We start from the raw sequence: 67,492 nt of genomic DNA, 5'->3' as shown, positions 1-67,492 counted from the left end.
CGTTGGACAAGATTCGGAAGTCTTCCGTCCGATTGAAATCTTCGACCAAATCTGGAAGCATGAGCAATATAGCAAGGGGGCGCTGGCTCCGATTCAGGAGATTGGACACTACACGGAGTATGCTGATGTCTACGGCAAGCCCGTTGGCAATCTTCATTTCGTGGGTACTGAATACTCTACAGAATGGAAGGGGTACATGGAGGGGGCATTGTGTTCTGGGGAGCAGGGTGCGAAGGAGGTGGTTGACGCTGTTCAGCGTACTACGCGAGCGAATCTGTAAGAAGCACAATTTGGATGCCTATGGAGATTAGGGAGATTGTGAGTTTCTTTCAAAGAAAATAGAAATTTACGATTTACAATTTGAAAGATCCTAATGCTGCCAGTTACTCGATCCAATTCCAGCTCCTTAGATATCTACATGATGAAAACTCGCATGCTCGGAATCAGTGCTGGCCAATTCGTCTCGTTCCCTCTTCCAGTCTGGTCCCAGATATGTCTCAATAGCTCCAATGCCTTCAGGATGTTCAAAAATTGGTTACGATGATATTGCCGTAGCAAGAAATGCTCAAAGAATGCCTGTTGCTCGCGATTGCGGCATTCCAGAGCGGCGATGAAGGTCGGCCAGACAAGACAATGCTCGCCAACGGATCCCTCAGGTAAGGATTCTAGGCTTTTCTGGTACGAGTTAATTAGTTCTGCTGACGATGATTTCAGGATACTCTCTCCCAAAACCCGGCTCAGGTAGATATTGAACGCCTGCTGGCGAAGGTCCGCCAGGCGGTCGAACGTAGAACAATAATCAGGGTATAAGCTGTGGTAGTAGTACAGACAATCGAAGCTTTCCTTCCCATGATACACGATGGCGTCGACTCCAGCCTCCTGGCTGAGTAGCGGTGCAGCATATACTCTCATCCTGTGCAAATGTGTCAGTAACATGCTCAGTGGAGTAGATTATCGGGGAGGCTTACTTGTGAATCTGCCGCAAAAGAAATCCACCCATTTCCGCACCGTCCTTCATCACATCCTCTCCACCGACTGCATGGATTGCCGATTCTAACATCTGAAAAACGATTGGAAAATCCGATAACCCGTTGACCATCACAGAAACAAGCAGAACCATGATTGCGAGAATAATAAATTGTCTCGTTTCCTTGTCCCAGTCCACCAGATCCTTTCGACTCAAAAGCTGATTGATTGCCCGCGTGTAAAGGCGGTACGGGTCGAATTCAGACTGAATAGCAGTCTTTGCGGCAATGTGGAAGGCTGACACAGCCAGAACAGAGTCCATTATCATCTCGTTGGTCCATGCAAGAGGAAGGACCATATGCCGCCAACCGTTGAAGGAGTCATCAATGACAACCATCTCTGGCGCGATGGATTTGGAGACTTTTCGATCGTGTTAGTATCAATACGGCTCCATGGTATCCATAGAGTCTTACAGTGCGCTATCAGGAACTCTTTCCACGGCTCGAGTATGCTTAAGCCTGGCAAGATAGTCGGTGTGCGGGGCCTGACGACCAGTTCAGTCTCGGTTACTGTTGAAGAGGATGCACTTTTGTCAACATCCCCCTTTCCTTTGATAGCTCTATCGTTCGAGACCTCAGAGTCGGAGCCGTCATCGTCAATTCGTGGGCTCGTCTGTAAGCAAGCATCTATCAATGCGTCTTGCTGGGCAGTGTCATAGAAATCCATTGTAGAACTCTCCCAATAGATGGCTTCCCAAGAATCATGAGATGTTTGTTGTTCCGGGTTAGTAGCATGATGGTTGTGATATCGGAATCTCGACGATAGACTCGTTGACGATTGGGCGAGTGCGTCTTTCAGCAGCGCACTCCGGTTCCCAAGAGATTGGGACTTCGATCTACGAGAGAAGCCATCAAGGAACTTGTATTGCAGGCCGAAACCACTGCACTGGATTCCCCGTGTTGTACATTTGATACAATTAGGTTTTGTCCCATCACAGTCGATGCGGCGTTGGGAGCATTCGTAACATCCTGTCGTATGTCAGCCAAGTAATCCAGTGACAGTAATCACCACCTGAAGGATCTTCTCGAAACTCACCCTTGACTTTGGGCACGTATTTCCTCTTTCTTCGGGCCATGAGATCTGTCAGAACATCCAGAACGACTTCATCTCAAGATACCATCCAATGCTGAGGAGCTTACGACCTTGCAAAGGTGATGTCTGATGACAAACGAGGAAGCGGGGTTGCTTAGACCCGTCGAGCCCCAACAACACATCCACCCACCTGACAGGGAGGGGACCTTATCTCGCTTCCCCGCACTGTTGGCAGCTGGCCTGCGTCTTAGCACCAGGGTTTGCGGCACTGTTAGTGCATCTACGCGGCCCTTTCTCCGGAGATCGGCATGCTCTGCGTTATCTTGTACTATGCCCGAAAAGGCAATCCAAATGAGAGCCCAAAACCCAAACACAGTTTAAAGATGTGGCCAACTAGATGAACTGTTTGGATGTGCGGCTTACATCAATACCTGCGGGGTCAATTTTTCCTATCACACAGTCATGGTATGTCATGAATATCTCATTGACGCAGGGCACAAGACTCCGAGGTTCGGCTATCTCCTTTCGCAGCAACAGAACGTTCTAGCAAACGACATTAAGTGCGTCACACTATATCTTCCGTCCAAAGCAATTCCCCCTCAACTAACCATGCCAGGGCATCTCAGGCATTAAATTCTTGCTGTGAATGCAAAGTACCGACGATTGGTTGACTGTGATTGGATTGCGTACAATTTACCTAATCCTACATATGATACTAAGCTACTAGACCCGTAGCTCATTTGATTCGGACATGTTGCCAGTCATCTAAGCCACACGCGACCTAGGGTTTGAGAAGTCTCCCGTAGTCTCCCATTACTCCAACTCCGCAATAGTAGCCTCCAAAAATTGCTTCTGGAGAGTCAAAAACTCCTTGGCTGCATCAACGTCGAATTCACGGCCAGCACGCTCCCGCTCTCGGAGCTTCTTCGCCCCACCACGGAAGCGTTCTTCAAGCACATCCAAACGGTAGTGGCTCCACTGATAGTAAAGATCAGATCGAGTGCTGATGGGGCGAGAGCCTGTCAAGACAGTCTCGTCTCTGACCAGGGGACTCTTGGGCCGAAAGGCAGTGACCATGCTGATACGCTCGCGGCCACCCTTGGCCTTGAGGGCCTGGTGCTCAATGTAGCGGCCCTGCATGACAACCCCAGTGCCCTAAAGATAACGTCTTGTCAAAAGTCTGTATGTATACTTTGTTTTGAGGGACAACAACTTACCATCGCTGGTCCGCGGACTTTCATCACCTCCCCTGTGCCTGTCCGTATAGCCGTCTCGCCTCCGATCATACCAGTGCAATCGGAAAGCATTGTCACGCAGACGAAAGCATAGCTATCCAGGTGCCAGGCAAAAGCGGAAGAGTCGTCGCTATTTTCGATCGCAGTGAGTTCAGTCGTGACATCGTTGATGGAGATGTTGACGTGGCCGACCTCATATTCTATGGCTGGGACAAGGTCCACGCCGGCGACCCTCGAGACCGCGTTGAGAACTTCGGGGCTGTTCCAAGCATCGAATATGAAGGGACAAAGTCTGAAAAGACGAGTTAGTACTCGAGCATACTGACCGGACACCATTTCCCCCTAGTTACTTAGGTCCATATCCTCGGATCATGTTCTTAGCAAAGTCAGAGGTGAACTGGCAGCTTTGAAGAACGGGCTCGCTGAAGATCTCTGCTCTCATTTGCGCCACGGCTTCCGGAGTAAAAATGGAGAATGGGGAAGAAGCTGCAACCGGGGATATACCCTTCCCGCCGAGCCCGATTTCCTGCATGGTGAAGATGCGCTCTGGTTCGACGATGTTCAGGTGTTTCTTTGGATCGAAAGCGACTTTCTCAACATCTCTCACTCCGTCGATTAGAAAATCGGGTAACCGATTCGTGGGGCGCGTTGGCTCCTTGAGTTTCGGTCCCAGCACGGCTGGTGGAGCTGCAGGCATCAAGACTTCAGCGGCCATTATGATTGGATCCTGTCCTTTGAATGCAATATCGCAGAAGATAACTTGGGGTTATTCAAGAAGCTTGTTTTATAGAAGACCACCGAGTGTCTCGCAGAGTGGGAAGTGCTGATTCGAGTTTGGTTGAGAAAGAAGTTTGATAAATGAATGTGTTCGTCTGTTGATTTTATATCTGATTAAATGTCTCCTAACCGTACCAGAAGTACTAGCGCAACTCTACGTGAACAGCATTGGGCTTCCGGCAGAGTCTCACGTGGGGATAGTGTGTTGACGTTATGAGCGGGGTTGGGTTCACGCGGGGCAAACCCCGGCTGCTGAGATAGATGTCCCGGAAAGTCTAGAAGATACCCGCACTAGCTGTTTCGAGGCATTACAATGAGACATCTTGAACATGAGTGGCTGCCACTTATCGTCACGAAACTAAAAAGACGCTGTGGGTGTCATCCCACCTCGGGCCGTCATGACAGGCTTAGCTACCAGACACCCTCAAACTCCTTTATCAATGATATGTGTTGCTGTTACCGCTGACTCCTTCCCACTGCTTGTTGGTTTTGTTGGTAGTATCATCTGTGAAACCCCACTATGCACATTTTGATCTCCCCATGATTCTGAGATTCGGGAAAAGTTCACAAAGCCCCGCGATAGGCGGTTCAAGGCAGTGCTTCTCGCCCCATTTATGTAACCACTTGATGTAAGACACTGAAGATATAGATTCCCAACTAAGTAATGAAAGACGATACCAAGAATCCGAGGTGTACGATCTAGACTCTGTTCTCCCAAATTCTATCGTGTTCGGTGCCATAGTCTTGGCCATTGTAATTGACGACAGCAGGTAAAGAGCAAGAAGTGACCGCCGCCTGACTTTGCGCTCACTCAACCAACCAATTATCTGCTTTAACGTCCAGGGTTGACTCTCACAGCCCATACTAGCAGCCAGTTGAGAATAACCAAGGCGCCGAGGCCCCAGAACGGAATACCAATGGCGTTGGTCTGTAGGCCCCAACTGAGGACCAAGCCGCCGATCACCGGACCAAGCATACGAGCGCCTGCTGATGTGCTTGCAGCGATTCCATGCACTGTTCCCAAAGCAGCCGGTGGAGCAGCCTCATTCACCAACAAGATAGTGGCCGGTCCAACAAATGTTCGGGACAGCACCTGCGAGCTTAGCACAGCTGCCAAACACACCCAAAAGATATCTCCCTTGCCGGGCAAAAGTGACAGAAATGGGATAGCGGTGTAGGCCAGCAGACTGAACGGAAGGAATAGTCGGTAAGACGATGTGGCTCCAAGCTTTCCACTCACTGGCGGGAAAAGCAGGATCTGAAGAGGAAGGCCAACGATTCCAATAATGGTGTTCGCGAAACCAACTTGTTGTGACGTGAGACCAAGACCACCAGTGAATCGAAATGGTAGGTGCTTGTCGACGTTTCTCGATCTCGCGAGTGGCAAGATGATGAAAAGCATGGCGTTGTATGCCGACGTGTGGAGTGTGCAGAGGAAGTTTTGCGCAAGTGTAAGGAGAACTTGATGAGTGAAGATCGAGCGAGGGGCTTCGCTAGAAGCTTCGGTGTGTGTACGACCAGCAACCCGCCCAACGGGGCGATCTGACAATAGATCTTGGTCAAGACGGGTGTATTCCACCCCATCTTTGGTCTTCAGACAACTGGAAATATAGCGACCGATCTCCCGACCACGATCTCTGCTGTCTCGAAGGGCGATATGTGTTTCGTCCAACCCGAGGATCACTCCCATCGCAGCGAGAAACAGGAAAGACGCCGACATGAGATAGGGAAGAGCGTAAGGGTACTCCATCATCCATTGGACACCGTCGGGGCCGCCGATCCGGGAGCCGGGGCCGAAAAGATCCGGACGTGAAGTAACAGGATCTGCGAGAAAGCCGCCGAGAAGAGGGCCTACGATGACTCCCACATTGAAACACATTGGCAATAGAAGGAATGCTCTTGACCGTAACCTAAGTCAAAATCGTTAGTTGGTTCAAATCTCAACGAATTCAACCGGTTTCATACCTTTTGTCGTCTACAACTTCTGATATCATCGTCCGTAGAACGCCAACATTGCCATTCAAGGCACCAGCGAGGACTCGGAAGAAGAGCGCCGCCAGAAAAGATCTAGAAAAAGCCAAACCCAAAGACGACATGCATGTACCAAGTAAGCCCATGATGAGGACGTTCTTCCGGCCGCATCGGGGGCTATCGGCGATGTAGCCCCACCACATCCCGGTCGCGCACTGGGCAGCGGCGAAAGCGGAGGTGAGAACGCCGGCCTGAGTTGCTATGGTTGCTTCCGAGAGGGTGTGGTCAAACCATTGCAGCTGAAAAAATAAGAAAGAAGCCAAGGATCTTTCGGCCAAAGGTTCCGCCAATCGTGCGAAGACGATCATGGCAAGCTGCCCTTTGTGAGGTAAGGCGGCCCATGACACTGGCTTTTCCGGAGAAGGGGACCGGGCCCTAGGATGGGGGGAGCAGGAGCCATATCCTCGGGTCCTGGAGCGCGATCTTTCCAGCGATTTGGACATTCTTTTGAGATTGTCAAGTTGAGATCCAAACGCGACTTGTTTTGAAAGGGTCTCGTGCGCCAGAGATGATCGCGGGAGACGGGACCATCATAATAAACAACACCTCAGTCCACTTCCGATATCGACATGGCCAGCCAGCCCCGCCGGCGTTTCTCAGGGTAAATGTGAAGAACCATGCAAAATAACATTTACTAGTCAAGGACCCTGAAAGTTCAACCTCCCGCCAAGACGCGCAATTCGATCGTCTGTCGAGAACTCTGCACGCGCGCATCTAGCGCCTACAGATGTCCGACGTTTCGGCGAACCACTAACGACCGAGACAGTAGGCCTCGTATCGCCGGACTCCCACTAACGGATTACCCACTTAATGACTGGGTACCGTCGATCATGAATCCTCTCACAGTGAGAGACTCGGCGGTTCTTCAATGCTTTGCCTTGAATGCTACTTCATGACAGACCGAATTCGTACCCCTTGATCGAATTTTCTCGCCACCGAATTGTTAATCGTGAAGACTTTAGGAAGAGACGAATGTTTGACGGCTGGTGGAATACATGTGATCTGTCGGGCACGTGAAAGCCTCGAAGTTGTAAGAGCCTAGACGTCTTCTCATCTTTTCCTCGGGAATTTTCAAGGGTTCTGAGACAATTAGTTCCTTAAAGATGATGTCGGCAACCTTTGAAGTTGCACTCTCCCACGTCTGCCGTCTTTGCGAATCATGTCACTTGAGTCATTACCCGATGAGGCAGCATTCTTCCGCCCACCCACTTCGTCCGGGATGGCGCGGTGTAAAGTGCTTCTAGACCGACGGCCTAGCCTGGTGACACTATCCGGGATACAGTTTCCATCTGCCTTGGTCAGTCCACTGAGTAAATTTTGGTCAACCACGTGTAGCCAGGGATGTTCGGACCTTCGGTTTAATTATCTTATCAGATGAAAGGATCTGATATGAATGATCTGGAGGGGCACAACCACGAAGCTGAGCCAAGCTGAAAGCTGATGGTTGCATGTTAAATAGCGTCCTGTCGCATCAGCTCTCCCGCCTCAAATCCCGTTCTTCACAGACTTCAATCTTGCGTCACGGGTGCTACTCCCAACGTCCTTCATTCACGTCGCTGTGTGCGGTCGGAGCCCAAACCTCTCGTTCAGCCAACATGGCCACCACCGCTCCCCTGGACCGCGATGCTGAGACAGCACGCCCAGCCTCCCTCCCGTCCGACGACGCAAACGAAAAATCGGGTATCGCGATCAACACATTAACCGCTGACCAAAGCGATGACGAAGACACCAGAAAAACTCAGGTCCCCTGGACCTGGAAGTTTGCGTCCATAGCCTTGGTTACGGCGATTGGTTTCGGGTCCCAATGGAGTTCCGGCATCTCAGGGGCCATGAAGAGCACCATCAAAAAGGAGCTGGGTATTAGCAACACCCAGTTTTCCCTGCTTGAGGCTAGCGAAGACTTCATGGTTACGGCCCTGATGCTTCTCAGTGGAATCGTGACGGATAGGATCGGTGGTGCTGGTAGGCGTTTCCCTTGGCGCGATTGTAGACGGACATGCTAACTCTGAACAGGCGCCATGTTGTACGGCAACTTCATCTACTCAGCCGGTTCGATTCTCGTCGCAGCGGCCGCCCAAACACGATCCTACAAGTTCATGGTCGCCGGTCGAGTCGTTCGCGCCCTGGGAGACATCGCCACACAGGTCGCACAGTACAAGGTCTTCTCGTCCTGGTTTGCTCCGAGTAACGGTTTCGCTTCCACGCTTGGTTTTGAGCTGGGCATCGGCAAGATCGGTGCATTTGCCGGAAAGTCATCTGCGAACATTATCGCCAAGCGAACAGGGAACTTTGCATGGGTTTTCTGGGTGGCGGTGTTCATGAATCTCTTTACAAATGTCGTTACTGTGTTCTTCTACTGGTTCACGAAAGTGGCCCATAAGAAGTTCCAGGGCGTCCGCGATCCAGCCACTGGAGAGCAGCTCACTGAGAAGTCCAAGAAGTTTCAGTTACGCAAGGTTTTGGAACTGCCTTGGTCGTTTTGGGCTGTTATGGCCTTTTCCCTCTTTGAAACCAGTACTGCTATAGTGTTCTTGCAGAATGCCACAGAGCTGGCTGAGCAGCGATTCGGCACCAGCTCTATCACTGCTGGATGGTACAGTGCGACGCTTCAATATGCCGGTAAGCATTAACTTTCTTGGAAGTTATAGAATTGCACAAGGCTAATTAAACCAGGTTTCTTTGTCGTTCCCCTCCTCGGCGTGTTCTTGGACGTCTTCGACCAGCGCATCTCTATCCGTATGTCACCCTTCGCTGCCCGAAATGATATATTTTTGAAGGCTGACATCGGTTTATAGTGGCATTCTGTGGCGTTGGCATATTCACCTCCATGTTACTGGTATGCTTTGCCAACAACACGACAGGTACTGCGGCGAGTTTTGGTGTCTTTGCATTTGCCTACTGCTTCGGCCCGGCCACTATCATCGATAGCACACGTACTGCGGTATGGGACTCATCAGTCTTTGGCTCAGCCTATTCTTTGAAAATCACCATGAACAATGCGTACGTACCATCAGTCTCCAAATTCAACTTCCCCTCGGCGTAATATAGGTACTCACCAAGCTTTAGTATGAACATCATCGTCCGCATCGTGACCGGAGCAATCCAAGACGCGGACAACAACTCCTATGACAAGGTTACTATTGTCTATGTCATCTTGGCCGGAATTTCAGTCGTCGTATCCATCGGCTTGTTCTTGCTGGCTCTCAAGTTCACTGATCTTGGACATCTTCAGTGGTCGCGCAAGGTTCGCATTGCTCGGGGAGAAATCTTGAACGAGCAGAAGCGGAAGTTCCATGAAGAAGATGGCCACAAGAACAGAGTAATCTCCATGGCTTGTTTCGTTGCGCTGATCGCGCTGATCCTGGGCAGCTGGTGCGGGTACTTCTGGGGTGTTGCAACTGGAAACAACGACTAAAGAGGGGGGGGGGGAGACCACGTGCTCTATGTTGGCTGCCGACGGGGCGTCTTGGAAGGACAAAGAACTAGAAGAGCACCCCGCGATTACGCAACATCTATATCAAATCACATGATACTTGATGAACACTGTTGAACTCAATTTCATACGTGAAAGTGCCGAGGCCAAGGATTAGGCAAATGTGTTGCGCCTGGCTTGAGTTCCCAGGCCCCATTTGACTTCAGGATACCATATCAAGTCAAACGCACTGTTTAATTCAAGCGGCTTCCTCTTTGGATCCTTCGCCAAGAGCGTCTTTGATGTTCACAAGTAGATAACTCACAGCAACCCGCGCGTCGTCTCATAGATTTTCATTGGCAATAGTCATGATGTCTATACTGTCTGTTGCCAAGACTACCTACAGTGCCTACTTATGTTTATTGATACTGGTCACCATTTGCGATGCGTGCCCTCATCAACGTTATGTGACTTGAAGCCTTTCTTTAGTCGCTCTCACGATGGTCTCACTGGTACCCGGCTTGTTTCATTGCTAGTGTCAAATAAGCACTAAACTGCGACGAAGTAATTGTATATGAAATGGTCCACTGGCTCTTGAGTACGTGACCAAAGGCTTAATCTCTCTCAAAGAGCGTTATTAGCCATCACACCGACTCTAGAGATAACAGGGCAGAAGTTAAAAAAAGAAAAAGAAAAAAAAAAAAANAAAAAAAAAAAAAAGGGAAAAAAAATAAAAGGCCTAATTGAATTTACTGAGCCTGGTCAGTCGTATTGGTTGACGAATGCAGCTGTCCCGAAAGTAGAGAAAACTTGCGAATACCCTCGCGGCTCACGACAGTCCCAAGAGGCTGAGCATGAATGACGCGGCCTTCACAACCTAATCATTTCCAAATCATCGGAACCATGTGATGACATTGAACTCTGATAAGACAACATCGTGAGAAGTTTCTCGACCATGTGGTAAATACCAAAACCTGCGAGCCCGACAAAGCTTAACCGGGCAAAGCCACGCAATACGCCGTGCCATTATATGGCTGGTGCGCTCAAATCACCTGCCCGCTACATGGAGGCCGCGCGATCCAGCGGGCGGGGTGAAGGTGGAAAGCACGAAACTTGCGCAAGATTCGAGACAGCAAAGGGGGATACTGCCCGTTTTATTCTCTCGTATCGCTAGGGTGAATGGATAAGCGACTCGGTAGTGCGACAGCTCACCACCAACTCCACCGGCAACCATCGTTCGTCGCATGTCCAAAAAAGGGTCAGTCGAAACTGTTCCCGTCTCAGACGATTCCTTGATGGAACACCACTTCACACGATCAGACGGGCCTGCCGATCATGCTCTGGCAGCCCTGCATCCACACAAAGTACCCGGCTCAACATTCCGATTTCAGATTTATTAGTTTGCGTGCTCCCGTAGTCTTGGCCTGAAGGTGCCAATCCATCTTGTTTGTTCATTCTACTCTTGGCAGGCCCAAAGCTGCAACTCCACTTTCTTCTGTCAAAATAACTCTATTTTCAACCGTATTCAATCATTAAATCAAAACAACCCAATATGCTAGTGTCTACTTTCGCCGCAAGCCTGTTGGCCCTCTCTGGCCTCGCCATGGCTGTCCCCGCCCCTACTCTCAACGACGCCGCTCTGGAGATTCGCGCCAACAAGGACGTCAACCCTGCCGCTGTCAAGGACACCACTTGCACCGACAAGGCTGCGTAAGTACTCCTTCTCCAACAACCTGAGCAGGGACTTGTCAGACTAACGCGAGATTGCAGCAAAATCGATACCCACGACATGAACGTTGCTACTCTCGCCATCTGCGGTGGCATCCAGGGTTCGATCCAAAAATGCGGCGGTGCGCCGAAGAGCACAACCGGCGTGTCCGGCACGGCCAAGTTCACCTTGAACCCGACCAGCTCTGGCGCTACCCTCAATGTTTCTAAGGGCCGTTGGGAAGGTTGCATTCGCGCGGCCCGCGCCACTTGCCCGACTGGCAGCTTCAAGTCAACCTGTGTTGGTGGCGCAAGCACAGGCGATATTGCATTCACTCTCACCAACCCTTAAATGACAAATGGACAATTTTCGTTGTAAATACTTTTAGCAATCAAAGAAATTTGACTCTTTGGCTTGTACGACTTTGGGCGACTCGCGATTTCGTCTGGTCTCGGCGTCAACGGTTCGTCTCATGTGCAGTGTCAATGTTACCGAGGAGAAACTGCTGTGCTTGCTTTATCTGAGGATGTTGAACCATTTGTATGGATCATACTAAGTCGCCTCAATTGTGGAAGATGATCATCATTCGTCACGCCGTTGAAGCCAACATTTCAACACAGTTAAGAACTTGCGTCGTCTCTTTTGAGACAGGCCGTATGTGCAGACTCTGCATTGCATTATATATTTAAGCGCATGAAAGCCGGGCAACTGGGCGGTGCAGGTCTCGGTGTGCGGTCGTACTTGGCGGTGGCTGAGTGGGGGGAAGGAGCACAAGCTAGTCGCCCGAGTGGCCGTCGGGGCCCCATGATGACTTTTGCACTTTGAAGTAGCCTATCCTAATTGAAGCCCTCGTGACACAATTTCCATGAATCCTTCGAGTTCCAAAAAGTCTTAAAGCGCCGCTAACCCAACCCTTGCCCATGTCTTGGAATTTTCTGTGAGCCTGAACGGGGCAGTGATCGTAGGGCTTAGACGACTTCTGGAATCCTTCGGGAACCAACTGCCAGCGAGTCAGCCCTGCCTCCTCCAACTACTTCCTGGGCATATATGTCTTCATTGATTGCCACCAAAACACTGCAAAAACTTGTATGCGCATTACTCTGTTCGGATTCGGGCCTATTACGTCCGATTTTGCGTATCTAAGTCACTGTTTGCTCCCAGCTTTGTTTCCAAGTCTACGACAAATTTGCGGCACCGACGCCTGCAACTCCACGCCAAGATGCCCGCCATTTGGTCGGCGAAGATCAACTCTGCAGCTGATCTTCTAAAATTGCGACAGTCATCCTTTTCTATTAAGCGCGGCTTCAACGATACGGGAAGTCCAAGCTCCGGCCCACCCGCTGCGTTCCCTGCGATCATCTTCGGCTGCGTTGCGGTTTCCATGGCAGTCGTCTTTGCGACTTGCATATTTTGCGCGAGGAAACGAATGAAGAAGAGGCAGACCGAGTACATGAAGATGTATATGAGGATAGCCACCTCCAACGAAGGTCCAGCGCAGAACAACAAGCTTAGGAAGACTGGTATGGGCCAAGGAACATTTCCGGGTCCTCAATACGGCACGTCAGGGGGAGGATACAACTATACCGCTGGCTACAACGGCAGCAACTCTTCCGCTTACGACGGACCGCCTCCGGCCTACTCGAGCCATCAGTCAGGGGATTCAAGCATGGGTTCCAGTGGTGGCAGTGGGGGCGGTGGCATTTCCTTAAACACAGGTTCAACTTGAATTTAAGGGCATCGGATTTACGGCATCAAAAGCGTTCTTCTTTTTGGACTCTTAGCATGGAGCGGGTCGTTAATTGTGGCGATTTATGTAACCATCTTGATACCCAAGGAATAGTCATTTTCACCTTTTCTTTGTACAACACGCATACATCAAGCAACTCAAAACAGAGACATGTCTAGACTAGACTTGCACATTGCATAATATTGCTTGGTTATTAGTATCTATGAATGTGCGTGTAGTCGTTTTTGACCAAGTGCTATCACAGCTTGGCACGAACCTCGCTTGCTTTTCCTTGCTCCAAAGTCTCCCAGGCCTCGGCATTCAGCCTCCTCCACATGTCTTTGCGTCGCTCATGGCCAGCCATAAATCGTTCATACCAGAACTTATTGAATGGCGGAAGCTCTCTTCCCCGGCCGTTCGAAGGACCAGCCAATTTTCTGACTGTCTCAAAGTACTCTTCAAAATCAGGGAATACCAGAGCAAACTTGGCTCCGTCCCCACGCTTTGCCAGGCGATCGTCTTCCCATCGTTTCTGCTCTTCGACTGGTGGCAATTTTGCTCGTCCAGCGAGTATTCTAGCCGCCAACACGGCTTGCCACTCGAAGATTTTGAACGTCAGACCAGCATTGACAGCCCCAACAAAGAGCAAAGTCGGGTCTGGCCGATAGACGACATGCAGGTACAAGTCCGGCACTCGGTTATTCTTTGCCTTTGGCGCTGGTCTATTGCTGCTGAACGAATCGAAGAAAGGCAAGGTCCAGGTGTAGCCAGTTCCAAAAATGATGTTGTCAACATTATCGACGGAAGTTCCGTCGACAAAATGTACGGTGCGCGTTCTGGGATCGATATGAGACACGGAGGGGACCTTTGTGATCTTCGGATGATTGAAGGCTTCCCCACCGAAGTACCCGTTGAAGTTGTGGCCAACAGTCACAGCGTACACCGGAGCTTGAGCAGTCGAGGTCAGGTCGAAGGCGATATCTGCTGCAGAAACAGAAGCGCCTACAACGACAACTCTCTGCGGACAATAGTTAGTTCCCACTTCTCATAGTCATCAAATGGTCTGACGCATCTCACCTTGTTCTTATAAGCATCACGGCCACGGAAGTGCTTGCTGTGAATGATACTTCCAGGGGTGCTTTTTGCAAAGTCCCCGAGGCCCGGGATCAATGGGATGTAGGGCACACTGTAATGCCCTGATGCCACAATGACAGCATCAAACCTCTCTTCCCACCAGTAATCTGTCTTCTCGCCGCTTTTGCGTAGAATCAGCCTCCACTCTCCGCTCTTTTCATCCTTCTCAGCTTTCTCGACAGTGGTGTTGTACTCCACGAAGTCTTGATAGCCTCTTCTCTCGACAAGAGATCGGACATAATCTTGCACAAGCGACCAGTGCCTGAAGGGCGTGTCGGCGCCGTGCACAGAAACAGACCACTCTGACTGCTGTTGTGGGAACGGCTCTTGGGTGAACTGCATCGGCAAGAAGTCGACGTTGGTTTCGAGATACGGATAAACTGTAGACTCAGCATACCGAGGATTCGGAAGCTTTGGGGTCTGAGCTGGTAGTCTGGAAGGAATCGAAGGGTAGGCAGGGTCTGCTTTGCGTCTGCCGAGAATATCGAGTTCATCGGGCTGTAGAATTGGCGGTGACTTCGTTTCCCCGAGCCTATAAATCAATTAATCCGCTGCTTCGTTGGCGAATATGTTCGTTGGGCTCACCAGCATCCGCCCGGCCCTTCTCGCCGCTCGAAGACTCTGATCACATCAAATGCTTTCTCCTGCGCAAGAGCATCAATTGTGATGGCACCTGCAGGGCCAGCTCCGATGACAGCGACGCGCTTTGCAGCTCCCATTTTGAGTCCCCTAGGCTGGCGAAATCCGAACACTTCGAGAATCTCAAGTTAGGGTTGGCGACAGGATCGGCTGGGTCAAGGTGTATATCGCGTATAAAAGTACTAGCTTTCCCGGTGTTTGAGCCTTCAACAAGCCACTTCATCAAGGATGCACTGGTCCCCGATTGATCTCATTTGAAATCCCGGTGACACGGACCTGGGTTCGGACGAGGAGGTTTTCAATGTTCAAGTAAATTAACTCTTGAGTTTCAAATCCCGATATCACCAGATAAGAGACCGGCGTTCGTCTTGGCGCGATGATGAAAGATGGCGTGCTCGGTAGGATTGTCACTCACATCCGGAGAAATGTGGGGAATCTTCAACGAAGTGGTAGTATCTAGCCCGATACCCCATGTTCGACCGGCATGGCACACTGCTGAATGGACGTTGGGGGCTATTGCGTGATGATCCCAAGAGCGCGGCACCGCGACTAAGAGGGTCGACGACGCAAGGTTCTGGAATGTTTTCCAGGCGGAGTTGATCGATGTGTCTCCCAATTGGTCGCGAGTGGATATGACACCTGCCGAGAGATGATGCAAGAGACTGAGCTTCTGGAGGGCAAATGCCGAACAGAGACGAGACCAGCCTCCCGTCGTTCGGTCCAATAGTTAATCTCGCCCCATCCTATCGAACCTGACGTCGACATTGTAAGTTGGAAGCCCAACTCGCAAGTCTCGAAAGCTCACCTTGCACCATGGCAGAAGCAAAGCAGGAGCTGCGACTGGCCGATTCGCCCGGCTTTGCAACACCGATATCCGAACAGGATTGGACGAACCATGAGGAAACTCAAGCTAGAAGAAAGTGCGCTTCGCCGTGTAAGGAGGCCAAGAACTCAATCTAAGATCGCTAACTCGCTCGCAGGATTGACGGCTCAGTGCTGCCGTTGCTATATCTGGGGCTGCTTGTTTTTCAGCTGGATCGCATGAACCTGGCGAGTGCTCTTACTGGTGGTTTCGCGAAGGATATCGGAGTGGATCAGGATACAATCAATCTCGGAAACCAGTTGATGTTCCTGGGCATCGTGATTTTGGAAATCCCGTCCAATATGCTACTTCAGAAAGTGAGTAACGGGTGCTTATTCGATGGACAACACGACTGACATTGATACCATTCAGGTTGGCCCTCGCAAGTACATATCAGCTCAAGTCATGCTATTTGGCTTGGTTGCGACCCTTCAAATATTTCTCCGCGATAGAAAGGGCTTTCTGGCATCGCGAATGTTTCTTGGTTTGGCAGAGGCAGGCTATATACCGGGTGCCTGCTACACACTGTCGACATGGTATAAGAAGAAAGAGCTCGCGAAGCGGGTCGCTGTTTTCTTCTTTGGTATGTTCAGTGGCAACGCTTTGAGTCCTCTGTTGGCGTCTGGCATTCTCAAGCTTGAGGGCGCACGGGGTTTGAGAGGCTGGCAGTGGCTCTTTCTCAGTAAGTTCAACCAGATTCAGACGTTTAGCTTGAAGAGGTTTATCTTTCCCGGGTTGCTACTGCGACTGAACTAACATGACTTCAGTTGAGGGAGTGTTCACTATCTTCGTGGGACTCTCCCTATTGTTCCTTCTCCCTGGGTCTCCCGATACGCCCGATCCCCTTTTGAGCCGAGGCCTCGTCCGCTTCAAAGGCTCGGAAAGGGCCATCATTCAACGCCGACTCGAATTCGATGACAAGGAGAAGCGACATGGCGCGCAAGGAATGCACATCCCGCCAAAACTTGTGCTCAAGACGATCTTGCATTGGCAACGATGGCCCCATTTTCTGAGCAGCTTCGCCGTCTTCTCCACCTGGAGTCCTTTGACAACTTACACGCCAACTATCATCATGCAAGTAGCACGGCATGTGAGGCGAAGGCGCTGTGCTAATCAGGAGTCTTGCAGGAACCTCGGTTTCAACCGCATCCAAGCCAATGCTCTTGCCGCCGTTGGGGCCTCCCTTGCCCTTGTGGTCGTTTTCATAGTCGCCTGGATCAGTGACAAGACAAACAAGCGCGGTCTATCGGTCATCGGTGCACACAGTTGTTATCTCATCGTCCTGATAGTGGCAAGGACTGCACATCCTCATGTCGGCAAGTGGTCCCGTTGGGGTCTTTGGACGGCCGTGAATAGCTTTGCTGTGGGATACCACCCAGCCAACAACTCATGGGTACAACTCAATTGTCGCGAGCCGGGAGAGAGGAGCATCAGTATTGCGTAAGTGGAGTTTTTCTATGATACAAGTTCATCATGCTGATTTATGGCTTAGAATGTGGGTGATGCTTTCCATCAGTGGCCTGATGGTCGGAACGCAGTATTACCGAGGCAACGATACCCCATTGTGAGTTTAGAGAACATTTTCGGAAGCATATGACTAACGTTTTCGTAGTTACCAGACCGGTCTGAGGACTCAGATAATTATGGTCTCGATTGGGATGGGGTTCGCCATACTGCAGGTCATTATCTACACCTGGCATAATAAGCGTGTTGCCGAAGGAAAGTACAAGCCGGCCAAGGGAGAGGTGCCTCGAATTTATGTCCCCTGATGTATAGAAGCAAGGGTTATGGGTCGGGATTTCCTGCTGGACGCAGTCCTTTCAGGGTCAATACCTGGTATCATTGGTAACCTAACTTCTACTGATAAGTGTCCATAGCAAACGAGTACATTACATATAGTCTTGCCCTCGGCATACTCTGGCAACACATCGTGTATTGCTTTCCCGCAACCACTGCCCTCGCTTGATCGCGTACCGGTCAATTAGCTCTCATATCGTACACGTTTGCCCAAATCCATATCCTACGCGTCTGATGGCGTCCACTACTGCATGTTCAAGTCCTCACATCTCTCATCAACACCACGTCGAGCGCCCACTTTTAGAAGCTTCTGCCATGGCTAGCCGCTATATGAATAATTTATGGCAGTCAGTCAGAAGTGGTCCCATCAACAATATCTGATGTGGTTGACATACCTAGTAGTGTTTGGGTTATCCTATTGGTCCGGAGACGCAGCACTCAGGCCACTCTGGGAGGGTGTAGCAAGGCATCAGATACTGCCTAACAACAGAGACCATATACCGCTGCTCATTTCTGAAGCATAATGCGTTCTGTGTACATTAGCCACGACGACGGGAAACTAGGCCAGGACAAGTTCATCAAATGAGAGTTTCGCTCGAAGCGTTTCTCTTTGTCCACACCCAGGATAGTGAAGCTGTTCACAACCTGAACCTACAACTGGCACACGCAACTTACAAACGCATCCAGCCTAGCGGTTCGTTCATTTTACAGCTAGCACGTTACGGCGGCTCAAACATATCATTTTATACATTCATCCGTTGTCAAAGCCTTAGCACTCCATCTCTAATCTTGAATTGAACGGTGGAGTTAAATCTATCTCTCTCGGAGCAGTAAATGTATCCGAGCCTCAAGACTTTTGCCCTGAAAGGCACCAAGTAATCCAAATCAAGCCCAGCCAGCATCAGCTGGGTTTGACAGCCTTAGTATCCGGTGAGCAACGCCAGTCATAACTCACCAAGCCGCTCCTCAGCTGTTGACCCGAATACGTTTCTAAAGATTATGGGTGACAACTACAATGATTTTGATACCTGGTGGCCGAGGTGAGGATGGATTCTTTGCAGTGTCATGATATTAGGAAGCTTGGGTTGTGAACTCTCATGCCTTGATATTGCAGCTGCATTTGCAGGATTTCTTCTTCGCCGCAGGTTGTATAATGCATCTCAAATGGCCGTATCTGGCCCATTGTATATCCATCTTTATCATCTTAATTCTGTTCCTTTCTGGTGTTTACCTTGCTACCCAGCTCATTCCTTGGATTCTCACCTTCAACGACATAAAGGCAACTACACTATCCTTTCAGTTACGCTAGATTAACGCAAAGGAACAACCAGCAAGGGAGCAATGCAAAGAGCTTAGTGAAGACTACACCTTGAGATAGGTACAGCGATTAATACTTCTGGGCAAGCTATGCCAGTTCGAACCAATTTAAAGGCTGAACATAACCTCCGCCCTTGTCCATGTTATCATTTCCAATACGTGAATAGCAACAGAGATTCTGAATAGGTACGACAATGCCAAAAGGCTGAGTTGACCCTCTGCGTAATCATGTTTCCTTGGTATGAATTCAGGTCTTGTTGGTAGCTTCACCTTCCTGCAACACTGTAAAGATATTGTCTTAGAAGAGAATTTTCTGCTGAAACCATTTATCTTTCATACGACATTAATCATCATCCTCTTTTATATCAAATTCTTTATAGAAGGAGAGGTTCACCTCCTAGCAGACATTCAGCCGGCACGCTCCTTTAAAAGCCTTAGTGCGCGGCGTGATTTGGAAGCGCAGCCGCAAAAGAAGAGCAGACGAATTCGTCCCTGTTTGTTTTGTCTTTCTGGACAGTTCGCTATTCGCCTCTTGTTCCTATTCTAAAAGCGCTTTAGACATAACCCATATCAAAGCAATTTGCCATCTTTGTAGTAGTTACGGAATCATGTGATCGAATACACCCCCCACAGAGCCCACTGATACCAGAGACTGCACGCATGTTGCAGAACATGGAGAGGACTTAGCGACTCCTCTGACCTGTTGACTCTGTGATCCGCACGCATACCAACACCAGTTTCCAATGCGATCAACATTGCAACGAGACTTTCGAACACCCATTGCGCGGCCAAAAGGACTTGAACTACTTCCCTTGACTCCCTTAAATAGATATGGTGAGGACATCATACTGAATGGCCCTGCCTCTAAGAGTCCTATTTAAGAAACTAACTAACCTGAACAGCTTCTCCAAAACTACTAATCAAGAGTGTTTAGACTCACTGAGGCTGTTCCATGCTCTCATCCATCTTCTCAATGCAGTCTATCGCCTCATGCTCAACAATTCAAGCGATATCATCAGGCAATTTGCGTCGTCCAGCATACTCTTATTCGCCCAACAACAACCACCCGACAGAAGACAACGATGGCCAGCGATTGCAACGCACATTCTTAGAGCTGATCATACGCTCAACACTACTATACTTTAGTATACAGAGCAAGAGAAGCCAACGGCATTTCCCAGCATCGCACTTCCTCATTTCATACGCACACGTCATGCATTGCCTTGCCGGCTGTCCCATCCTTCAAACCCGTATACACGGGCTAATATATACTCCGGAGCAATGTCTGCCATGAAAACCACAACCGCCGTGACCACAAGTGGGAGACAGACGGACGGTCACCACCAACCAACCTCCAACATAGCCTTCATTCGGGATGGCACTTCCTCAGGCAGCATATAAACCTGGCAACCCTCACTACACAAGCCATTCTCCTTACCAAATTCACACCCATCAAAACCCATCCACAAACTACCCATATAACCCCCCCTTCCCAAACCCCCCTATCCACCATTCCTCATTTATCCCATTTATCCCGTCTACCCCATTTATCCCACAGCAATACTATCCCAACACCACCACCCAGGGCCATTTCCAACCATCACATCTCACCTCCCGCCTCACGAACACTAGCAGGGCACCCACCACCTCCCCACAGCCCAGGTCCAAAAACACCGGTCCTTGGAAGAGAGAAGAAATCCCACACCCCAATGACTTGTTGTCCCACTGTGCTGGTAAACTCGCAGGCCTTTCTTTATATGAAGAGCGGGCCCCCGGACCCCTACGACTTCATCCCTCGTCCGTCACCTTATCCTCCGAGGAAACAGATCAGGTGGGGCTGGTAATATTAAAAACAAACGGCATCGTGATCCTTCTAGAAGAATCGCTCAAACTTTAGTTTAATAACCACGCCGCTGGCGAAATTTGGGTCTGCATGCCGAGATTGTCATGTCTCACAGTCACTAAGTGGCAAGTAGGAAGATGCATAATTATTGATCATCAGGATTCTGAGTCCTATTCATGGTATCTACCTCCGCCCGCCACTCCAAAATCTGTATACAGAATTATCCTACATATACAGTGTACACTTTTGGTCTTTTTGGACGCCTCCAATGCTCAAAGAGCCTACCACGACGCCGGTGTCCAACATAAGGGCTCAAAGGCCTCCATTGGTATGCCTCCAACTCCCCATCCATTCCAATCCATGCCAGTAGCCCATCGGCCGTAATCCAAAATCTTCAAAGTAGGGTACATAGGGAACAGGAATGCCAGCCGACAGACGCGCGAGCGAATGTGAGCATTCCAACAGTGTGATGGAGAGACCATCTCAACCACCTCCAATAATACAGGATGACCACGCTCATCCTAACTGACATCCAAGCAATGCAATAAGCCAGCGCGCATGTATTCATCCATGGCGAATGAAGCCCCGAGCCGAGCCAAGAAACGGGGCACGAAGCAAATTAACGCCGAGTGTAGCGCGATGATGAGGATAGAAGTCGTTCATGACATAAAGCCTCTGACGTGAGGTGAGAAAAATGGGGTATCAAAAGTGAAGCAGAATAAGGGGATATGTATGTCGTGGGAAATGTGGAAATGATGTTGTCCGTGGGAGATTGCCAGAAGACATGGGCGTCTTGGACCGAGACCTCACATCGGCGTGGGTGTCGGCGCACCTCGGTCTCCTCGGCTCATCCAGCCAAAGAGGTCGCCGCTACGCTGGCTGGTGGCTGTGTTGGTTTGTGGTTCGGCGGGAGCGCGCATCGCCATCTCCCGAGGCTCCAATAGCAGACTCTTGCGGTAGTAGCTGACCTGGACATTCTGGCCCTGGTCGCTCTCCCGTACGCGGACGATCTGCGCCGTCATCCAATCTTGCATCTCAGGAAGCTCGTTGAGTCGGTAGGGGATCTGGAATCGCTGGAGCTCGCCGATGATCTTGGCCGTACGGGTGTGCTTGTCGAAGTTGACAACGGTAAGGCCGCCGCCGTGTTCCTCGCAGCCGTCACCTCCAAGTGTGGGAAGCTGCTTGGTTGCGGGGTTGCCGATATCGACGAAGGTGAGATCGGTCAGGTACATGCCGAGGAATGGCAGGCAGGGCGGGACATGGTCGTGGAGACGCGTTCGCAGGACCTTGTTGTTCTGCGATGGCTCGACAATTGCCTGCAGGTGGCGAAGCATATCGCGCCGCTTGGGAGAGACGGCGTCCCATGTCTTGCGGAGACGGCTGATGGTGCTGCTGTTGAGACTGCAGATGATGGCCATGAGTCCGTCGTAGTTGTGAAGCTCCAGGCACTGGTGAGCAACCTTGATCCATTGCTTGATAACAGCGGCGCGCTTCTTGACTTCGGGGTACTGGAGGATGGTCTCAGCGACGAGGTTGGAAAGATCAGTTGAAAGAGCCGACATGGCCTTGACGTTGGGAGCATGAACGCCGCCCTTCTTCATCCACTGCGATGCGAGAAGCTCCTCAGGCATGATCGAGCAGAAAATGTTCATCTGCTTGATGGTGAGTTGACGGGCAATCTCGAGGGGATCGAAGTCGAGGATAGTAGGGTTGCTGCCACCATTCTTCCACGACATGAGGTGGGAGAACTGGCTCTTGGTGATGGCCAAGGGCGGGTGGGGAGTGTCCGCCGGGACGTATTGCGCAATTGAAGTGTTGGTCTTTCCCATGGAAGACACCAGGCGAGGGACCAGGACATCGTTGGAGACACGCTGGGCCAATTCCAGGAGGCGGCGACCAGCTGAGGGTAGCACGCCGCCGAGTTCGTACTCGGCAAATGGCTCAATCAAGCTGAGGGCTTCACGGTCGGTCTCGTCGCGCCAGTGCGACTCAAGCCAACCCTTGAAGGCGTTGTAGACGCGCAGTCTGACCGGGCCAGCCATGTGGGGAGCCTCAGCAACGTAGTGGAATCGCTCGATGAGAGTCTCAGCCAACTTGAGAGGACTGCAGAAGAGCCTGAAAGTAAGGTAGAATGTCGAGACAAAGGTCGCGTCTGGGGTGGACTCGTGGGTTGTGAGACGCTCAACAAGTGCAGGGAGAGATCCGCCAGTTACTTGGCCCTCCTTGTTGAACATGAGCTCGTGAGCATACGTCTTCTCCAACATCCTAGACTCGACTTCGTCCACCTCGTCATGGTTGTGAGCGCTTCCGTTGTTGCTCAGCTCTGACATAGACGGCTTGCTTCTAGGCGCCAACATGTGGTCCGGAGTTGTTGCGCGGGTAGAAGTTTGGGAAACGAGGCTGGCCTCCGAGTCCCGGCTAAGGTAGGTACTGCTGCTGCCCGCGCTGGATGCGGTCATACTGTCAACACGGGAGGAGTTGTGGTAGTCGCCGTCCTGTCCAATGTTTTCGATGGGGCCATACTCATCTCCCGGGAGCAGGGATGTAGAGAGTTTGGGAAGAGGAGGCAAAGTCGGACGAATCGACGAGATGGAAGATGCCACGCTGGAAGTAGTCTCATCGCCCAGTGAAGATGGTCGCGAATTACGTCCGTTGGAATTTTGCGACGAAGGTCGAACTCGGCGGGACTCTTCATCAGGTGAATCGGTCTGAGGTAGTTGAGGTAGTGGCTTGTCGTTGGCGACAATACTCGGTCGGTGGGGCGTTGGCGGCACAACAGAATGGACAGAGTCAGTACTCCTTGACGATTCTGCTACGCTAGTTGCCTCGGTCGTTGCAGTCTCTGCAATTGACGGAGCGATGGAGGGTCGTCGATAGTGAGGTTCTGGTGCGAGTTCCAATACGCTGAGGTCAATACCAAGCTCGCCAGCCCGAAATTCGCATTCAAAGTCGCCGACACGCTCGATAACCCATTTAGTTTTGGCCACGCATTCGCCAGCAGCTTTCACACAGCCAGTTGCGGCCATCAATAGCATGCTGTTGTCTTGTGGCATGATGACATCCGCATCCTGCATTACCGCATGGCGAATGATCTGGCCAGCCGCCGAGACCAACTCGCGAATGCGCTCAAACATCATCTCCCTGGCTCGGACCAACATGTCCGAGCTGGTGCTGTGCCCGCAGACGATATCGACGACAGCCAGCAACTCTCCACCAGATGTCGCTGACAGCTTGATGGCAAAGGCCAACTCCGGCCGAGACTGGGATTGTAAGTGCAAACGACCAATGAAGGATCCCAGGTGTGACAGGAAAGTGTCGTGGCTCTTATTGAGGCGTTCCGAGACAAGATGGCCAGGTCTTGACAGCGGCGAAGGTCCAGCCAATGAAACGCGATGGGAGATGTTGGATGAAAGCCGTTTGACATTCTGAGACAATCGGTGCGAGTTGGGGCTGGCAGGCGAGTAGAGCGTTGAAAGTCGCCTGCTAGCGGGCGATGACTGTGCCGCGTCGGTCGGTTGCGATGGTGCACCCCTGCCAGATGCACCATTCGTCATTCGGGAACCTGCATGAGTCTCGTCGAACTTGGTCTGATCTGCAGGTGGTGTCGGGGGAATATAGGATTCCTCGATGACGGTCGCCATGACGGTCACCGCAGGGGCTCGTTGCCGTCGATCGTCTTCCAGGATGTCGAAAAACCTAACACCTTTGGTCACGATCTTGAAGGCCTTGAGGATCATCTCATCGATGATGTCGTTAACGTCTTCGCGTGGTTGCAGGATACCCTTTTGCGCCTCCTGCAACTTCTTTGCCGTCTTCACTAGCGCTGACAGCTCAGAGAGCAGCGTCTTTCTTGCGCGCCTCAGGTTCTCGTTACGGGTGATGATGGCCGATTCTCGTGTCAAGCAGTGGGTGCGTTCCTGACGACCAATTAGTCCACTCAAGTCAATAGTCTGGGTCACGACCACAACTTACCAGGAGGTATCGCACTCCAGCAATGATACCCTTCATGAACTCCTGGTTTCCAAAGATCTCGCTATCATTGACGGAAGTGCTGCGGAGCAAGTCCCAGAAGTTGAGCAGAGCCTTCAACAGATTCCTCATCTCCTCTGGGTCATAAGCCTCGCAGTAATTGGTGGGAAGCCATCCTCTTGCGCCCGATACCAGCAAAGTTCCATCGGCCCATCCGTTGGTGTGAATGGAATGCACAAGAATAATGTCGCCTTCGTTCAAAGGTAATGTCACGCTCGAGTCGGTCATGGCGTAGCTCGGGTGGAAGGGGTAAAAGGCTCGCAGGAAGTTGTGGAATACTGGCGGCGGCATCTGCGCAGCCAGATCTTCCTGCGAGCCATTGGGTGTTGCGGGTGGTGTCATGTGTGTTGTTGAATATGACTTGGAGCTGTACTGGTCCTGCTTCGACGACAGCGCATCGCAGGATTGTGATTTGTGAAGCTTGAGAGGTGCCACTTGGAGACTGGCACGCATGGAATGGTCGCTCAGCATTACCATGGCTGCTGCTGGGTGCTCTCGTGGAGAAGCATGGGCGACAACGATGTAAGTGGGCTGGGTGTGATGTCTAGTCGTTGATGTCGAGGTTGTCTCGCCCTCGATTAGGTGCAGTGAAAGAAAGTCCAGTCGAGTCCAGACTCCTCTTCAGATACGAATTGATCCTCCTGCTGCGCCTCTCCTGCGGCCCTGAACGGATATCGGATAGGTCAATGGGTTGCAACTGCGTCGTTCGCAAAACTCGGGTCGATCGATGCGCCTCTAGCGTGTTATCCTTCACTTTGAACAGAAATCGTAAGTCGTAAGCCCCAACGTCGAGTAGGTGGCAATGCGGTCGGGTCTCCTCTTCGGACTGTCAAGGTGTTGTGATGACAGTCAGTTGACGGCGGAAAAGGTGAACAGAGGAACAGGACGCTTGGCCTGTGTGTAGGTGGTTTTGATGGGAAGAGGCAGAGGATATGGAATGTAGGGAGGAGATGCGGGCATTGATGTGGGAGGGGAATAGGAATAACAGGAATGTCATAGCCCTGGGACGGACGTGTTGGAGGGATCCTTGCCCGTACTAATGGTGGATAGGTGCATACCAGGGACCAGGGCTTGACTCAAGGTTTCGGGAGCCCAAGAAGAGGCCCCCATGTGAGTGCCCAAAGCGAGGGACGATCACGTAGTAGGGAAGTGGAGGGGAGGAGACAAGCCAGGCCAGGCCAAGCGTCCGGGAACTTTGGGAGGGTGGTGTGTGTGTGCCAGTGTGTGTTATGGGCGTTGGGAGTGGGCGACGAGGGGGGTGTGGGAGTATGTTCCGCAAAATGATGCCCCGGTGGTCTGTAGCGTGCGTACCTTGCTGCTGCTCGTAGGTAGACGGTGTTGGATTTTTTTTTCTTCCTTATTTCTTGTTCGTTTTGGGGCGAGGATTTGTCGACGTTGAAGATCAACTAGGGCCGCCCAGTCGGCTTGGTTGGTTTAGCGTGGAGCTCTTGGGCCAGTTTGGTTTTGAGACGGAGGCGAGCTTGTTGTATCGTGCGTCAGTCTGGCGTCTCTTGTCTCCCGAGGGACGGGCACACGCGACCCCAGAGAACAAAGGAAGAGTGCGAGGAGCTACGCGTTGAGTTGGTGATGATGGATGGGACGGAGACGCGCGAGGGAAGCATTTGTCCATCCATCCATCCTATGCAGCAAGAGTGGGATTCAATCCACAGGCGAGTGTGATTGCGCTCGTCTTTCCCTTTGCAGGGGGGGAAAGAGAGAATGCGAAGAAGAATTACAGAAGGCGCGAGGAATGCGCTCTTGTGGTGTGCTGCTCGTGTCTTGTGCATATGCACATGCAGTGAAGGCCGAGCGAGTGCGACTCTGTGTGTGTGACAAGCAGCGACAGGTACGGCACAGCGGGCAGGAAGACAAGACAGACAGATGCCGGCCGTGGCCGCGGCGGCGCGGACGCAGGTGCAGGACCCGTCCCGTATCGTACCTTGCTCGCAGCTCGACTGTCCGCGCCGTATCTGTATCTTGTATCCGCCCTTCATCTGCATCCATCAGCACCTGAGGTAGCTACCTGTAGGCAGGCCTTGCAAATCGGCAATGCAGAGGCGAGGCGAGGTGAGGTGCATACAATAGCTTGGTTTCTAACAATAATTGCGATGTGACTGACGGCTCGCATTGCTTGCGCTCTGCGCAAAGTACTGGGTGCCCGACAAAGAGCTGGAGCGTGGTGGGAAAGAAGGGCGAGGTCTCAATTTTGATCATTAGTCATTTTTTCTGATGGAGTTAGGCGGCCGACGCATCTGTGTGTGCGCTTGCCTGTTCATCTGCATCTTGGACGGCCTCGGACGGTGCTGTGACCGAACAAGTTTGGAGGCGCAACGCGAGCGCACTGATGCCACGATGTAATGATGATGGGAGACGGCCGACAGGAGCGCCGTGCGCCGTTTCCTTTTCCCGAACAACGGGGAATGGCCAGGCCCATTGTGTGTATGAGAAGAGGAAAGCGCAAGTCGAGGCGAGGTCATCGAGGCCGTAGCTGTGTGCAACAACGCAGCAGCGGCGGCCAGGGCGAAGGAGGCATCTGTGTGTCCATGTAAGGAGAACGTGGAGGAGGGGGCACGTTAGGGAAGCTATCGTATCCGTAAATCGGACGACAGACGCCCACCCCGAATCCTGCAAGGCGAAGCTGAAGTTGGTGCTGTGGTGATGCCGATGCTGGTTTCCATCGGCTTCCGGTGCTTGCTTGCCTGCTTGCCTCCCATTGTTCGGCTTGCTCCGAACGATGGTTGCGAGCTTCGTCGTGTTGGTCTTGGCTTGGGACTGGACTGGGCTGAGCTGGAGAAAGAGCCGTGATCCCATATGGCAATCTCTCCTGCCGGCTTCCGATCATCAGATTGCAAGGCGCCGTCCGACGTTTGGCTGGCAAGATCGGTGCAAGAGCTCCCCTCTCCTTCTCTCTGGACTCTAGACTCCAGAGTCCGCAGTCTAGCGTTGTTGGCCACCTCCCTGCCTGCCCAAACATCAGCAGCAACCACTTCAACAAGCCTCCAGGAGCTCTTGGAGCAACAGCCACTCCAATCGAATCGCAAATCCCAGATGTCCAATTGCTGCGTCTCAGGCCAGGACCGATGCCGCTCCTCCCACCGACCGTGAGGCAGCTTTCCCTCCCCTTCCAGTCGGAGCAAGCTCCCCACCTCTGCCTCAAGCCACGTACCGCGCCTCGCTGTAAGGTACCTTATCCTTCCTGCAAGTCGTCAGCCATCGTAAGCCATCAGCCGTGGTACGTACACCGGCTGCGTCAGTGGTTTGGGTTGCGACGGGACCTGCGAGTGCCCGAAAAACCTCCTCTCCCCTGCGACTGCGACGGTCGAGGTCAATTGGGACCTTTCCCCGACCAGCAACCCGCCCGTCCCAAGCGGCCAGTCCCTGCCGATGCCTCCCACCTTAACGGTGCCATGGGTGCTCTCGCTCTGGCCCGTTCGTCACCCGCTTCCAGGCCAGCTTCGTTTCTTTTTTGTCTTCTTCTTCTTTTGCCCTCTCCCTCTAGGCCTGTCAGTTGGTCGTCCCCTCCCCCGGTAATGAACTCTGTCTCTTTCTCTTCCACTTCCCCTTAGCACCGCACGCCCCCGCTAAGGCGTGCAGCAAAGGGCGGCCACAACCAAACTGCGCCAGTGGACCTTTAGCGGATGCCCTGTAAGCCAGTGTGATTTAACAAGGGGTCTCTTAGTGAGCAACGGGGTCCCTCCCGGACTCTAGTCCAGGGCCAGGGGCCAATTGGTTGCCCCCTGGTTTGCGCCCACTTCATTACTTCAAAGTCCTCTCTTCCCTCTTTCAGGGCCTCTCAGACTTCATCATCGCGAATACTGTGTGCATGTGCCTGTGCGTTCTGTCGCTGCTGGTCAGTGGCCTGAGGGATTTGACGGACTGCGCGCCGCGACAAGATAGCTGAAGGCTGCCATCAATCCATCGTCGGTCCCAATGCCCTCGACAGACTCACAGACGCTTGGCTGTGATACTGATACTTGGGTCCCGGACAGAGTTTGTGGCTTTCCCCTCTCCTTTCCCTTTCCCTTGCTGCCTGCAGGACAGGTTCCACGCTTGCGGTTTGCCAGGGAGAGCAAACACGACGGGCAACCAACAACCAGCTCGAGTAAGCTGAGATGTATTTTGCAGACCATGAGGCAAGTGGGCAACCGATATCCCAGAACCAGGGAAGCCAAACCCTGCGGCTTGCGACGACGCCCTGATCCCCCCTCTCCCCTCTTTCGACATCGAGGTCTGGCCTCGATCTCTCAGCCCTTGAGCCCTGTGCTCAGCGTCTATCGCCGTGCCCCAAACTGCTGGGTCCAACGAATCGAGTTCCAGTCTGTGTGGGCTGGTTCATATGGCGGTGGATGCTCCAGGCTCTCGGGAGCGACGCCGGGCGCAACGGCCGCATCAAGGTAAAATGCCGTCAATCAGCGCCCAGCTAATTGATTGCTGCTCCAGCGACATGATATGATGGCAGCACCTCAAACGGTCTTTTGTCATCCGTGGAAGCCGCGACCCCGTATCACAAGCAACCGTGCCGTTTTCTGTTGGTAAAAAAGCCGGGAAGGCCGTCGATTGCTAGTCGAGTAAGAGCTCAAAGCCGGCCGCTCCAAGTCACTGACGGTGTGAGGCAAGGAACTTCGCTTTCGTACCGCAGCAATGCGTAACAGTCTTCGGCGCTCTGCCTTCTGGAGCCCGCTGGACCATGAACTCTGTGTCCATGGATGTTCACCGCATTCAAGTCTTCGGGTTTAGTAACCGGGCTATTTTTTCGCGCGCACTGCCAGTGCCGGCGGGCAAACACTATGTAGGGCCCCAAACTGGGGCACTGTAGCATGTATGCTTCTTCTGAGTCGCGGCATCAGGTCTTTGCGCCTTGCTTTCCGTAAGGCCTGGGACCTGTGTCATGATGCTGGTACCGGGCTTCGAAGCCGGGTGGGTATGCCATAACCTTCTATCCAGGCAATATTCAGAATTCCATGTCTTTCCTGGCCATGGCCGGCCGGCGCCCGGGGCGAAGTGGGAAGCAGTGCGCCGATGCACTTACACCGTCGCGCCTCGCCGTCTTACTCACCTGCCTGCGTGCCGCTTAATGTAGCGCTTGATGGGACAGTTCCAACAACACGATCCGGCTGCCAGACAAACCTTGGTGCCTCGACGAGTCGCGCTGGAATGCTGACTTTTCATTGAACACCCAGGTTTGGAAACTTCTTAGTCGTGCCGCCCAATTTGCCATGGCAACAATCTGGCCAAAATTCATACCTGCTATAGCCAAATAGCATGAGCAGTAAAACGAAGCATGCAGACCGAGACTAGAACTCCCCAATACGTCCGGACACGACCGCGCTCAAATGATCATTGTTCTTCCTCGTGTATGCTTCCTTTTAGTGTCTTGACGGTCGACAAAATTTGTAGACATGGTCTTGGACAGGTGCTCTGCCTGGTTGTGTCACAAGGAGTGCTCGCTTCTCAGTCGGAGCGCAGGGCGGCCCTGACGGCTGCCCCATGTCTAAGAGGCAGTGACGACAGCATTTGTGCGGCGAGCGGGCGGCTGTGGCACAGCGGGAGGTCAATGTGGCTGTCGTTTGGTGCCGCAGCACATGCCATCTTCTGGGACTGATTCCGACGGAGCATAGGTCCGAGAGACGGCGCCGACAATTTCGCTGGATAATGAGGTACATTCCGTTGTAATTGGACAAGATGCCAAAAGGTCCCGCCTCAAGGTCGTGGTGCTGTTGTTTGAAGCGCGGCTCGGCAGCAGTCGGCCGTCCATCGGGGAGGCAGGCAAACACAGATGAATCCTTGTTTCTCTTGATCTGCTCGGTGGCCATCGTGCGGGGGAGGGGGCGGTTGGGATTCTCTGCTTGTCGATTTTCTGGACTAGAAGACGGTCCACCGGGCATGGCCTGATCTGACATGGTGATCAGAGGCAGAGACATGAGCTGACCGTGCTCGCCAGGGCGAAGGCTGACAGAGACAGTCTTGGTGATGGTGTCTGGGACATTATGCCACCTGGATCAGAGCTGTCAGGCTAGCGGCAGGGACAAGGCGAAGCTTGGTTGGCGGGCAAAGCTCCGGCGGCAGCGATGGGCCTTGCAACGAGGACTGGTCTGCGTGCGCATCCTTTTCCCCCATCTTCGTGCTGGAGCTTTCGAGACCTGGAGTCTTGCGAGAATCGGAGCAGTCTGCCCGAGCCTTCCTGCAGCGTGCACGGTGTGATTTGGCGCATGATATGCGTGATGACAGAGTGATTCGCGGTGTGAAGAAGACGGATATGCATGTATCTGTCAGGGACACCATCGATAGTGCCAATGTGTTATGCAGTGCCGTCACGGCGGTTGGAGTTGGTCGGTACCTTACCGTACCGTTCCCCGGTTTGTATGCGATGCGACGCCGGCAGGGTGTAAGTGTGGTTGAGGGCAACGCTCCACGGCGTAATCTTCCATCGGATGGCAGCGAATGGTTCGAGGAATTGCGATTGTCGGTGCCTGACGTTTCTCTGGATTGGCAGCCTGCTGTTTCCTTGCTTTTTGCTCGACATGTCAGTTCATGCTGGGCGGTTGAGCGCTTCAATTTCCGAGATGCTGCCGTAGCTGCCAAAGATGATCACCGCCGACAAAGAAGCAATGGAAGGCGGTGGAGGCGGCGGAGGCGGCGGATGCGCATTGCGGTGGCAATTGTCTGGTGGACGGTGGTGATGTTGATGGACATTTGGGAAGTCCCTGATGGTCGTCAGGCTGCGAGGTCTCATGCAAAGGCGACGAAGGAGCGCAGGTGACAAAATCATCATGGTCTTGTCTAATCAACAGCAGGTAGGTGCCTAACTAGGGCTACGGCAAGTTTTCATTAGGAAGGTGCGACCTTCGTTGCGCCTGCTGTGCGTTCGTTGGTGTTTTTTTCTGAGGTGTGGACGTCTTGCACAAACAGTACAGCGGCCTTCAGCAGCCAATGGCCCCCAAAGTGCGCTGAATTGCTGAACACCTCCCACCATCGGCTGTGTGTTATGTAATCAGGCCCGATACACAACCCTCCCGATGTAATGCTTCACTTCCATTTCGACCTCTGCATACGACCACCAACGACATGCACTGTTCCAAGCCAGGTTCAGCTGCACCTTCACCGACATCCCCTGCGTCTACAAACCCACCGCTCGTATCGATGCAGCCCTGGAAAATGGAAATAACGTTGCCGTCGCCTCTCCGGTCTGCCAAGCAAGCAGCTTCTCCAACCTGGTCAACGGTGCCTGCGGCTCAGCCAGCCCTGTTCCAACGACCGACAATGCAGCAGTCTCGTCACATACGAATACACCATCCACTTCTCGTCGCACTGCTCCAACACCGTCCCGTCGACCCGTCATCCCGTTGATCTCTCTCCGGTTCTTCGCCCCTCATGTCATGCCTCTTCTCAAAAAGGGAACCCCATCAAGGACCCTGGTCGTCTGAAGTTTGAGGTGGTCGCACACTACTAACACCATCCATCCCGTCCTCCAGGCTTCGAGACGGGGCGAGGCAAGGCAGCGGCACGGCTGGAGCACAAGGCAAGAAGAGGAAAGATGGTCATGCAGGGGCGTTGCCGCTTCGTCAATCTCGCCGGCCGACCCGTCCTCCGTCGACCAACTTGCTCTTGTCGACCATGACGATCCGGTTCCCCGTGCTTGGTCTCGCCTTGCCACTTCCCCTGGGTCCTCGGGACGGCATCAATCCGTACGGACATGGCACTAGGAAATGGCATCGATGCTTCCAGCAACATCCAAAGCAAGCAGCGAATTCGCTAGTCTCGATAACCTCCGGTTGCCGGTTTGCTAGCTCGTCGCGATCAGCGCTTGACAGACGCTACTGCAACTCCTCCCGTTCTCACGAATACGCCGAGCTTCTTTGCCACAGCACTTCACACATGTCGTTGTTCTCAACTTACGCCTGCGTAATGCAAGCAGCGGCTCCCAAAACTCGTGTCGTGTTGCCATTCCTTCAGGGGACTGCACCTTTTGGGAATACACCAGACCGGAACTGAATATGCCCCTGTCCACAAGTTGCATCCAACAGGCACGTGCATATTACCAGCCAGCCCACCAACTTCAATCTTCGTGCCAAGGAACAGGCCTCACAATGGGTCTTCGTCCGGCTGGCCTCCGGATGGTCAGCCATGATCATGTCCCGACACGTTCACGAGGTGGGCTGGTGGATATGCCACGCTAAGGGATCTATTGTCAATGTTCGCACGCACCACGCAGCAGTCTTCGGGTGATAACAAGCCACATACACATACGTGCGCACGCGGGCATAACGTGGCGACTTGAACTTTAGTCAGTGCACAGCACCTTCCATGGCTTCATTGCACTTCGACTTGCAACGGCTGCAGCGCAAGTACGATACGAAAACAACATTCTACAGCACGTCGACGATATGTCTGGACTGAGTCGAGTCCATGCACGCCCCGGAAATCACCGTGGCCGCCAGGGGTTTCGTCCCCAGTTTGACAGCGGTGGTCGGGGGTGTTCAATCCGTTCTCACCGGCGCCTCGGATCGCCTAACGGCAGCCAGGGTCCAGTGGCCTGGCCTGCCTCTTCCTCACGACTCCCTGGACCTCACGCAGATTCTGCCCTTGGCCGACCTGAGCGACCCGCCTTGTGACCCGTATTTTCCAATGTTCAACGCTCCCTTCCCATGCTACCTACTGGGTTCGCGACAACATCTTCGGCGTCAGGTATGCGGTCTTCGGATTCGACATTCAGTCCGGAGGGCGGCTTGGCGATGAAGAGCAGGGACAGGAGAGAGCAAATGGTGATTCGACTCCGAACCGCCCGTCGCTACTTGGCTGCCGAAAATGCTCGTCCATTCTCTCGCCGTTTGAGCCACTCTGCATTTCAAGCATGATCCTGATGACGTCCTTCGGTGCAGCTGGGAACGCTTCTGTTGCGAATAGTGTGTGCGGCAAACGCATGGGTCTAGTTGCAGCTATGGTGAAAGACGGCGTTACATCCCCCTCATGTCAAAGTCAGCTAAGACCTAGGAACGTTTGCCAACAGCACAGAAGCATTCAAACTCAAAGTTTAGTTCACCTACGAAGTGCTATTGAACTTGATAATCCACGTCGCAGCGGAATTTTCCCCTGTCGTCCAATGTCGCCTTGGGAACGCAGGTGGAGAGGAACTTTTTGAACGCTCAATATCGGCAGCGTCACAACTTTTACAAGGTATTGGACAAGGGTCCCGGCATCAGATCTGACCTCGTTCTAGCCTCCCTCCGTCGTGGACATGGCAGGCGGAAGCAAAGTTCTCATTCACTCCTCTATCACTATCCATCGAGCTCGGGCACATCAATCCACTCAATACTTTTGTCTGGGCTCATTACTCATTCCTCCAGCACAACATCATACATGGGGAATGGAGGTCCCCGTTTGATGGTAACCTCCGTTATCCGCGTATCCTCTCACTACCAACAGAGCACGGGTTAGATGACTAGATTTGTCGAGAAGTCAATTTCCACCCGCCATCGCTGGGCGAGCATATCCAGGTACTGTTTACTAACGCCCCGTCTTCACCTGCAATGGAACCACATTGTCACCAATAAGTGCCTGCACGGGGAGGCAGTCCGGACCATGGGAGCTTCAGGAACTTCAACCCCGCTAGCGCGTAGCAGGGGCCAGATGAAGGCTTAGCGTCAAGAATGGACACCGCGTCTGAGAATTGATACCAACCGGATCACCGGTCCTCTCGTCTGGAAAACTTGCAAGTCGTAACTCAACTTATCGAGAACATCTGTCTCGAATCACGGCATCCTGCGATTTTCACTCGGCCTAGGGGTAGAGGAGTCGGCCGAAGGCACAGAGTTCGCCCGAGTACAAACGTCTGAACCCCGGATCTGTTCCAGAGCACATGGCAGTTCCGACGAAATCGAAACACCTTTCTCAAACAGTTGCACTCTGTCTCGCCTGGGGAATACCAAATCGGCATCGCAGAGCATGAGTTTATCCACTCTAATCTGCCCTGCTGACCCCTCACACTTCAGATACCTAGCCGAAGAAACGGACCCGGAGGTCGAGCCCGTCTCCGCGATATCTCGGGAAGCTGACCCACATGCCCAGATAGAGTTCCGTGATTGTGCGATCAGCGCCTCGACAATGCCTGGCCGGCTCTTTCCATTACTCTAGTCTCAGTGTGATGGAAAACCGCTGATTGAGGGCGGGCCCAAAGGCCCGCCAGCTCTGCGCGAGATTATGAGCTTCTGTTATGTACGCCCCATCATTCTGGAGGACGAGTGCACCCTGCATGTGCCCTGCAATCTACTAAGTGATGCACCTCAAGCTTGAAGGACTTGGTCGCCTGTAGGTTCTCTCAACTGAGGCGAGCGTGCCAGGTTGCATACACCCAGAAACCCGGGAAAGCGCATGTTCATTGGGTGATGGTCCTATCATCGACCCCAGCAAATGTGACAAACAGCTCGAGAGGAAGCAAACATGAACTCTTGGGAGGCTTTCGCCCCACCACAATATCACTGATCAGTGCAATTGTGGCGCCGGGGATCAGGAACAGGATCCGATCATCACCGGCGGCAGCCTTGGCTTTATCCTCCTGGCTGGCTTCGGCGCCTGGTTCTTGGGCGTGTTGCCGTCTTGACGCAGGATTTGGTTGCAGGCCGGAGCCCGTCCGGCGTTCTGGCCGATCCGCGGCCTTCATCCTGGCTTCCGCTCATGGTTGCATACGCGGCTGCATGAGAGAGATCAACCTAAGCCCACGCACCGCGGGATGTCGATGGTTCGTTGGTTACGAGACCTCAAACATGCAATCATCTGAGAGAAGGCCCAAGAGGCAATGAACGCCCGGGCTCTCTCCTTGGAAGGCGCAGCAGCTATAACGTCCTGATTATACCAATCCCAAATCAAAAGAGTTGTCCTTTTCACTCGTCGACAGCTGGGACAAGATCTCCACTCTATGCAACTGACGAGACTTTGGGAAACCCAGACCCCAGGCAAGCAAACTACATGTTCGAGGTCCGTCGCGCATCTAGCGCACGACCACTGCTCAACGTGCTTCCCCGGGAGCGGTTGGACCCTGAGGCGGGCAAACAATTCCGACTTCCTCCACTCCACCATCCAATCTCGGCCATTCACTCACTCATTTTCACGCCGTCTCATGTTAGTGGCTCTTCGCGTCAACCTCGACGAGATGGCTGAACTCTTTTCTACTACTCGACAAACTTGGCCCTATGCCACCAGAATAGCTGAGGAAGACTTGTGCCAGGGCTTGTTTCCAATTCAGGGAACCGGCCAGAATGCCCCTGTTTCCTGCGCGCGCGCGCGTCATGGAGCGTATCTTCAATCGATGAGGTAATCGGCATGCAAAACAGGCTGTTGTTCAATCTCCAAACAAAGCAGCCGCATTCTTCGCTGTGTGTCAATGTGGCTGTTAAGGCATAGCTGAGGGCTGGTGTCTCATCAACAACTTCCTGGGAATGCGCAATGACGTTTGTTTGACGGGAGAGGAGGCATTATCAATCATGATCTTCAGTCTCGTGCACGCTCGGTGAGCACAGACTTGACACTGAGGTCTCCACGAACCACACCTATCATCTAATACGGCATATGTGCTGTGCCACGAGGATGAATGCAATTGACTTGGAGGTGTGTCAAGCAGGCCGCGTGAGGAGGTCGTCGAACTATCGGTTGACCAACCTGCCAACCTGCAACAATCATCAGACTGCTGCTTATCCTGACGCCCGCGAATGCCGCCGCTCCGAGGAGGCCAGGCTGCTTACGACAGTGTCGTGAGACCGGGGTGTGCCGCGATGCTGAAAAGAGACGGATGATTTCCCAGTCGGCGACCACTAGAGACGCCCAGATCTTCAAGGCATGGTGTCCAGCTTAATTCAGGATCAGACCTAGCAGTCTCGTCCGTGCAGCCATTCTTTTCGAATGCTGGGGGAGGAGAGTAATTACAGCTTATCCGCTAGGACATTCTTCAGGCTCGCCTGCGAGCTGAAGAAAACAATTGGCTCGGAGGCGACGCCGATTTGTGGCAGCTTACTGCCCTATCGACGCCGGCGAGGGTTGGCTAAGGGTCCTGTAGCCATTCTCTGCGTTTGTGGCTTGTTCTCATCAAGAGAGAAAGAGTTCGTGCTGTTTTTAGCCTGGCACGAACGGCTGTAACAGCGTCTCGGGGGGCGAAAATGCGGCCGTCGCATGGAATTGAGACATTCCCTCCAAGCTAGGAACTGGGGGGGGATGAACATGCAATTGTTGGCCAACAGGTGGGCGGCCAGAGCGCTTCTTAGCTCCGAAGCACCGAAGCAGGTCCCTGACGATCTTGCTCTCGTCCTGGGGCGGTCAACCAAAGAGAAAGCTTCGGGATTCCTCATTGGGCGAGGAGATGGCCCGATGAACGAGTGATCTGCCTCGGGAGGTCGGCGAGCAAATGAGGTTTTGTTCATGATACGGTGATTTCAATTGGTATCTTAATTTCGCTGCTAAGTACATGTCTCAGAGTTCGTCATTTCGCATCATTAACAGACTAGCTCAGAACTCCCATCCCCCTCAACGGTTTGCGCAAAACCGCTAAAGAATATATACGAGAAAGGTAAGATCGACGAGAAGAGAACAAAGGCTCAAGCTCCTTCGAGACTAACTGGAGCCTCCTTTGAGAAGAGAAAAGGTCGTTTTCTGTCTTGGCGTTGCTTTGGTTCAGACACCAGACGAAGAAAAGAGGATCCTGATTCATGAATCATGCTGCTGCTGGGGTTACGGGTCCATTTCGGACTCGCACCCGACCTCGCTCTCCGGCACACGGCGACCTTGGAGATATAATGCCGATCGTTAAAGGGAACTGCCATCGCCCCGGATTGGCAGGATACCGAAAATAAAACCAGCATGGATCTGCAAGCAAAGGATCACGGGCTGGCTGCATGAACGACACTGCTCGGCACATGACAGCACCGCCCTGACACTGTGGCCGCCACCACTTACTTGCCACACATCATCTACTGCGGCGCATAGACGAACGCCAGTCTGTCCATCTCGTCGCCCTCCCGTCCCAGGAAGCCGACAATCTGCCATCCCGAGGGGGCCGTGTGCGTCGCGCAGTCTGACGTGGACGCGCCGGCCTCGAGCGTCTTGCCGGCGCTGGTGGTGGCCTGGATGTAGAAGTTGCGCGTCTGGCCGTCCCTCTGGCCCCAGCACAGCTTCGCGGCGGTCCAGAACTCGGAGTCACCCAGGGTCAGCGTGGCGGCAGTGCCGCCGGTGCCGCCGTGCGTGAAGACGGTGCCGTCGGCGAGGGTGAGGCCGACGGAGTCGAGGCGGTTGGCGCCGTTAAAGGTGAGCACGGAGGCCTTGGGCTTGGTCTTGGAGGCGAGGGCGGGCAGGTCGGAGAACCAGTTGCCGTGGGGCCCGCCGGAGAAGTCGGACTGGCGGAGGGTGGAGGACAGGGACCAGGTGAAATTGCCGGTGACGGGGTTGTGGTCGGTCAGGATGCTGCCGTTGGACTGGAGGAACTTTGAGCTCTCGTAGGCGAAGTGGGTGGCCTTGACGTCGAGGACGGGGTTGCCGCGGTAGAAGATCTTGTCGACGGTCTCGCAGTAGTTTGTGGTGCTGGGGTTGGCGCAGAGGGTCTCCTCGGTGGGGACGACGCCGTTGCGCTCGAGCTGCAGCCAGACGTCCGTCATGCCGTTCTGCGAGGCGAAGACGCCGATGTTGTCCGAGGTGCGGGTGTAGCGCGAGTTGGTGTCGCCGAAGATGAGGACGGCGTTGCCGGAGGAGTTTGCGTCGATGTAGTCGGCGACCTGGTGCAGGTTGCTGTTGCGGGCCGTGAGGTCGTCGGCCTCGGTGCCGGCGTCGGTGTGCAGGTTGTAGATGTCGACGTAGACGCCCTCGGCGATGCGGGCGCGGATGAAGGTGAAGCCCTTGGGGGTCAGGCAGTCGGAGCCCGAGGCGTTGGAGCACGTGTTCCACTTGATGCGCTCGAAGTCGATCCAGTCAAAGTTGGCGAGGGTGTTGAGGCCGGAGCCGAAGGGGACGCCGCCCGAGGTCGCGGTGCGGTAAGCATGGTTGTCCGTCTCGTAGATGTAGGCGTGGTAGTTGAAGTCCTAAATTTGGGTGCATGATGTGTTAGGTTCATGATGCTTATTTTTGTCTTTTTGGGCAGGTCTGCAAGGCGCAATCGTTTATTCTGAAACAGTGACATCGTGGGGTGGTGGGTTTGGTGTTGAGAGGCCTCTTAGGGAGAGTCATGTTTGGGGGGATGGTCCCTGGTGCATTGGTAGGATCGGAGCAACTGTTGGCTCATGCGCAAAAGCTTTTTCTTATTCCTCACGTGTCGCTTCTCAGGGATAAGGGGTTGATGAAGCGTGCGAACAGCATCCTCGCTTGGAAGACCGGGAAAGAGGGATTTGCAGTTAATTCTTTTTGCGTTGCTTACCTCTTGGACGTTGATGAAGTCATAGCCGTACTTTGCAAAGTAGGATCCGATGGTCCTGGAGTTTGTCGTCTTGTCGCCGGGGACCTCGTTGTTCTGGAGGATCTCGGGGAGACCAGCGACGTTCATCGCGAGGACGGTGAAGTCGCCGGATGTCGCCTGAGCGGAGGCGACGCCTGACATGGAGGAGATGGCGCCTCCGGCGAGGAGCATCTTGATGCTGGAGGACTTCATGGCTGCTAGTTTCTTTGAACGAATGTGGTGATGATGCTTCTGCGTGATGGAATACTCCGAAAAATTAGACGACGGGCGGAAAGAGCAGATATAGCTTTCGGCCGATTTCGAGCAGAGGAAGCAAAAGAGAAAACGAGAATGGCACAGCAATAGCGACGATAATAGACCAGTGGCGGAGCTGGGACCAAGTGTTGAATTTATTAAAGCTGAAGATCATTCGCATGGAGATGAACCGGTTTCTAGGCGAGGTGAACCCCGCAATATGGGATGGTTTTAGCTTCACTCGTTTACACGAAAGATGGGATCAATAATAGGCATGTTTTTTTTACTGCTCTTGACAGGCCAAATGAATCGAGAAGGTGACAGTGACAGCACCACCACCACCGCTGCAGTGGGTTGGCATGGGCTCTACACGGCTCGTGATGGTCATTTTGGGATATTCTGCCCAGTATCTCGCGAGCCCCCTCACCGACACATTGTAGGACTCAAATTGCACCGCGGCAGTTGTGACCGCTTTTGGGGTTAGCATGGAGAGCGCCCCTGGTCTTATCGGGTTGGCGATGTGACGCTGTCAGCAGCGTGTTCAGGCACATGGCGGAGTTCGTTGGTCGATGGGTGATGGGACGAAGGACGGGCAGGGGGGCTTGAGGCCTTGAGAGCCTGAGAGGTGGGATTTATTTGGGCGCTATGTGACTGTTGTCGGGGTGGGAGGCCGATGATGGAGCTTGATGGAGGGCTCGCGATGGATGGGATGACGAATTTTGGGTGGTAGTTCGTCCTGGGCGATGGTAGTCTTTGGGAGATTGGAGATCTCGGCGGGTGCTGCCGTTTGCCGAGGCCTTTAGGAAGCTGGTCACGAAGGCATGTTGAGGATGTGATTGGGCAGTAGTGAGAGTCTTTGGAGCTTTTCACTACACGTGGATGGGACACTCGTTCTAGAGTTCCATTACTCTAATCTTGTTTGCCTTTCTCGCCTTTACTCATTTGAACACCGAAGGGGTCTTTTATCGGTTCACGTGGATCCACGTGGAGACGTTGGATTATGAGATTCGTTCAAGCGGGCATATCCCATGTTATGTGGACTTGCCCAATATTTCTTTCTTTTTGGTCGGTTGTTCTTCAGCGGTAACGGTGAGGAAAAGGACCCGCGCTGGGCAGAAATATATTGGATGTGACCCCCAAAATCGGTCGGTACGCGGAAATCTGGCGAAAGGGAGCCGGCGACCGGACCACGATGCGGTCATGGATCCTATCTGCAGACCCGAGCCCCTCGTGTCCCTCGGCCGAGTTTGCCGGATCAACGAAATGAGGATCCCCACTGCCCATAAACGAATGGGGAGGGTGGCATTTTCAGGAACGGTCGCAAGTCACGTCTCGAGATATGTCCGAACGAACCTGAACTGTTGTACGAACTTGCGGAAAGGAGATGGGATGAATTGTCTCCGCTGCCGGATGACGGCGCGGCCTCGGATGAGCTTTGGATGGAGGTTGACGTGAACTACATACAACACCACGAACGCTCCAGCAAACAGCAATCTCTCGTTCGGAACCGCTGGCCGATGGCGCGATTCAGCTTCGATTGTGCGGGCATCCGTTGACTTTATCTGCGACAGGGCGCGAAGAATGTTGGCTTGGCTGTAATGCAGCCATCTGGGAGACGTTATCCAAGGCAGCACTAGGGACTTGGCAGGGCTTCGCCGGCGAGGAATTTGTCGTTTCGGCGGTGGTCTAGGGTGGCCGGCCCTCCGAGCAGTGCCTCTCTTTCGCCCCCGACCCCCGACCCGGCGACGTTTGCGAACGGAGCCTCCCGGTTTTTGGGGACAGGCCGCGGTTGGCGGTCGTCGCCCGGAGGTTTATCTCCTGTGCGGCTTGATGATTACGTGCTTTTTTGGGGTGCCGAAGCCAAACTTGTGTCCGCCGAACTACTAAACATTACGGGGTTGTATGCTTTCTTCTGCTGCACGTACTGCTTTCCCGATGATCTGGAACAGCCCCCGCCGCTGCTGCACTTAGCCGAAGCTCCCATTTTTAGAGTCGGTCCCTCGGGTTAGCCAGAGTCTTTCTGCATGGCGGCCTTCATCTGGCAAGGTTTCCAGGGAAGATGGAGGGGGCCCGGCGGAACGATCAAGCCACTGTGGAGATGAACGCCATCTTTGTCGAACGACTGCGGATAAGAAAACTCAAATCATGAGATATTGATCGAGGGAGGGAGTTAGTGAGATATTGTGATACCAGCGGTTCCAGGCCTTTGTTCCTGGCGGTGTTTCGGGCTAAGGAAGTCTGCCGCCACGCAGCGTGGCGGCTGGGTCGACGTGTGTTTTCTTGGCTTAGGGCCATTTTAAGAAATTCCGATTTGGAGATCGCGCGCGCGCGCTTATTCGGTATTGAATAGGCTTTGATATGCTGCTATCTATGGCGGTTGATGGCGGCAGATAGATGAAGGCAAGGAAGACGTCATGACTCGAAATAGTTGTCGCGTGGCTGCAATCGCCATCTATGTGCGACTTAATAGACGTCACGACTCACTGTGGGCGACTGACTGGCTTGCCATTGCCTCAGTGGACATAGGGAGGCGAAGTACGCGGTTAGAGGAATAATAGCAGTGTAGTAGGTGACAGGCAGACAGCATCATGGCCTTGGTTGAATGACAAGACTCGGTCACTTTCGCATCCCATCTGACTCGATTGCTGTTTGGGGATGTCTGCGCACGGCCCCGGCGGTGATCAGGGACCGCCGTCGAGGTCTGGCCGGGAGGGTTGAGCTCCGGGTCTCAGAGTGTGTCGAGGGGACTCCATGCGGAGGAGGGGTGGAGGGTGGGTAGACGGCCATGGGTCCCGCATGGCCATGTGATGGTTATGAGGGCGATGAGCGGGAATTATTCAGATTTCCGTGGCTTCTGCATGCAAGCACTGTGGGAACATGCGTCTTTGCCATGCGGGAGGCTGCCGTATGGGCAGAGGCGGACGTGGTGGCATTCGATATCATGGCTGTGCTATTGAGACTCGATCAGGGTCATGGACGATACTTTTGGAGCTGGCCCTACTGCCCTACCGGCGATACCGCCGGCAAGATAGAGTTAGGAAGTTAACAGTACGTGATTCAGATCCTTTACATCGTCTGCCTTGTCATCCAAGGCCCCTGGATTTCACATCTGGGCCCTTCAGTGACGGGTTACCGGCGCCACTAACAGATGAAATGTCCCCGACACGGCAGTTTACGGCGTTTGACGGGTTTCCAAGAGCGTTCTTCGTTCGCGACAAAGACATACCTTGGCAAACTCACGCGGCAATGACAGATACTCGTTGAATCCATGCTTCCGGTTCATCCGGCACACATAACTCTGTCGCAGTTTACCTCGCGAATTAGCACACAAGAAGTTCGTCCGCCCTGCCAAGACTTCGTGAAATCTGGTCCGTGGCCCAACAACCTCTTGGTCTTTTAGTCAGCCGGCGAGCCGGCGAGAGGGCCTAGACCCGAGTTACCATTCGGCGAATTTCAGGTGGGGGGTCCGTCGTTGACAGCGGGATGCCGGCATGGGATTCTTGTCCTCTCGTCCTGCTGAAGCGGCCGTCCCAGGGCCTCCAGGGGACCTGACCTTGGACGAAAGACACAGTGCCTCGCCGTACCGTCCTGGCAGAGACAGAGGGTCGGTTCCATTTGGGAGGATGATGAAACTGGGCCACCGTAGTACTCTAACGTCTGAGTGATATTAAGCATGATAACGTTACGGGCGTCTGGATTGTTTTAGGCGGTATTCATGACTACGACTCCCCCCCCCTCTAGGTTTGGACCCTGATAGGCGATGATGTTGAGGAGAGATGATGCCTGTCCCATGCTTGACGTGATTACGTGCTTCAAGATGGACTCCTCTCCCGATCCGCGCCCGTTCATTCGGTGTCTGTTCCGTGAAAGCATGGGCCCGTCCTCTGAAATTCAATCCGGATAGAGAGAAAGCAAGTCCAGGAAACTGGGCTCTCGGTGGAGATGCACGGAAGGGATTCGTAGTCCAGGAAGGCTTGGATTTGCATCCCCACACGCAACTCGTCATCGAGACTTTGCTGGGGGAATGTGGGAAGACGACTATCGGGTCGCAGGGAATGGAGGACCGGAAAGGTCGCTGGGGAATCGGCACGGTGTTGAGGGAGGCTCTTGCGTCCGGAGCTGCATACGTGTATTGTGGAATCCGTAAGTGGAGAGGAGGGCATTTGCAACTATCGAGGTGCCAGCCTGCTGGGAACTGGCCTTTTCTCAGAGGACCTTCAAGGATGCGCCCTTGTGAGAGTCATGAAAAGGATATCTTGCCAAGACAGCTTGGGAGTGATCAAAGCTCCCTCCCACCACCCGAGGCACGAAAACTTGCGATAAAGAGGATGATCCCATCTGTAACCACGTTTTTCTTCTTATTGCCCTTGGGTGCGTGGCCCTCCGGGAAGTCGTTCATGCGATCGAAATCAGGGAAATCCGCAATAACTTGATGTTTCTAATGTTTGGATTCTTCCTCGCAACCAGAGACAAACGCAGCTGTTGAGGGTCACAGGCCGGAACAGGCCGTGAGAAAGACGGTTCTTCGGATGGGCGCTTGTGTCTTGGGTTCTGTCGTTGAGGTTGTATCAACGGTGCATACTGTCTCGCGAGCGTCGAGAGAACGTGGAGCTGCAACGGAAGATGATGGGATGGATTAAGACACACTTTCCCTTTCGCTATCGGTCGCGTCGGATTGGAACGCGGCCAATGCTGTGTGCGTCTGAACTCTGTGGTGTTTGACGAGAGGGAAAGGGGGAAAGGGGAGCAGGAAAAGTTGGGTTGACTTTTCTTTCCCCTTTTCGAGAACATTTCTCTTCCGGGCAATGTCGTACTCGCACGGGATGAGAACGGAGTTGCTGGAAATCAGTGGCCTAATGATGTTGGTGATTGCTGCACACGGAGTCGGCGCCGGTGCGCTACGGCGTGGCGCTCGCTTCTCCTCCGTGAGAGTCACCGCTTCGCCGCCCGGTTTCCCGAGCCAAGGGAGTAACCCCAGTCGATAGTATTGAGCTCATCAACAAGCAAACACGCGAGCGCATGACAAGTGGCGGTCATTTCATCATCTTGATTGAACGTCATTTCTTTTCCCTCTCTCTGAGATGACTGAGTTCCCCTCTCTTCCTCTCCTCCATGTCCTGCACGCCCGGGCCCCCAGTGTCCACCACAACGTCTGATATCACACTCATCCCACGAGAAGCGTTTCACGGACCACGCCAGGCCCTGTGGGATTTTCCGCGAGGGCTTCGCTGTCCCCTCCCTCGCTTGTCTCTTTCGGCGTCCGTGCGTGCCAGGATTACAGGATTTACCCAACTGACAGTCCCGCCGAGAACGACATGCGGGACGTCCTCGGCCTGTGGCTGTCTTCCCCTCTCTCACAAGTTACGGCTCTTTGGGGATATCGTTCCGGTGTCATTCATCACATCATCACAGCTCCGTGCCGCCATCAGGCATGCCATCCGCGGGCGAACAGACGCGCCCTTGAGTGATGTTCGGCAGTCTCAAGTCGGTGCTATCGACCAGGTGTCGTTCTTGCCCGCGAGTTAGAAGGGAACCTCTCTACCGCCTCGGTAAACGGCCCTGCATGCCTCCCTTGCATCGCTTGACAGACTGCGGGGCTCCCAAGAAGCAAGCAAGGCCACCGACAGGCCTTTAGACAGCTGAATGTGGACGCGCGGGGGTTAGGCACTAGGTATTTCGCACATAAACCACCCAAGCTCCAGCTGTCAATGCGGGCAGAGAGCGCTGTTTCGCGGCCCATGTTGCGCAGTGAACAGCAACGCTGCGGTGGCTGTCTTTTCTTTCCTTCTTCCTTCCCGCACTGACCCTCCACCCTCCAGAATAGGCCAATACGGCTCTCCCTACCCTGGTTCCCTGGCGGGCCTGGTCTGGTCCTTGTCGATATCCCTTTTCGTGTTAATAACTGGCATCGTGGCCTTCAGGGTTCTGAAGCTGTCTGGGCTGAGAAGAGAGGGGTGGGCGTGGTCATAGAATCAACACCAGCAAGTGATGGGGAGGACAACCTGCAGGTCGAGACAAGCAAAAAGATTCAATTAAAAGAAGGTGAGCAACGTGCTTCGTGCCATTGACGGGGGTTCGATTGACGCTGGTGAAAGAGTCCTCCTGCAGGGCAATGACACGACACCCCACTGTGATGTCCACCGTTTGACATTGAGATCGGCCCTGCACATTCCCTCCAACGGTGCGAACGCATGGGGGACTCTACCTGTGGCATGCTCAAGGCGGCATATCAGCTAGGCATGGTGGCATGCTATCACAGGGCACGTGGAGGCCGAGTCTACAACTTCATGTGTGTAATATGCCGTGATAAGACGAGATTGCACGTTTTGGCATCTTCAAGCAGCGTGTGTTTGCCGAAGCATATCGCGGCGCATCGATCTAATCTTGCAGCTATTGCTGGAGAATATGCGCTGCATGCTGCGCCTTTCGGCGAGAGATCGGGACGTGTGTAGGTGTTCCCAGTCGCTGCGCAGCGGCTCGCAGGTATTCTTCTAAAAGAGCTTCACCTGCAAGTCCATCATGTGATACTCTCCGTCCGTATCCAGCCCGCTCCAAGGGCCAAGCTGGCCTGGAAACCTAAATGCAAAAGGCTTCGCCGCTTGCCGAACATCAGACGGAGACCAAGAGCCAGACCAGGCCCCCCAAAAAGTGCGCCCGCCTCTTCGCTTGCCTGCCGATGACACAATTCGTCAGGGATGGCCACATGGAAAACTCATCAGCCGAAAGAGAAGGACTTCGGGGTTGAGGGGGGAGAGAGAACTCCACAGATCGCAGATGGCCAAGGGAAGGAACATCAGGCTCACGTTTCACATCTCGCCGGTAGCGGCAGGGCCCCGCGTCGACGTGCTTTTGGGGAAATTTGATGATTATGCAGTTAGACGCAACGGAGGGTTTTGCCTGTTGACCGCTGGCGTGAAACGGCAATTGACGATGACGACTTGCTTTGATGACCATGTGGTTTTGGTGGGCGTTTCGACTCGTTCACTTGATGGGCGTTTTGGAACGGTTGTGATTTCAGGGCCCGTGGCGTTTTGGAGGGTATAGCGGCTGTCAGTAAAGAGTGTTTAACGTATGATGTCGGGCTGGAAATAGTATGGCGTCCTTCAATGTGCATGATATAGTGACGTGCTTATTGCCTTAACATATTGATACTCAGCTATAGAGTTTCGGGAGTTGGGGTATTTTCGTTCTGAGCGCGGAAAGTTTCGGGGGGGTATTGACAACTCGTTCTAAGGACTGAGATCCATAATAGCATAGTTTTTGTCTAAGGGCTGACGTAAAGGCCGGCTAAGAGGGATAGGCATAGTGACAGCTTTTAATGGCCGAGGCCGCATATATTTTCATTTGCAACATAGCCAATCGGGGTTGTGGGATCTCTGTCGTTGATATCGTGATGCTTTGGTCATCCTCTAACCTCGAGGCGGGAAGCTCCGCAACTGGGCAGTTGCCGCGAGTTTCAGTTCTCGTGACTATTCCACAAGAGGCTAACATCCGTTCTGTAAAGAATTGCTACAGACGACAATTTGAAAAATGACAGAAACAGAAACGGCAGGGAGGCCTTGGAATAAAAGGGCTTACCATAATCATCACAAAGCTTATGACGACGATCATATTGACAGGTGTACGCGGACCTTAGCATGAATACAAGCGCTATAGTATCAGTCTTCTAGAAGAGAGGTCTTACATGACGATCATGTTTCGTGAGTCAAATCCCAGTTGGAATCATCAACTTCTGGGAAATGGATGGAAAGGTGTGGCCCTTTCCTGAAGTTTCCAGTTTCCACCGAGATGCAAGGCCGCCACGACGATGCTATATTCAAAACAAAGTGCAAGGCTATTCATAGGAATCTACGATAACAACGTCCCGCTCGCGTACAGACCTACTTAGAGATTTGGCTGTGATACGTGCGAATAGCTTGTATGTGATGAGGGTTTAATCGCATACGCCCATTTGAAGATGGTCTCGCATTATGCATGAAAGCTTTTGCGTGAGTCATCTGGGATATTCAGGCTGGAAGGGCAAACGTCGACAAATCAGTGCAGCGCTCCCTGAGCTGGTACATGTTTTTGTTCTGATTCAAGTGGTTCATTCTTTGCTATGTCTCTCCTTGACAGTTAGAGCTGCTAGCTTATCATCACCCGAGGTGAGAAAGTAAACTTGAGACTTCTGTCATTGCTGGAGAAAAGCGAGGGAACCTCTTGTACATAGCAAAATAATTGAGGTTGTCTTTACGTATGCGCGTCGGTCGAGCAAGCATCGGCTGTGTTGAGGTTGTGACATAGCTATCCAGTTCTTGACATCCTCATCGTCCTCGTGGTCATCACCCCTCCAGCATCAATATCATCCTAACTACCTAGAAACTTATCCAGTATCCTTATGAACATTAGTTCAAATTTGATTTGCATGAAATTCAATAACCAAAGGAACAACTCGAATAAATACTCCTTGAACGTATCTATTTGAACACGTCAGAAAAGCCTATTTGGCCTACGTGTGTTGCTGGCTTGGCCCTCCGCCTCCTCTGAAGAAACAGGTAGACAGTTAGAATTTAAACACATTCCTAACGTGATCAAGTCTAGACGGCAGTACCATATCGTTTTCTCTGATGGCAATGCAAATTTATCTGAGGAAAGACAACTTCAACTTACACCTTCAGGCTGATACATTACTCTTGACCATTTCATCTCATATCCATTCCTGGGTCAAACGAGCCGCCGCAGCCTAACTTAGAGATAACTTGAACAGGCTCAGGACCAGAACATCGTACAATAACCAAGCAAACCTGATTCGCGTGAGCGTCTGTAGTGACGAGACAAGATGCAGGGCGCCGACCCAAGTTTCCACCACACGAAGCTCCGCCCGCCACACCTAAGGCTCCGCAACCTCGCGGGTCTTCAACAACCAATCCGATATGGTGTAGTGGCCAACATGATGCCCTCTCATCTTCGAGAGGCAGGCATAGCCCCGAGTTCGATTCTCGGTTTCGGAAGTCATCCGCAACGCATGTTGATACATGTCTTTTTGCTTCAATTCATGATCTTCTCGCATTAACGCTTCTTGATGTCCATGACGCGACTACGAATTTGTCTGTCTGCCTGAACATGACATGACAGGTTGACAATGACGATGCGTTACTCAACTTCTTGAAAAGGAAAATCGCTGTATTCGCCTCAGACCCAACTCACACACTGCATGCCAAGCACGCAACCCCGAGTCCGAAATTACGCGCCCAGGCTTTTGCCCCATGTTCCAACTCGCATCAAAACCATGCCCAAGACAAGAGTATTGAAGAGCAAGTTACTAAACGTCAACGGCTCATTGGCCCGAACTGCACACTCGTTGGTCTTGCAGGAAAAGTCGTGCGATGTTACTCGCTGCTGACGGATGATCTCGCCTAGATCCGTATCCCGGGGCCAACCCGCGTATGGAATGCTTGCCCATGCATTGGTGCTGACGGCCCGCATACGTTTGATCTGACAGTTGCAGCTCTCATGTAGGACCTCTTTGGCTCGCCAGTGCTGTGGGCTCCACGGCAGTCTGCACGGCAGTCGCAATCGCAACTCTCAGCCTACCTCAGGTTACAGTGCCGGGCAACTCTTGTGGAGGGCAAAAGCGACGCGGCCCATTGAGAGGAGCTAGTTTATCGCACTGCGCGACGTATGTAATTTGCGTAAAACTGCCTAGATTGGCAGGTTTCAGGTTACACGACGTTGGTTGTTGTTGCAGTTGTCGATGCCAAGTAATATCAATGATGGCAGCCCAGAGGCTAGATCTTCATCGGTGAGGAGGAGACTCAGACATAAGAAGGCATAGAAGGAGTTGGTTTGTGACCCTTTCCCCCAGCTCTCAAGTCGCTTCCGTGCCTCCTCTCTGCATTTCCCCAAGTGAACCGTAGCACCCAGCCAAACCGACATCATGAGCTTGATTTCATCAGTCTTCCACCCAGCCGCCTTGGCATTCATCCTCCTCCCGTTCATCTACCTCATCGGAAGTTGGGCCCTCGCAGCCAGGCGTCCCAAAAACTATCCCCCGGGGCCTCCTGCGATCCTCGGCCTGGGCAACATCCTCCAGGTCCCACCCGAGAAGTCCTTCCTCAAGTTCACAGAATGGAAGAAAACCTACGGCGACATGGTCGGCCTCAAGATGGGCGGCCAAAACCTGGTCGTCCTCCAGACCGCCGAGCTCGTCCGCGAGCTCATCGAGAAGCGAGGCGCAATCTACTCGGACCGGCCCACGCCCTACATCCCCTCCAAGATCATCAACCCGGGCACCGTCATCTTCCAGCCCAACGACCACACGATCAAGAAGACGCGCACGGCGATGCAGTACATGTTCCGCCCCGCGGAGCTGAAGCGCGTGTTCGCCGTGCAGACGGCGCAGTCCGCGATCCTGATGCGCAAGATACTGGACGACCCGGCGGAGTTCCGGACGCACATGAAGTACTGGGCGCTCGCGACGCCGCTGTCGATCCTGTGCGGGAGGAAAATCCAGGATGAGGGGCCGAGTTCGACGGAGGAGTACTTCGGCACGCAGGCGAGGTGGCTGAGGTTTCTGAAGCCCGCGCAGGCGCCGCCGGTTGATTTGTTTCCGTTCATGAAGCACTTGCCTGACTTCCTTGCGAAGTGGCGGAAGGAGGCGCTGGTGTTGAGGAAAGACATGTGGAAGATGATTTACTACATGCTCGACGGCGCGAAGCTTCAACATGGTACTATTGCCAAGGGGCTGCGGAGTCATGATAATGAGTCTGTCATGTCGAGGATTATCATGGAAGCCGAGACGAATGAAGACATGCGGATGGGTGACCATGAGCTTGCGGTCTTTGGGGGCGGTACCTTGGATGCGGCGGTTGACACCGTCATCGCTACCACTTCCAGCGTCGTTATGGCCTTTGCCGCGTTCCCTGAGGTTCAGAAGCGGGTCCAGGCCGAGGTCGACTCCATCTGGGGAGATTCTCCTCCCACAGAAGAGAGGCTCCCAGAAGCCAAGTTCTTGAGAGCAGTCATGATGGAGGTAAGCTATCTGCCAACTCAGATGCCTGTGAGTGAAGCTGACCATGATACAGGCCATGCGCTGGCGTGGTGCCGCGCCCCAAGGTGTCCCACGAGTCTTGGCCCGTGACGATACCTACCGCGGGTACAAGTTCACCAAGGGCACCGTCTTCATCATGAACGTTTGGGCCATCCACAGGGATGAGAAATGGTACGAGAACCCCGAGGCGTTCAACCCAGATCGGTACATGGACAACCAGTGGGGCGTCAGGCCCGAGATGAAGGCTGCGGCGGAGAAGGAGAACCGCCGGCCCACGTACAACTTTGGAGCGGGCCGCCGGATGTGTCCAGGCCTTGACTACGCCGAGAACCAGGTGTTGATTGTCTTGGCCAAGCTGGCCTGGGACTTCAATGTCGTCGCGAAGAAGCCGCTGGATCTTGATATCAACACTGGCTTCCACTCTAATTTGGTACTGGAGCCTAACTCGTTTGATGTGGACTTTGTTGTCAGGGGGGACTTCAAGAGGGGCAAGATCGTGGAGGATGGCGAGAAGGCGAAGGAAGTTGTGTCTACTTGGGTGGAGTGATGACGCCTGAAAGCAGTAGTTATCCTCGCACTCACGTCCTGGAAAGGGGGTCACTTGAGTTTTGAGGCTGCAGCAGCGGCTACAGACTCACATGGGCTGCATTAATTCAACTGAGGAAGAATCAAGATTGTTTAACATTAGTATAACTAACAGTAAAGAATACGAATCGAGTACACATAGTCCCGATAACTGTTTTTGAGTCGTTTTGTGAAAGATCAAGTTGGCACACCTATGTTGATAAATGTCCAGTGCGAGTTTTGCTATCTGGGCGGATAGTGATGATAGGACACCAGCAATAATGACGAAGACGGCGAAAATGCGACAACGACGAAGACAACAATGATGTAAGTAGCCGCCCGCCTGGTTAGCTAGAAGTATCTACCCGTACAGCAAAACTCTATCATGGACTGAAAAATTGCCCCAAACTTTAGTCTTCAAGACCGGAGAGGGGCTTCTATCAGTCCAGTGACGATAACAACAAGCCGGAATGGAGGGTTGCTTCAATGCTTGGTGAATTGGGCAGGTTCCACTTTGATTTTTCCAAGATGCAGAGAAATTTCGTGTTCATCATCGTGTTCCTCTTGCGGTGGCTCACCTAACGTTGTCGTTGAGTTCACCGAGCTGGCTCCTTGCTAAGGTGGACGTTGAGCTTAGTCGAGTCATCCAAATAAGCTTTTGCTCCGCCCGTCAGAAGCAAGTTCGCCCAACCGAGGAAGCGAGGAGTTTAGACGATCTAGATCGCCTTCGGCAACTGCTATCAGAGTTCATTATCCGAACTTTTGCATTGCATTCGAGCCCATCAACATGCGCCATGCTTCGATTTTGCAGGTGTCTTTTGCAGGTGGCTCAACATATTCAATGCCCCATAACACAGTGTGACGGATACCTCGGCGACACGTAACGTACAATACTTGGCTGATGTAACCACCTGCAGGTTCTCCTCATCCCAGAAATATGCATTGACACGGGGTAAAAGGAGTTGAGAGAGACGTTTCCTTTGTCCCAGAGAGACAGATTGGCTTCGAGACTGTTCATGAATACCGTCTGAAAGCCAACTAAAGGAGTAAACGCAACCTAAGTGTACTGCGTGGAGCCAACCGCCAAGCATGACTCGAGGCGTATGCGTTGGTGCTGCAAGTGATTGACTGACAGTCCCAATAAATGACGAATCACCTGCTGCGCATCACAGCACGATCGGAAAGCAGCAGCGCGAAGACCACTGCCCATTGCGAAAGCGATTCCATGCGACTGGGAAGAAGGAACAAATAAGAAGACAATTGCCGTTCCACAGCCCATCGATCGCAACCCGGAGAAGCCGCAATCCGCCCTCCTTTCCGCTTCGGTAGCGTGTCCCGGGTCGTCGGCAGGCTCACGATCGCACTTCATTGGCTGAATCGGCCGTTCCGTCCCTTGTTTTTAATTACCCATCAATGCGGCGGTGCGCGCCTGCGCCTCACGTGGTCCAGCTCAAAGCAAGGCGCCAGCGCATCCAGCAAGCAAGCACTTGCCCAGCAGGCAATATTTTGTGTTGCCGCCGCCCTGCGTTTGCGACAGCCACACCAAAAAACGCGTAAGACGGCGCCAGCAGCCGCTCGCTCCATTTTTTCCTCTTCTTTCCCTTCAAAACATTTCATTTGTAGAGTGCCTGCCACAGTTGTCGTTCCAAAAGAGTTGAGGCCCGTACCGGCGTGCTCCGTCCGTTCCCCATTTCTCTCAACCAACCCTCCTCCGAGATTTGCGTGAGCCGCCGCACTTGAATCGCCATGTCAACGACCGTGTCCACGACCGGCTCCGACGAGGAAGCGAAGAGGAAGCGGGATAAAGTGGGAGAGTTCCTGTAGGCGCGACCTTCTTCCTTTGCCGTCCCCTGCCAATACTGGGCCTGCCGCACACCGCTTTTGCGCACCCTGGCAGCCCATTCACTACGTCATCACGATCCATTCGCGATGGTGAAGGAGGCTGCTTGAGATTGCTCTCACTGACACGGCTCACAGGCAGAAGAATCTCACAAAGGGTGAGCTCGCTCTCAAACACGCCATCGGCCTCGGCCACAAGCCCAATGTCGTTCCCGTCACGCAGCCCATCCTCAACGGCCCGCCCCGGCCGGTCGAGGTCGGATGGCACCCTGTCGGCGGCCTCGCCGGAAAGTGGTTCGCGGAGGACACCGGCCTAGGGAAGATGATCACGGAGAGGATCAGGTACTACCCGGACCCGACGCAGCATTGGGCCGTACTCGTTGGAGAGTATGCGCACCAGCTCTGGATGGTGAGCTTTTTTCACTTCGTTCGGGATCGTCGGAATGAGTTCGATGTGGATCCCGCATATGGATGATCAATGCTGACTGAGAGGTTGTCGCGCAGGACGAGCAGTTCCATGTCATCTACACCAACGAGAAGGTCAAGCGCGAAGAGTGGCGTACCTTCCCGGTGGGTGAGACACGTTTTAATGATGATGCGCTGCGGCGAGCTGGTGAGTTTATGCGCACGACTTCACTCAAGATCTGGTTGGCTTACTTTGCGCAGGTGAATCTGTGATTCAAAGCATTAGAGAAAGGCAGCCTACCTACAATCTCATCACGAACAACTGCCAGACATACGCCTTGGAGCTACTCGATGCCATTAAAGTTGACGGCCACAAGGATTTCGGTACCACCCTCGCCGTCTACGAGAGACTCACCGGCCACGGCAAGGTCATGGACCTCTTCGCCACCCCAGAGCAACAGCAACAACAGCAGCTCGCCGCGATTCAAGGCCCGCCATCACAACTCGCGCTCCCCGCGCCACCAAGTCAACCGACGACACCGCAATATGGCACGCCGCCACCACTCTCCCCTCCATACGGAACACCGCCCCCAGGCGCGATGTACCCACCTCCAGGACCTCCCCCTCCCGGACATCCTCATGGACCTCCTCCCGGTCCCCCGCCTCCCGGACCGTACCCCTACGGATACGCCCCACCACCTCCAGGTCACTCCCCATACGGCACGCCAACTCACTCCTGGGGACCAGGATCTCCGCCTCCAGGCCCGCCGCCGGGGATGCACAACCACCCGGCGTACGGGCCCATCACACCGCCCCCGGGTTCTCATCCATACATCCCCGGCTCGCCGCCACCAAGCATCTCGTACACGCCTGGTGCGACAAACGCAGGCACCGTCTCATACGCTCAGCAGCTTATGCATGACAACACGACGCAGCTCAACACCGAGGAGCAAGCGAAGAAGCACGATGGTGAGAGGGGGATGAAGGGGGATAAGAAGAGGAAGAGTTTCTTCTCTCTTTCTCGGTTCACGAAAAGTTGAGTGCCTAATGTTCAGTCGGTGAATTTTCGGCCGAGCATGCTGTTGTACGCATGCCCTCCTGCGTCGCGTCGGGGGCATGGTCTTGACCATGTGGTTCTGGCACCCCTTCTTACGGCCTAAACGTTGCATTTCCCGAATTCGCTCCACATGATATCCATAGAAGAGAGCCTGAGTGCACCCTGGTGACTGGCTTATGCTAGACCGAGTGGTGATTCTGTCGCAAATAATGAGCTAATGAGCATTTTCTATCCCAAGACCGTTTGAGTTTCTCCTTAGTATACCGACAGCTTTCATTGACGTTGAAGAGATGTGGTGTGAAATACCCGGCAGCCCAAACAGTTGAAGCCGCTGTTTGTGTCCGGGGCTCTCTCCATGACTTCACCTCACCAGGGTTGCCAAATCGCCTACACTGGTGGTCGAATCTTGCGATATTCCGACCAGATCAAAGGAGGCAACTCCTCATTTTGCCATTCGTGGAGTCTTTCCCTCTCCACGGTCCTAGGATCCTTGGGCTCTTTCGCCCAGCTGCCTGGAATTATTAAGTCAGGCTCCCCCGTACCTGGCTGCTCCACCATGTGCCAGAAGTCTCCCGCATAGTCTTCATATTCAAAAACAAACCAAAGCTTCCAATGTTCTGGGCAGGCACCATAAGTTATGCCGATGAGAGTATATCTGGCAGCTTCTTTCCAGCACCACAGGTCATTGCATCCTCGCCTGTCATATGTGACGGCTTGCCGTTGGTAATTTGCTTGTTCGTATCGACCATAGGCGAGGAGTTGAATGCCGCACGTGAATAACGCGGTAATCCACAGCTGAAGAGGCTCTTGGATACGTGCGTGGGCACTTTTATATTCAAGCGTGTCCCTGCTTGAATTGACAATCAGCGAGAGGGGCGACTGTCCTTCGTTGTAGCTAGCGCCAGGAGAATACTTTGTCCAGTCCTCAACATGAACAATACCCTCAGGATCTGAAGCAATATATTTGCAGAAGGGTTCGAACCAAGGATGATTGGTGACTGACATATGCCTATTGTACTGAACACTGTCGTCAAAAAATGGCAAATGGTTGACCATGGTGTGAATGAGAGAGAACATCCCTGGCGCCCGGGAGGTTTGAAGCAGGTTACAAGGATCTTGCCTGAGTTCAGGGAGCCAAGACAAGAATGGTTCGAAATCGACGACGAACTCCGCTTGTCGTGCGTCCGCAAGTCTTTGTTTGATCGGGATGCGATGGTACTCACCCTCCATCAAGTTACTCAATACGTTTGGCGGCAACATGGCACCATACATGAAGTTCCCCCCAGGATTGTGAAAAGCATCCTCGTCCACATCATGGCGTCTCAGGAGCTGAAGCATTTTTTGGCCGGGAAAGGGGGAATGCCGGTTCAACTTTGCGTATGCCATGAACCCCCATGCAAGCGAATACCATAACCACCTAGACCTTCATCCAGTCAGCTGGGCAATGTGTCCCAAATGTCCAACACCTACCCATCAAGCGCACTAGATTTTGTGTCTTTTGCTGAGATAGAGAGCTTTGTGCCCCTTTTGAGCAGTAGACTCATGAAATTGATGGATGAATATTTGCACGCTAGCTTTTGAAGTTTTGTATCAATGAAGCTTGTGACATGGGAGATGTGTGTATCTGGCAACTTACATGAAGCAAGCCTCGACCATCCATGTCACGCACATAAGGAGTCATACTGTTCTTCTCAAGAAATTTGAAAATAGCCAGGGCGTCGTCGCTTATGAAATGATCAATCAGACCAGTGGTCCGGAAATCTGGAACAACTTCGTAAGCTCTGAGATGGAGGTCCCACCCTCTGATGCTTTTGGAAGCCACCACGCAGTACACAGATGAAGAAAGCCAGTCTGGTGTCCTTAAGGAAAACTGGAATCCACTAAGAGAGCCGAGTGTGAAATGGGCTTTGCCAACCACCGTCCGGCTGGCCGAAACTGAAAAGTTGACATGGGGTTCGCTTGTGGTATGGGTGACTTTGTCGTCGGCACTCTCGTCGCCGGAATCCGAGTGGGCTATGGAAGGGTCCGAGGTGCCCTGATTCTTGGGAGACTCGGATAAATGCGGTGATTGGCTTTCGATGGACAGGATAGGATTGTGCATCAGCGTCGCCCTGTTTCCAAGTTCAAGTTGTCAGTTGCAGGCTGCACAAACAGTTGCGGAGAAGGACATACAATATACATTGTGTACAGCGACTGTGCCATCTGAAACTGAGTCAAAGCCTCGTCTAACTTCTCATCAAGAGCTTTGACTTCACTCTTTCGAAGAACGACCTTGGTTGATCCTACTTTGCGTCTGTATCTTCGCCCGATGGTAGATTGTTCAAGAAATCCATCGATCATCACTTGAAGCTCAGCTAGGATACAGCGAGCTTTTTTAGCAGATTTTTGAAGCAACATTTTGTTGTTAACCAGAGCAGGTAATGTTTGAGTGGCAAGTTGAAGCTCAGCCTGTTCAAACAACTCATCCCATCCTTGGACGAGCTCCGCCTTCTCGAGAAGCACGGAGGGCACTTCGTTGACTTCATCCCAGAGTCTCTTGAGTTTGATGCTGGCCCCTCCAACCTTCGTGGCCATGTCCACGACAGCGATAACGCCCGAAGCTAGACCCAAGGCCTCGGCCATTGTGAGCGAGCAGGCTCACAGCCTGATGTTGTTTTCCTAGTTAGATTGGGCAGGATCGCCCCGGAATTGAAAGGTGAATATGTGAATTAAAAATGGATGATAACAAAAACATTGAAACACCGTAAAGAATCTTTTCATAGCGCCAAAGAGGATGGCTTGTGAGGGTTTATGGATGGGAAAGATGAGGCTTCCGAACGCTTTCCCTGCCGCAGGCTGAGGCTGTGCCGCGTCGTCACGAGGCCGTAGGCTACCTTGGCAGATCAGCATGCATGTCTCATGCATCTTTGCATGTCAGATTGCGATTGGCCAAACACAGCCAATAAATAGTCGAATTTGTACGCAATATCCTGTACCAGTAGAATACCAGATGTCTGTACCCGCCCCCGGTTCGGGGCGTAATGAACATCTAAAGACCCACCGGTCGTTACACCATCTTCCCGATTGAGAGCCTGCGGAGCCCGAGCAAGGCGTTCTCACAATGATGACCAACTGTCAGATGCAGAAAAAAGCGAAGTCCAACACTTGTTTTTCGAAAAGTAAACACCAAACGAATCATCTTCAAAGGCAGTATTCCACATAATGTCACATGATGAGCAACGAGGGGCGAAATGACACCTTTGTATTCGGAGTCTAATATGGCATGCAGCATGCTCATCGCGACGAGTAAAGATAGTTCATTTTGCTTCCTACTTCAGTTCCCGCTCAGAATCGTGAACTGCCGTCACAGAAAACGGGTTGGCCGTGAAAGTTCCGTTGGGGTCTGCCTTCGCCCTCGCCCTTCCAAGCCTCCGATACTTCTGCTCATCCTCATAGTAACACCTCCAAACCTTTTCATCTCCGAGGTTCCAATCTCCATGAGAGCCCCAAAGAAGACGTCTATCCTGTTTACTGAACGAACTGTCCGGTCCATTCATCACTGCATCATTCTTCGCCTGCCACGCATCGGCATACTTCTTCGACTCGGCGTCCGCCTCGTGAAAGCAATCCAACGTCTGGCAGACGGTAGTGTCTCTCCAACTGTACGAGGTGCCATTGTCCCTGTTGGAAAAGAATCGCGACTTCTCCCCGCCGAAGCACTGAATTTGCACCGACAACTTGCATCGCAGGTACCGCTCGTAATTCTTCTCGCCAGGCTGGCCGTCGAGGTACTGCTTCGGGTTGTAGATGAGGCCAATCCGGTCCGCGACGTCTTTGACCCACCCGTCCTCGAGGAGAGTGGTCGAGTTGGTCGAATAGACATGCTTGACATACGGCAGATCGAACTCGCGCTCCTTGGGGAAGAGCCACTGGCCCGTCATTTCCGACATTTCCATGTCGAACTCGCCAAACTGCAGCATTTCATCCTCTAGGCGGCTCTTGAGCTGGCGGAAGTTGTCGAACCAGGCGTCCACTTTGGCGTCGTACTTGTCCTCCTTGCTGGTAGGACACCACTGCGCATACAATATAATCGAAGCGGGGAACTTGCCGTTCAAGAACGCCAGAAACTTATCCTCGAGAACCTTCCTGATGTGGGCTTGCACGCGCTCCCAAACCGTTGCGTCATTTAACTCCTGGAAGAGCGTCGTGATGGGGAATTCTGTGCTCAGGACACTCACACAGAGGTCGAAGCCGCGGGGGAAGGTAGGATCAGCGGCCATTTTGGCCACAGCTGTGAGCAGCTTCTCAAGGACTTCGCGGGAGTAAATCCAGAGCGCCTTGATACCGTGTGGCCCCTTGAAGTTATTTGGGCCAGCCACTGTGCCCAGGTAACTCTTCGACTTGTACACCTCGAGGATGTAATGCGTGATGATGCCAAAGTTGCCTGGGCTTCCGCCAAGAATGGCATAGAACAGATCCGGATTGTTATCCTTGGTCACATCACGGATGACGCCATCGTGTTGAACAAGGCGGATAGTCCTGATGTTGTCGCCGAAGAGCCCGAAGCTGCGGCCGAGTTGGCCGTAGCCCCCGGTCTGGCCATGTCCGCCGACATTGACAGAAGCGCATTGGCCCGTCGGCACGAAGAGTTTGTTATGCTTAAGGTATTGGTTGAGTTCCAACATTGTGGTACTCACGCCCATGTAAACAAGGGTGCGATCCTCCTCGATGGGGTCCTTGGGTTTGAGGACCATCAGATCTTTGTAGGTGTTGGAGAGGTCGATCTGAATATTGTTCCCAGACGTAGAAGATGCACCGGAGTACTGGTGACCGCCGCTCTTGACAGCGACGGCAACTTTGTTGTCGCGCGCCCAGTTGACTGCCCTAATTACGTCTTCGTCATGTTTGGGACGGACGATGAGGCTGGGGTTCATGTCGTGTTCCTTTTGGTAGGTTGAAGATGCGTATTGTTGGTTGAAGAAGGCATAGTCCTGCTGCTCGGATTCATCGCCGGTGCGAGAGTATTGCATACCCTCGAAGTCTTGAATGCGAGCCATGATCTGCAAACCTAATGAAATCGCTAATGGCAGAGTGTCAAGTGGTTGGAATTAGAAGTGCAATATAGGAGAATACAAGAGTCTTATATATATTCGTGCGGAACGGATCGCCGAGGAAGAACGCACACTCCACATGTTCAGCTGAGCCATCATTATGCGAGCCTTCAATATTGTGTTACTGTGGTATGTGGAAGTTTCGTATGAGTGGCCAGTCTACACGAGACGCCGACGACAAGGTGGTCAGCCGAACTTGCAGCCTCGTCGTTCGTGCGGCGTTGCAGTCAGCCGTCTGCTGCTGATAGTGACTGTCGGGGACGAATATGGTAAGTGTATGTAGATATGGTTTGCCCGATACAGCGGAGTGGCCGTCTTCTTCCAGGCAGCCTCGGGGCACGGAATTGCTTACAGGTGAGACAGACCAATCGAGTGGCTACCTGGTCACAGTGATAGCCTTCCGAATTCTCACTTGCAACCCATTCCGCAAGCCGCAGCTGATTCAGCTGAAATTCATGTGAAGTCTTCAAAAATACGACCTAAGCAAGAATATTGGCTGACTGCCCGGACTATGCACTCAGAGGCAGTGAGCCAATGGGGTCTCGAAGCACCCTCGTTTAGCGAGGTTGAAGATGCTTTCACATGTTGATGTTTTGTCTTCTCAATCAGTAGGGATGAATTGATGGGCATTTCCAAAAGTAATATAAAGCCGACTCCATCTGTACACCGTTTTCCCGTCCGCATCCAAATTTAGTCGTTGTGTTGTGCAGTCTGCTCTCCACTTTCGGAGATGGGCCGCCCGCCGCGAGTTGACTCGGACGAACACACTTTAAGTAGTGCGTTTGAAAGAAGCAACTCTGGTTGAACTTTTGAAATAGGTGGTTACTTTGACTATGAGATTAAATCTCTTAAGGTCCTAAGCGGACTCAGGAACGCTAGAAATCGTAGAACGTTGTCAGTGGGGACTTTCTGCTAGAGATCATAGTCATCTTTTGCTTCCACCACGCCACAGCAAGCTGTCTTCGTGGCTCAGTCGGTAGAGCGTTGGTCTCATATTATCTAATCAATATGACCCTGCCACAGGCAGAGACATCCAAAGGTCGAGAGTTCGAGCCTCTCCGAGGACATTCCATTTACTTTTGGATGCATGTCATCTTCTCCCTTTTTAATGCATTTTATTTTCTCCCTAGTCAACCTCACTTTCGAACCATTCACCGTGACTTTTGGAGTTGATCAAGAGAGTTTATCCCATGTTCGATGACCTTAAGTTCTGCAGGCGTGAGCTTGGAGAGAGCGTTTGGCTGCATGGACCGTGCTTCTTCTCCACGTGACGCTGGCAAACCCCCAATCGCGAGTCGGGATATTTTCGGAACGCATCCGCCAAGACAAGGACCAGGGCCGGATGCCTCCCGCCCCCGCTGGTGCTTCGCTTCGTCCAACTGCCAGCCCCAACCCACCAGCCCCTTGCCCCTCCATCTTTCCTACGCCTCCGACACACCTTCGCCTGCAGCAGATCTGCCCATCGTCATCGACCGGTCACCCTGCAGGCGAGTCACACGGGTCCTTGGAGGGGCATATTTCAGCCAAGACGCGCTGCGACCAATTCACCACCAGGCTACCAGGCCATCTGATGGTTGTCCTGTCACAGCTCGCCCTAAACCATGTCACGGGCGCCTCCCACACAGACGATGCAGCCAAACGAGCTAGCTCTGACATAATGCATCCGATCGACTGGACTTGCCCTGCGACCCAGCCGTGCCTTTCTTGGGCAGGCGTTGGGGCAGATGTTTGGTCGCGCCGCCCGTACGAATACAGCTGCCCCGGCTGAGGGCTGAGACACGACACCTACTTGGGAGCGCCAGTTCCCGTACAGCCTGCCTCCATCATCTCGCCCATCCTTCCCTCGAGTCTCCATTCAACCAGGAACGCCTGCTTCCCGACACAAACGGTCTTCCTCTGAGCCCTGAGCCGTCAGCCTACCAACCACTTCGCCGCCAAGGCACCAATAACACCGAAATCTAGTCACACTTCCAACTGTTGATCCGAGTGACCACTGGGGGGCAAACGAGAGACGAGAAAAGGCAGACGCGAGAAAACCAACACTTAAATACCGATCATCGCAGCAGTCGCAATCATGGGTGGACAAGACGAATCCAAGAGCCCCGCCGCGTCGTACGCAGACGAAATGCAGAAACAAACCCGCCGAGAACGTCGCTTCGACGACGTGGAAGCCGAGCTTCCCAACCCCACCGTCCCGACCTTGCAGTCGGCCTTCTTCACCGCCAGCGGCCTGCTGTCGCATCTGGGGAGCTATAACCCGTGGGGCAGACCCGTGACCGAGGATGACATCGTCTGGTTGATGGACAACACCGCATACAAGCCATCGCGGCTGGGCAGCTGGCAAGCCGAGTTTATCGCCGCCGTGTTCGAGAAGGAGCCCAAGTGCAAGGTGGTCGACATCGTGCAGGGTGTTGCGACAAAGTTGGGACTCGCTGATGATGCGGAGGAGTTGAAGACGATCGAGGAGAGGATACTGCCGTTCTTGTGGGATGTGCAGCCGTCGCGACACCTGCGGGTGATCAACCACAAGAAGGAACTCAAGCTGGGTCCGTCAGCGTCGAACGGCATCAGTACCGACACGTTGAAAATTCACGAGCAGCCGGCGGGTGCGATGGTTTCCTCGAGCGCCATGGTGCCGCAGGGGACATCGGGTTTGCTGAAGATGCACACCTTTTTCGCGGAGCCCGAGGGGTGGTCCATTCTTTCGGGTATGTATTTGAATGTTGCTGTTTTGATGGACATCGGCTAACAGTTGCAGACATTGACGACACCATCAAACTGACCCAGACGAGCGACCCCATTGGCATCCTCCGCGAGACCTTTGTCAATGAGCCGACACCAATCGAGGGCATGCCGGAGCTATACAAGAATATCCAGGCGATGTTGCCTCAGGGCTCTCCATGGTTCTACCTCTCTGCGTCTCCGTACAACCTCTACCCGTTCCTGAGGGAGTTCCGAGATCAGTACTACCCACCAGGAACCATCATACTCCGCGATTCTAGCTGGAAGACCGTTGCAGGATTGCTATCGGCATTGACGCTGGCGACGGAGCAGTACAAGGTGGAGCGCATCAGAAAGGTGCATGAATGGCTTCCCAAGCGGAAGATGATTCTCATTGGCGATTCGACGCAATCGGATCCCGAGGCTTATGGCGACATGTGAGTACTCACCGTGCCGAACATCTAGCGTTTGGCTAACATTGCACAGCTACCGTCAATTCAAGGGCTGGGTCAAGCTCATCCTGATCCGCAAAGTAACCGACATCGCAGCCGTGGGTCTCGCCGCCAAGAACGAGCCGGAGCGCTTCGAGAAGGCGTTTAAGAACGTTCCCCGCGATGACTGGTTCGTTTTCGAGAACCCAGTCGACTGCAACAAGATTATCCGCGACGTCATTGCACAGGGCTAAGCAACATTGCCGGAAAATGTGGGCATTATCGGTTTAAGGAGTCTGGCGCTGCATGATGTTTTTCCAATTTGAACAGACACGACAGTAACGACCTCAAGTCTCAACAGAAATTACGTAGCGAGCCTAATTGAATCCATATCTTCTGGATCACAAGCCCCCAAGCCCAATTCGCTGCATCGCGCTGTGAGATGGAGCTTGCTGCAGAACCAAGCCGTGAGATTGCGGAGAAGCCCCCTCGTCCGCAGCAAACCAGCCGGCGGCGCCGTTGTCAGCACCGCCTCACTGAGCCTCCCTAACAAGCCAGTTCACCAACCGGCTTTCTCCAAATGGCGTTCTACCTGCAATCCGTCGCCAATTGGCCGCATTTCGTGCTATCAATGCGTTTTCAGGCAGACTGCCAGGCGACATTGGCCTCAAGCACGCTTAGTTTTCGGCGCCGTGACTCATCCGGCGGCTGCCTCCGTGCTCTTGCTGTCCACTGGATTAGTGAAGCGGCCTGCATTGCGGCTCACGGCTGCCTGCCTTTAAGACATTGATGACCCCGAGCCGCATTTATCAGGCTGGTTGGTGTTTCTGTAGATTAGCAACAAGTTCCAAGAGCGAAATCAATCAACTCAATCGAATCGTTAGCCATCCGGTCGCGACAGACCAGGCAGCGGCAGCACGCATCCAGACGAAGCCATCACCATCACCAATATCATCAACAACGTCACCAAAATGGCTCATCTAACCCTTACAATTCCCCTCGCGCCCAACCAGATCCACTCCTCTTCCAAGACCCTCCTCGGCCTGCCCCTCGAGCTCCGCACGCAAATCTGGCGCGCCGCCCTCGTGTCCCCGCCAAAGCACTCCCTCGACCACCACGCAGACTGCCACTTCCGCCAGAACCACACGCGCACCTCCATCGAGCCGCCCGCGCACCTCGTCCTCGAGCCCACGCTCGAGCTCGTTGAGCCGCGGCTGTACCCCTGGGACGCCCCCTCGCAGTGCCGCTGCGCGAAGCGCCGGGGCCTGAACCTGCTGCTCGCGAGCCGGCAGGTGCACGCGGAGGCGGCGCCGCTGTTCTGGGGCGAGAACACGTTCGTGTTCGAGAGCTCGGACGAGTTCACCGTTGCGGTGGGCAGCAGGCTGCGCGAGGCGTACCGGCGGCTGCTGCGGAGCGTGTACGTCGGCGGGTTCCAGGAGGCGGACAAGAGCCTGAAGACGAGCGTGAACTTGTTCACCGGGGAGTACCTCGAGCAGCCGATCCAGCGGTGGTGCCAGTTCTGGGGGGTGCTGAACCAGTGCCGCGGGCTGCGGGAGCTGGCGATCCGGCCCGAGGTGGTGCGCAAGCACGCGGTCTACCTGGCGAAGCTGCGCGAGCGGCTGCCGGAGCTGCGGCGGCTGGAGATGACGTATGTGGGGAAGCACAAGGACCGCAGCTGTCTGTACCGGCGAGACTGGGGCAGCTTTCGGGGGTGGGACCGGGATGTGCAGAGGGGGGTTGTGTTTGTGCGGGCGGCGGAGGAGGTTGAGCTGGAGAAGCTGAGGGGGGTCGACGCGAAGGGGTGTAAGGAGATGTTTCGAGGGTTCACGACGAACTTTTGCGTGTACGTTGACAGGATTGTGCGGGAGAATTTCTTAGGGTGCGAGGATGAGGAGGGGCAGCTGGATTTGTTTGAGGAGGGGGTGAAAGTCAACGATGCGCAGAGGGAGTTTGTTGTCGGGCTGCCGAATGGGACGGAGACGCGGATTGTGTTTATGGGGGTGCCGCTGAGCAAGGAGACGAGGGTGAGGTTGGCGATGGGGCGGATGGAGAGGGATCGGAGGTTGAGGGCGGAGGGAAAGAGGACGCCTGCGGAGGAGAAGTTGTATGAGGAGGGGAGGAAGAAGAGGGAGCTGTGGAAGGAGATGGAGGCTGACGAGGAGGTGCGCGCGAGGCAAAGAGTTTTGGATGGAAGGAGGTGGAGGGATGAGGACAGGGCCGAGGAGGAGAGGCGGGCGAGGGAGGCTGAGAGGGCTGAAGTGATGAGGGCTGCTGATATTGCGAGGGATGAGAGGAAGATTGAGAGGAAGAGGGGCGGGAAGCTGGGGGTGGTTGAGGTGAAGGATGTGGTTGAGGAGGAGCTCGTGGAGGTGATGGGCAAGGCGAGGATTACCAAAGGTGCTGCGAAGGAGGAGAAGAAGACTAGTAGGAAGAAGAAGGGGATGGGTAGGAAGAAGGGAGGCGTCAGTGAGATTGAGGAGGGCTTGGGAGACTTGGACTGGGACTCCTGGGACCCTTCTGGAGATGGGTGGTGAGATGGAAGATGACTGCTACGATATTGATACCCATACGAATGTACGATCAGCCGGAGTTCGGGATATGAGCTAGAATAATTCTCAATGACTTACACTTCATCCTAAATGATGATCATCTCTCTGTATTGGATTTTGTTGAAGAAAATTGCTCCGAGGACTTCATACCAGGGCGTCGACCCACCCCTTCCTCAGATATCTGTTCTCTGACTCGGAGGCTGGCTGTGTGATCATAGCGCTTACATGAACAGCATGCATTCCAGCCGTACGGACAAAGGAAGAAGAAGGGGATGGGTGGTGAGAGGGATTATGAATGCTACAATAATGATACACTCATGATTTTATGATCTCCTTTGAGTTGATCCAGGAAATTTCTTGCCTTTCTTGTTACACAATGAGAAGCTCGGCCTTCTCGATTCTGGGAGACAACATTTGGTCCGCGGGGCTCTTCTTTGCATCCCGAGGCCGAAAATGTGCCCAACCTATCCTTTTGTACACATTTCTCGAGCCTGAAATGGGGAGCAGTATCATGGCATCGGCGACGTACCAATACCCCTCCCATGAAACGACCATGTAAAGCAAAAGAGTAGTCCGACTTTCATCTGTAAACTCATATTCCGTAGCATCCACTATAACCATCGCCTCAAGTTCTACCCCAATGTCGAAATCGGGCCGAAGCAGAGAAAACATACCCTCTTGCTTCTCGTAAGAACATTCAAAACATGTGCCTCGTACTTCTAACCAAGCATCACTCACATCGGCCATTCCCTCAAAGGCGTTGGAAGTTGCGCCCGCGTCTAGGACCTCCAGTACCAAATGGTTCTCACATTGAGGTAAACTTTGTTTGGTAAACCAGAGCCGGACTGGGCTGTCCACAGATGCCCATGACCATGAAGGCGCCCTATATCGCTTGGGAACTTGGGCCGCCCTCTCGTTCTTAAAAACCGTCCACTTCAACTGTACGAGCAGCTGCGACCGCCAAACCCCAGCTAGATACGTGTCGCCGGTAAGCTCTTGGAAGGCTTTGGCGACACCAGCAAAAGCGAGAAGCTTGTCCTCGGACTTGGTGAGCTTGCATCGTGAATACAAGCTCACCATGTCCTCCCAGAGGCTTAGAGTGGCTTCTGTCGTTTCCCCGTATGAAGCTTCGGCGTTCTGTTGAACAGAGGCCAGTAGTTTGTCCATGATGCTGATTGAGTCGTCAAATGACTGGGTTACACCCTCCCATTCACGGCCTTCGCAGCATTCCCAGCTGATACGCTGATCGTGGAAGGAGAGCAACCGTGGAGCCAGAAATCTCTCCTGAAACACCCATCCGCGGTCCGCCAGAGTTATCACATCATCGGAATTCCTTCTGGCGAGCGCACCATCGTGAATAACATATCGCTGAGGCTGTCCTGATGATAGACTAATTTCCAAAAGGCCAGGGGACACATCGCTGGGGGTTCTGTATTGGAACAGGCCCCCTTTAGGATCTGACGAGTCGCAGGCCACAACATTGCAACCGGAATTCGCGTACACATCTCTCATGCTAGATGCCTCGTGGTTCCAATCTTGGCTGCAGTCCTGTACGATGCATAGACAATCAATTCATACGTACTTGTAGCCAAGTTAACGGGCTACCACGACGAAGTCCTTGAATGTCTGGGGTAGGTCGGCGATCGGGTTTCCGCCGAGAAAGTCTCCCAAGGTCGAAGTTTTTAGCATCAACGCTTGTGGCTTTGATCCCCATCTATAACTGAGTGTTGCGTACCGGGCATCTGATAGCCTGCCAGCCTGGTCAGCAGTAATGATGAGCCTCCAACTTTCGTCTTGGGCCTGGCCAATGTCCATCAGGCGCGACGGTGTCCATCCGGGCCTACGAGTCGGCAGACTCGAGCATTTGCTGTGATTGAATCGGCAGAACTGATGCCAGTCGGCAGCCCTTTGCAGCGCTTGGGGAGATCCGGTGTTTTGACCGATGGGATCGATCGCTAGCTCATGGTTGCATAGTTTGCCTTGGTTTGATCAGCATGTAAGCTTTAAAGAGTAAATGCTTGGGCTTACTTTTTACATTGAACAACGCGAACGAAGGTGCGGTATCTAGGTTGCTGAGTATTGCCACAGAACTCTGCTGATACACTTTTATATCCAATCTCCGTATTACATCCCTCCCTTCGGGAGGAACATGGTAGGAGCGGTTAATTTGATACAAGTATGTCAAAGGACACCAATTCACCGCACCAAAGCTTTCCCACTCCTCAGCGCTTCTTTTTTCGTAATTCCATACCCGATAACATATGAGGCATTCATACTTGACGGCTTTGAGGAATCGCTCGAAGGTCTGGCCTTCTGGCGTTAAGACGCATTTTACTGGAGCTTTCAGGACCAAAGTGTCCAGCTGTGGTGGCATCTGGTCAAGAACAAGACGGCAAATTGAACACAGTGGAGATAATGGCATGGAGTCATATGTGAGAACTTGCTTTGTCTGTGGGCCTGAATCAGGCGAGAAGTTGGACGTCATGTTGAACTACTAACGAATTTGCTGAGAAGATGACGAAAGCCTGAATCCTGACGTACAATGGGGGGGGGGGGGGGGGGGGGGCCCCCCCTTTTTTT

The 67,492-nt window shown here is 53.2% G+C and overlaps 18 protein-coding genes across 18 annotated transcripts in view; 9 read left to right on the top strand and 9 right to left on the bottom strand.

Annotated features, from left to right (window-relative positions):
- The window catches only part of GCG54_00014672 (putative flavin-containing monoamine oxidase A), a gene marked incomplete at both ends in the record, with an annotated part of 1,493 nt that extends 1,213 nt beyond the window's left edge, over positions 1–280 (top strand). The window contains one exon of the mRNA XM_045414495.1: positions 1–280. This exon is cut by the window's left edge and continues 478 nt beyond it. Within this exon, the coding sequence (XP_045260617.1) occupies positions 1–280 (280 nt within the window).
- Positions 281–414: 134 nt separating this feature from the next.
- Positions 415–2,101, bottom strand: GCG54_00014671 (uncharacterized protein; the record flags this gene model as incomplete). The annotated part of the gene is made up of 4 exons (XM_045414494.1): positions 415–913; positions 969–1,386; positions 1,440–1,994; positions 2,062–2,101. 4 exons carry the CDS (start codon positions 2,099–2,101, stop codon positions 415–417), a joined length of 1,512 nt encoding a protein of 503 aa, XP_045260616.1.
- A 770-nt stretch (positions 2,102–2,871) lies between these two features.
- GCG54_00014670 (uncharacterized protein) lies at positions 2,872–4,023 on the bottom strand (the record flags this gene model as incomplete). Its single annotated transcript, XM_045414493.1, has 3 exons — positions 2,872–3,213; positions 3,276–3,585; positions 3,644–4,023. Coding segments are annotated over 3 exons (1,032 nt in total), but the record flags the coding sequence as incomplete, so codon positions are not given.
- An 879-nt stretch (positions 4,024–4,902) lies between these two features.
- Positions 4,903–6,544, bottom strand: GCG54_00014669 (uncharacterized protein; the record flags this gene model as incomplete). Its single annotated transcript, XM_045414492.1, has 2 exons — positions 4,903–5,980; positions 6,036–6,544. The coding sequence occupies 2 exons, from the start codon at positions 6,542–6,544 to the stop codon at positions 4,903–4,905; spliced, it is 1,587 nt and encodes a 528-aa protein (XP_045260614.1).
- A 1,152-nt stretch (positions 6,545–7,696) lies between these two features.
- Positions 7,697–9,516, top strand: GCG54_00014668 (uncharacterized protein; the record flags this gene model as incomplete). The annotated part of the gene is made up of 5 exons (XM_045414491.1): positions 7,697–8,063; positions 8,115–8,720; positions 8,775–8,837; positions 8,897–9,101; positions 9,168–9,516. The coding sequence occupies 5 exons, from the start codon at positions 7,697–7,699 to the stop codon at positions 9,514–9,516; spliced, it is 1,590 nt and encodes a 529-aa protein (XP_045260613.1).
- Positions 9,517–11,065: 1,549 nt separating this feature from the next.
- GCG54_00014667 (uncharacterized protein) lies at positions 11,066–11,572 on the top strand (the record flags this gene model as incomplete). Its single annotated transcript, XM_045414490.1, has 2 exons — positions 11,066–11,223; positions 11,284–11,572. The coding sequence occupies 2 exons, from the start codon at positions 11,066–11,068 to the stop codon at positions 11,570–11,572; spliced, it is 447 nt and encodes a 148-aa protein (XP_045260612.1).
- An 868-nt stretch (positions 11,573–12,440) lies between these two features.
- Positions 12,441–12,947, top strand: GCG54_00014666 (uncharacterized protein; the record flags this gene model as incomplete). The annotated part of the gene is made up of 1 exon (XM_045414489.1): positions 12,441–12,947. The coding sequence occupies one exon, from the start codon at positions 12,441–12,443 to the stop codon at positions 12,945–12,947; it is 507 nt and encodes a 168-aa protein (XP_045260611.1).
- A 259-nt stretch (positions 12,948–13,206) lies between these two features.
- On the bottom strand, positions 13,207–14,830 carry GCG54_00014665 (Flavin-containing monooxygenase FMO GS-OX-like 9; the record flags this gene model as incomplete). The annotated part of the gene is made up of 3 exons (XM_045414488.1): positions 13,207–13,965; positions 14,025–14,613; positions 14,667–14,830. Coding segments are annotated over 3 exons (1,512 nt in total), but the record flags the coding sequence as incomplete, so codon positions are not given.
- A 703-nt stretch (positions 14,831–15,533) lies between these two features.
- Positions 15,534–17,351, top strand: GCG54_00014664 (putative transporter; the record flags this gene model as incomplete). The annotated part of the gene is made up of 6 exons (XM_045414487.1): positions 15,534–15,640; positions 15,701–15,899; positions 15,955–16,264; positions 16,350–17,022; positions 17,075–17,146; positions 17,195–17,351. 6 exons carry the CDS (start codon positions 15,534–15,536, stop codon positions 17,349–17,351), a joined length of 1,518 nt encoding a protein of 505 aa, XP_045260609.1.
- Positions 17,352–21,345: 3,994 nt separating this feature from the next.
- GCG54_00014663 (Ras guanine nucleotide exchange factor Y) lies at positions 21,346–25,045 on the bottom strand (the record flags this gene model as incomplete). Its single annotated transcript, XM_045414486.1, has 2 exons — positions 21,346–24,456; positions 24,512–25,045. 2 exons carry the CDS (start codon positions 25,043–25,045, stop codon positions 21,346–21,348), a joined length of 3,645 nt encoding a protein of 1,214 aa, XP_045260608.1.
- A 12,476-nt stretch (positions 25,046–37,521) lies between these two features.
- GCG54_00014662 (Sphingomyelinase) lies at positions 37,522–39,185 on the bottom strand (the record flags this gene model as incomplete). Its single annotated transcript, XM_045414485.1, has 2 exons — positions 37,522–38,622; positions 38,955–39,185. 2 exons carry the CDS (start codon positions 39,183–39,185, stop codon positions 37,522–37,524), a joined length of 1,332 nt encoding a protein of 443 aa, XP_045260607.1.
- Positions 39,186–49,143: 9,958 nt separating this feature from the next.
- GCG54_00014661 (Cytochrome P450 monooxygenase yanC) lies at positions 49,144–50,803 on the top strand (the record flags this gene model as incomplete). Its single annotated transcript, XM_045414484.1, has 2 exons — positions 49,144–50,238; positions 50,291–50,803. 2 exons carry the CDS (start codon positions 49,144–49,146, stop codon positions 50,801–50,803), a joined length of 1,608 nt encoding a protein of 535 aa, XP_045260606.1.
- A 1,763-nt stretch (positions 50,804–52,566) lies between these two features.
- GCG54_00014660 (uncharacterized protein) lies at positions 52,567–54,104 on the top strand (the record flags this gene model as incomplete). The annotated part of the gene is made up of 4 exons (XM_045414483.1): positions 52,567–52,640; positions 52,798–53,068; positions 53,164–53,272; positions 53,326–54,104. The coding sequence occupies 4 exons, from the start codon at positions 52,567–52,569 to the stop codon at positions 54,102–54,104; spliced, it is 1,233 nt and encodes a 410-aa protein (XP_045260605.1).
- Positions 54,105–54,508: 404 nt separating this feature from the next.
- Positions 54,509–56,743, bottom strand: GCG54_00014659 (uncharacterized protein; the record flags this gene model as incomplete). The annotated part of the gene is made up of 3 exons (XM_045414482.1): positions 54,509–54,633; positions 55,805–56,232; positions 56,301–56,743. The coding sequence occupies 3 exons, from the start codon at positions 56,741–56,743 to the stop codon at positions 54,509–54,511; spliced, it is 996 nt and encodes a 331-aa protein (XP_045260604.1).
- Positions 56,744–57,429: 686 nt separating this feature from the next.
- Positions 57,430–59,157, bottom strand: GCG54_00014658 (Berberine bridge enzyme-like 24; the record flags this gene model as incomplete). The annotated part of the gene is made up of 1 exon (XM_045414481.1): positions 57,430–59,157. The coding sequence occupies one exon, from the start codon at positions 59,155–59,157 to the stop codon at positions 57,430–57,432; it is 1,728 nt and encodes a 575-aa protein (XP_045260603.1).
- Positions 59,158–61,285: 2,128 nt separating this feature from the next.
- Positions 61,286–62,617, top strand: GCG54_00014657 (uncharacterized protein; the record flags this gene model as incomplete). The annotated part of the gene is made up of 3 exons (XM_045414480.1): positions 61,286–61,919; positions 61,970–62,369; positions 62,419–62,617. 3 exons carry the CDS (start codon positions 61,286–61,288, stop codon positions 62,615–62,617), a joined length of 1,233 nt encoding a protein of 410 aa, XP_045260602.1.
- Positions 62,618–63,334: 717 nt separating this feature from the next.
- GCG54_00014656 (uncharacterized protein) lies at positions 63,335–64,897 on the top strand (the record flags this gene model as incomplete). Its single annotated transcript, XM_045414479.1, has 1 exon — positions 63,335–64,897. The coding sequence occupies one exon, from the start codon at positions 63,335–63,337 to the stop codon at positions 64,895–64,897; it is 1,563 nt and encodes a 520-aa protein (XP_045260601.1).
- A 384-nt stretch (positions 64,898–65,281) lies between these two features.
- On the bottom strand, positions 65,282–66,079 carry GCG54_00014655 (uncharacterized protein; the record flags this gene model as incomplete). Its single annotated transcript, XM_045414478.1, has 1 exon — positions 65,282–66,079. One exon carries the CDS (start codon positions 66,077–66,079, stop codon positions 65,282–65,284), a length of 798 nt encoding a protein of 265 aa, XP_045260600.1.
- Between the last annotated feature and the right edge of the window lie 1,413 nt (positions 66,080–67,492).

Source organism: Colletotrichum gloeosporioides (genome assembly GCF_011800055.1).
Source record: "Colletotrichum gloeosporioides strain Lc1 chromosome Unknown consensus_66, whole genome shotgun sequence".
NCBI lineage: Eukaryota > Fungi > Ascomycota > Sordariomycetes > Glomerellales > Glomerellaceae > Colletotrichum > Colletotrichum gloeosporioides.
Note: the sequence above shows the minus strand (reverse complement) of the source record. Positions and strands in the feature narration are given on the sequence as shown.